At 36.6% G+C, this 71107-nt stretch overlaps 2 protein-coding genes and 2 pseudogenes across 3 annotated transcripts; 2 read left to right on the forward strand and 2 right to left on the reverse strand.

Annotated features, from left to right (window-relative positions):
- Positions 1-24365: 24365 nt before the first annotated feature.
- LOC143556455 (aspartic proteinase nepenthesin-1-like) lies at positions 24366-25337 on the forward strand (annotated as a pseudogene).
- A 3399-nt stretch (positions 25338-28736) lies between these two features.
- Positions 28737-30212, forward strand: LOC143556465 (aspartic proteinase nepenthesin-1-like). Its single transcript, XM_077045776.1, has 2 exons — positions 28737-29548; positions 29755-30212. The coding sequence occupies exons 1-2, from the start codon at positions 28747-28749 to the stop codon at positions 30210-30212; spliced, it is 1260 nt and encodes a 419-aa protein (XP_076901891.1). The 5' UTR covers positions 28737-28746.
- Positions 30213-40009: 9797 nt separating this feature from the next.
- LOC143556476 (U-box domain-containing protein 52-like) lies at positions 40010-45347 on the reverse strand. The gene is made up of 10 exons (XM_077045783.1): positions 45161-45347; positions 44907-45016; positions 44708-44829; positions 44410-44618; positions 44255-44324; positions 43154-43427; positions 42722-42823; positions 41386-41796; positions 40143-40865; positions 40010-40027 (listed from the first exon to the last, which is right to left on the reverse strand). The coding sequence occupies exons 1-10, from the start codon at positions 45345-45347 to the stop codon at positions 40010-40012; spliced, it is 2226 nt and encodes a 741-aa protein (XP_076901898.1).
- Positions 45348-45908: 561 nt separating this feature from the next.
- On the reverse strand, positions 45909-48578 carry LOC143556487 (acetolactate synthase small subunit 1, chloroplastic-like; annotated as a pseudogene). The gene is made up of 11 exons (XR_013139380.1): positions 48566-48578; positions 48239-48446; positions 48077-48160; positions 47938-48006; positions 47677-47760; positions 47433-47582; positions 46828-46908; positions 46637-46741; positions 46407-46529; positions 46172-46324; positions 45909-46098 (listed from the first exon to the last, which is right to left on the reverse strand). The product of XR_013139380.1 is annotated as an acetolactate synthase small subunit 1, chloroplastic-like (transcript).
- Positions 48579-71107: the final 22529 nt, after the last annotated feature.

Genomic DNA, 71107 nt, shown 5'->3' on the forward strand with positions numbered 1-71107 from the left:
CTGCATGTTTACCAAGAAATAGACCCCGAAATCAACCCCTACGTCCGAGCCTCGTCCGATCACAACTCGAGCAAAGTCAGGATCTAAGAGAAAGAAGAGTTCAGATTCAGAGAATCCCTTTGATGCCGAAAAGCAGATTCTGGAAATGCTTTCTACTGTAAGAATCCTTTATTTTTGTCAATTTTTATTACTTCAAGCATCTTTCCAAGCTTATCATGTTTTCATCTATAGGCCATCAATTCTGCCCGAAGCCACCATGAGAAGACTGTTGCAGAGCATGAAGAGACCCTTGCCGCGATGAGATCAATGGTTGCTAATAAGGATAAGGCCCTCTCAAAGATGACCAAAGAGAAGAGACAGATAGAGGAACACGATGCTGCCCTGGCCGTCCAAATGCAGGACGAAATCAATCGGGCTACCGAAGAGGCAAAGATCTGGGCAGCCAAGTCAGTCCTTGAGGCTAGGATCAAATTGGTGACTGAAGCCAATGATTCATTCTTTGATAAGTCTTCATGGGAAATCAAAGAATGGAAGCAAGCCTTGATCGACTTGGGTGGAGGCGAGGATGAGGCTGAAGCTATGATGGCTGAAACAGGTAAAACAGGGACGAGCGGTGCAAAGGATCATGACGAAGCCGAGGGAGGCAACGAGGCGACGGTGGAGTTTGAAGCAACTGCATGAGCGGGCGATGAAGGATACAGAAGACAAGGACCAAGCCCGTTTTATTTTGCTTTTGCGATGTTTTTCGGAACAATTACTTTGGTCTGTAATAAACAATAGTAATTAGGATAAATGATCCATGATCCTTAAGACAATCTGCGGGGGTGACAAAGGTGGATGGATCCTCTGTTTGTGGGGATGAAGCTTTTGTTGCCCCTGTTTTTAAATATCTTGCACTTATTAACTGTTAGTAACTCTTACTTAACCCGGATGGATGGTCCATCTTTGCATGGTGAAGTTCGGGTTAAGAATTTTAGATAAGTCCTTGCGGCTTATTTTAATTAATATATAAATCTTTTGACTATTTACTTGTTGTTTATTTTAAAAAATTTGTTAGATATAACTTTAACAGTGTTGATAGTCTTGAAAAATAATCTTAAGTAAAAGATTTTTGGGATAAAAGATCCTTATTAAGATTGCTCATGATAGAATATCCTTAAAGAATAAATAGCAGGAAATAATATCCTTAAAAGATGATAAAAATTTTTAGGATAGAGTATCCTTAAAATAGGTGAAATTTTTAGTAATAAAACAACTTTAAGGGAATAACCTTCTAAACTGAAATATTTAAATTCATTGCAACAAGTACGATACATAAATTAATTAATTGAGATCATACCAGAAGGTCTAGACAAACCTTAGTTACCAAAAGTGTTGAATTCTCAATGATCCTTGAAGGAATAGCTTTAGGATCCGGGATCCTTAGATTTTTGATCTTCACAAAAAACTTAGTAAATCTGTTGCAAATAATTCATAATGCTAACTGGGATCAAACCCATCAAGCTGGGGACAAGCCCAAATAATATACTGGGGACAAGCCCGTGCAACTGGGGACAAGCCCGTGTAATCTGGGGACAAGCCCGTTTAATCTGGGGACAAGCCTAAACTGAGGACAAGCCCAAATACGGATGTTAACTGGGGACTGGCCCAAACCGGGATTTAGCCCAAACGTGAGATAACGTGAAAATGTTATAAACCGGTGGTATGGTACGTCTATCATAAATCGTAGGATCCTCCATAAAGCCGGAAACAACGAAATTGTCAGCCACTAAGCGTGTACTGGTCCCGCTGCCCCGGACTATACATCGGATAGCGTGCTCAACTGGCGATCTTAAGAAAGGTGAAAACCTTTAAACCTTAGGGGATATGACCATCGGGGGTCATACCCAATCGTGGGCAAGGCCAAGGGAAGTAGTAAAGTAAAGGAGAGGTGGTCAACCTCTTGAACATCAAATGAATCATTATAATCCTGCATGGTTATTCAAAACTTGGAAAAAATAAAGTGTTAAGAATATATTATCCTTAAATTAACAGTAATAATTCAAAAAGAATAATTGATCAGAAAGATGTTAGCGATTTAAGGATCCTGGATCCTTTTTTGGATAATATATCCTCTTGGGATAATGGATCCTGATCAGAAAAAATATTTCTTGAGGTGGATGGCATTCCATGCTCTTGGTAACCTGTTGCCTTCCATTATGAGCAAATGATATGCCCCCTTTCCTGCTTCCGACTCAATTTGATAAGGTCCTTCCCATTTGGGCGCTAGCTTCCCATCAGCCGGATTTGTTGCATATTGGAAGGCTTTCCTTAACACTAGATCTCCTTCTTGAAATCTTCTGATTCTGATATTTTTGTTGTATGCCCTAGCTACCATTTGTTGATAAGTTGCCATTCTAATCTTGGCTAGGTCTCTGAGTTCTTCTACAGTATCCAAGTCTTCAAGAAGGATTTCTTCGTTGGCTTCAGGATCACGGATGGTTGTTCTTGCCGTAGGAACCACCATTTCTGTGGGTATTACTGCTTCTGATCCAAACACCAATGAGAAGGGTGTTTGGCCTGTTGCATTCTTTGGAGTTGTCCTGTCTGCCCAAAGAGCATACGGAAGTTCTTCAGCCCATTTTCCCTTCTTGGATCCTAGTTTCTTCTTCAGATTATTGATGATAATTTTGTTGCTAAACTCCGCCTGACCGTTAGCTTGAGGATGTACTGGAGTAGAAGTTATCATCTTAATACCCTAACTGTCACAAAAGTTAGTGGTTCTTTTCCCGATAAACTGGGAACCATTGTCACAAATAATTTCTGATGGAATACCAAATCTAGTAATAATATTTATTTTAATGAAGGATATCACCTCTTTTTCGCGTACTTGAACACAAGCTTCTGCTTCTATCCATTTTGAAAAGTAGTCTGTCATTGCAAGCATGAATACTCTTCCTCCTGGTGCCTTGGGTAGTTTGCCTACAATATCCATACCCCATTTCATGAAAGGTCACGAAGAGGATATAGGATACATAGGCTCTGCTGGCTGGTGGAGGATGCTTGCATGTTTTTGACAAGCATCACATTTCTTTGAATATTCCATTGTATCTCTCTTCATTGTTGGCCAGAAGTATCCTGTTCTCAGAATCCTGGAAAATAGGGCTCTACCTCCGGTGTGATTACCACAGTCACCTTCATGAAAATCTTTGAGTACCTCTTGAATTTCAGGATCCTCGATGCACCTCAAGTATGGACCTGCAAGAGATTTCCTGTATAGCATGTCATCTAATAAAATGTATTGTGATACCTTGAGTTTGAAAGATTTGGGATTCTCTGTTGTTTGAATCTCTCCTGTTTGGATGTGCCTCTTGATTGGAAGGATCCATGATTTTCGATTATTTGAGGATAATGGATCCCATAGTACAATTTCTTTGTCATTTGTTATTCCCCCACTTCTTGTTCGCCTATTGCTGGTGAGAGAATATGAATGATCGGGATCTTCGTATCTTCTGGAATTTCAAGGATGAGGCTAAATTTGCCAAAACGTCTGCCCCAGCATTTTCTTCTCTTGGTACCTGTACAATGCTAAATAATTCGAAGGATTTTGCTAATTCCTTCACAACATCTAGGTATTTGATTAGTTTTTCTCCTTTAACGGCATATGAACCATTAAAGTGGTTAGCAATCAATAATGAATCTATAAATACTTGAAGATACCTGATCCTCATGCACTTAGCTAATTGCAAACCTGCGATCAAAGCCTCATATTCTGCTTCGTTGTTTGTTGCTTGAAACTCACAGGCTATAGACTGGGGTAATATATCCCCCTGTGGCGATTTCAGTAGGATCCCCAATCCTGTTCCTCTTACGTTGGATGCTCCATCTGTGAAGAGGATCCAAGGATCCTTAGTCTTCTCTAGTTGTTGGACCTCTAAGTTAGCTTCTTTTTGTAAGTCACTAGTGAAATCAGCCACAAAGTCCGCTAGTGCTTGAGATTTGATTGCTGTTCTTGGCTCGTATTGGATATCAAATGCACTTAATTTCACAGCCCACTTGGCCATTCTACTTGATAATTCTGGTTTTCTAAGAACATTCTTCACAGGATAATTAGTTCTCAAAATAATAGGATGAGTTTCAAAATAGTGTCTTAACTTAGTAGAAGCCATAATGAGTTCAAGAATTAATTTTTCTAAATGAGAATACCTGGCTTTCGCATCTAGAAGAATTTTACTTGCATAGTAAACTGGATGTTGTTCACCTTCATGATCCTTTACCAAGACGACACTTACTGCATTTCCTGAGACAGCTAAATACAGATATAAGGATTCTCCATCCACAGGCTTCATCAGAGCTAGAGCTGAGGATAAGTAATCCTTCAAGGCTGTAAGCGCGGCCTCATGCTTTTCCGTCCATTCAAACTTCTTATTCTTCCTAAGGATGTCATAGAAGTCCTTGCACTTCTCGGAGGACCTTGAGATGAACCTATTGAGAGCAGCTATTCTTCCCGTGAGCCTTTGTACATCCTTTGCGTTTGCAGGAGACTTCAAATTGAGGATGGCTTCAATCTGCTCAGGGCTTGCTTCAATTCCTCTTTTAGTTACCATATATTTTCCAGCCTTAACACCAAAGTGGCATTCTGACGGATTCAATTTCATGTTATATTGGTCAAGGATATTGAATGCTTCCTCGAGGTCTCTAAGGTGATCCTCAGCTTTCTTTGACTTCACTACCATATCATCTATGTAGACCTCCATAGTCTTACCCAACTAATCCTTGAACATCATGCTGACTAGTCTTTGGTATGTTGCCCCTGCATTTCTTAGTCCAAACGGCATAGCAGTATAATAGTATATGCCGGTAGGAGTCATGAATGCTGTATCCTCTTGATCAGATGGTTCCATCTGAATTTGTTGAAATCCATAGGAAGCATCCATAAAAGTAAGCATTTCATGTCCTGCCGTTGCATCCACCATGGAATCTATATGTGGTAATGGGAAAGGATCCTTGGGGCATGCCTTGTTTAAATCGGTAAAATCGACACACACCCTCCACTTTCCATTCTTTTTGAAACAACAACCACATTAGCTAGCCATCGAGGATACTGAACCTCTTTGATCATACCGGCCTTAAGAAGTTTTTCAACTTCTTCTTGTATGATCGTGTTCCTCTCATAAGCGAATTTCCTTCGCTTCTGATGGACGGGTTTAACAGATAAATCAATGTCGAGTTTATGAGTGATTACCTCTTTTGAAATACCTGTCATGTCCGAGTGCTTGAAGGCGAAAGTAGATCTTCTTCGCCCTAAGAAGGATATTATATCCTCCTCAATCTTACTGGGGATACTGGATCCTAGGAACACCTTTACTTCTGGATCCTCGGGGTCCAATGATATTTCTTTAAGGTCTTTCTCCCGAGCTTCCAGCACGTCCCTAGGATGTTGTTGTAGTTGTTATGCTATAGTTTGTTTGGCTGTTGGCTTCATTGATGAAGAATAGTAGTTTCTGGCCTCCGCTTGATCACCCGCTATCTTCACAACTCCCCAAGGAGTGGGTAGCTTGATGCATTGGTGATAAGTTGAGGCTACAGCCTTCATTCCATGGAGCCAGGGCCTACCTAAAATAACATTGCAACAGGAAAGGTTATCTATAACACAAAATTTTTTATATGAATTTAGCCCTTCGATATAGATTGGTAGGTTGATGTCCCCCAATGTCTTCTTGGTTTCACCACTGAAACCGACTAGCACTGATGTTCTAGGAATGATCTCTAAATCCGGAATGTTCATCTTCTTGAGGACATCATGTTGGATAATGTTGACCGAGCTGCCACCGTCCACTAGGATCCTGCGTACATAATGGTTAGAGATAAATAAAGTAATAATCAAACCGTCGTGATGAGGATCCTGAATGTTCATCTTGTCTTCCTCATCGAAGAAGATTCTCTTATCTATTGTTAAGGTGGTTGACAGTATTGGTCGATCTCCGTTATCCATCTTTATCTCTTTAGCGAGTCTTTTTGCTGCAGAGAAAGAAGTTCCACATATGTCTGAACCTCCAGAGATGAAATTGACCATTAGCACATCCAGCTTGTCCTGATGAGGATCCTGGATTCTTGAATTGAAAATGATTCTCTGATCAGTCACTCGAGTAGTGGGGATGAGCGGTCTGCTCTCGTCGTCCAGTTCGAATTCTACTACAGGATCTTCTCTTATGGCACAAGAATCTTGAAATAATTCGTAGTCTCTGGAGACAAAGTTGATCACATGAGCATCTGTCGGTGGTGGTGTTGCTTTCTGTGGAAGGTCTTCAGGATCCTGGATCTTGGATTTCTTCCTTCCCAAGAGTTCTTTAAATTGGCCCTTGCTCAGGAGATAACCAATTTCCTTCCTTAAGGCGATGCACTAGTCTGTCGCATGGCCAAAGTCTTCGTGGAAGGCGCACCACTTAGATTTGTCCTTTAAGCCGACAACCTTTTCATTCTTTCGTGGCCGCCTCGCTATTTCTCCCAAATCCTTCATGGCACAGATCAGACCATGAGTGTCCACAGAGAAACAATAGTCGGAGATGCAGGGATAGTCTTCATCGTCATCTTCTTCTTCAACTGCCCGTACTTTCTGATTGTTGAACTTGGCGTACGGCTTCGAATTGTTGTTCCTATTCCAGGATCCTTTATTATTTTCAGGGGTTTCTTGTTTTGTTTGTCCCCCAAGACGATCCTGGATCCTTCTATCTTCTTCCAATCGGATGTATCTCAATGCCCTGCTCCTGACTTCGTCTAATGCCCTGTACGGAGTCATCACCAAATCATCATAAAAGGGGGAGCTCTTCTGAATTCCCATCTTGAATGCTTCAACAGCGGTAGTCATGTCAAGATTTGGGATTTCCAGAGCTTCCTTACCGAACCTGGTAACGAAGTCCCTAAGGGATTCATCACTAGGCTGGATAACATGATATAAATCACTGGTTAACCTTTCAAATTTCCGACTACAGGAAAATTGATTATTAAATAAGTTAACCAAGTGAGAGAAAGAAGTAATTGAAAAGGGAGGGAGACTTAGTAGCCATTTTAGTGCAGCTCCCGTCAGTGTGGACCCAAATCCTTTGCATATGCAGGCTTCTTTGAGTCTCTCCGGAATTGGATTGATCTCCATCTTTTCCCTATGTTGTGCCACATGTTCTTCAGGATTAGTGGTCCCGTCATAGGTCTTCATATTCGGAGTCTGGAACCGCTTCAGGATTTCAGCATCACAGATAGGTGGAGCGAATCTGGACAACTTGTGACTTCCCTCCGGTATCTCAGGAATCGAACGTATCACCCCAGGAACACTGGATATCATGTCCTTGAGTTTTTGCAACTCCTTGGCCATAGCTTGGTTGATACATGTATCCTGCATGGAACCATGGTTAACATCTAAGGATAAAGGATCAGAGAAGTTACCTCTTTGTCGAGCGAAGGTTGGCATCTCGGAAGAGTATCTAGGATAAGAAGAGTCAGCGATAGGAGTTGGTCCTCCAGATGCTATGGTCTGCATGGTAATTACGTCTCTTTCATGGACTTCTGAGGATCGTTGATGTTGGATTTCTGAGGATCCTTGATTCTGAAAGAAGAATCCTTGAGGTTGAGAATTATAGGACCCTTGAATATATAACCCAGAGGATCCTGGTGTAATGAAGGATAATCCCTGCTGGAATAGCGAGGATCCTTGATCCTGTTGCCCCACGGACCCTTGTTGAAGGATGGATGATCCTGACTGAAATAATGAGGATCCTTGAGCATGCTGACCCATGGATCCCTGTTGAAGGATGGATGATCCTGGCTGAAACACTGAGGATCCTTGAGCCTGTTGACCTATGGACCCTGGTTGAAGGATGGATGATCCTGGTTTAAACAATGAGGATCCTTGAGCCTGTTGACCCATGGACCCTAGTTGAAGGATGGATGATCCTGGCTGAAACAGTGAGGATCCTTGAACCTGTTAACCCATGGACTCTGATTGAAGGATGGATGATCCTTGCGAAAGCTGAGCCATGGATCCTGGACTGGAGAAATCCAGCATCCTTGGCATTAGAGGAGTGTGATCCTCCGCTGGCCTCTTAGTCTTCTTGAGATCTTCTATCTCAAGAAGGATCCTTTGGTTGGTCTTATTCTGCTGCTCCATATATGCTTTAACCTGCGAAAACATAGATGAAACATCATTGTTAGTATTAACCACTGGGGCAGCAGCAGCGGTTTTCGAGCTCTGGAAGACTGGTAGTTGCGTCTTGCTTCCAGCAGCAGCAGGCCGTTGCGTTCCCGTGATTGGCGGAGGCATCGGTGGCAAAGTCCATGATGAGAGAGGAACCGTAGCCGGCATGGTTGATGAAGTAGAGGTTGATTGAGAGGCCATTGATAGTGATATGGGTATGAAAAAGTTGAGAATGATAGGAATAATATAGATTATAGCACCAATTTTCCCACGGTGGGCGCCAAATTGTTTTGGACAAAAATCTGCTAAGGATCAAGTATCCAAATCTGTTAAGTGAGGTAAGGTGCTAACTCGATAATGACAAGTGTGTAATCATAATATTGGTGAACACAAAGGTTTGATCACGAGGGAAAAAGCCCTTAACCAAGATAGTCTTACTTCGGTCAAAACTTATCAAGGTAATCTTTGGTCGAATCTCTTCAATCAAGGATTAAGTAATCGTTGGTTGAATCTTTTCGGTCAAGGATCAACAAGGTAACCTTTGGTCGATGAGTATGTGATTATCGTGATCTCCGGCACAAAAAACCCCCGGACGGTGAAAACTATCACCGTCGTTTATATTAGATAAAAAGAGTGTTACAATCGTTGTGGAGTAAATGATCGAGATTACAAAGTAAGCTAGTGAATAGAGAGAATTCTTGTTTCTGCTCTAGTGTGTGTGGTTATACATGTGTTTCCTACTCGATCATAGCTCAATTAAATAAGAAATATCACTAACAATATTCCCTAATTATCCGGAAGTCTTCCACCTAGCCGATCCACGACCTTTGACCACGTGTCAATAGCCATCCAGTAGCGAGATAAGCGGGAGAACGAGTCTTGTAGCCGTTGTTGATATTTACACGTTCATCTTCACATGAATTCGTTCATTAACAGCTACATTGAACTGGGATCCTGGATCCGTGCTCCAGCTAGAGAATGTTCCGTGAGGATAATTGATACAAGTATGTCTTGAAGTTGCCACACCTGTCTAACACATCACCATACTAAACGCAATCATTAGTAAACAAGTAATACCGAGGATCGTCGATCCTTTATATCCTGATATATATTTCAAGGATAAACTATCCATAAGATAATCAAGGATAAAGGATCCTCAGTATAAAATTCATGGCCTAACATGTTTGTTATGAAGAAAGGTGTCTTTAAGAAAGATGACGAAAGGGGTTAGGTAGGCTAAAGGGCTATGGGGTTTTTTAATTAAGTTTGGGAACTATTACATTTAACCCTCTTTCATATTCACTTGTTTATAGTTGGCCCTCAAATTTGTAAGTTATACATAAAAACATAAAAACAATTGGCAAAAAATTATCCTAATTGATGTGCTAATAGTAGTCAAATAATTATTAACTAAATTACGCTAAAATAGACACTAAGTAATTCTCTAAATTCTTTAAAACCTGACTAAATTATTGACCAGCAAGTGAACAGATCAACTCTAGTAAATATAAGTAAGTCCAGATATCGAACTCACGCGAGACTCTTTAAATTACGTAAATTAACTAATTAGACTCGGCAAACTGACACGGCTATTTATTTTTGTAGGTCCCAAAACGACCACTCGAACGGATTTTGCACTTGATACATATTTCGAGACGGCTGTGGTAAATCAAACGATTGAACAAAAATATAAAGATAATAAGTATAGTGAACGACTCCGTATTCGGTTAAAATATTAATAATATTAAACGAACCGACCCCACCCAAGGTGAGCTCCCCTTGGGTGGTTTATTACACCATGAAAACACACATACAAACGACAAATAAAGCCATATATATAGCCAAATACAAGTATTCTAGAAGCATAATCTCGTTGAAGCTAAACGCGCGTCCCGAAGCTCTCGTTTCGTGTCTAGTTTTCGTTTGCTTTAACTATTCACTTGACCATTAACATATAACGGGTGTCGTAGTTTTGATATCGCAAGTCACACTTTTTGGCCTTACAATCACCCCCCTTGAATTATGATATCAAACACATCGTTGAATCGTGTCTCGCATCTTCAGGAATCAACCCACTAAAGCCGAAGCCTCTTCAATCACCCCCTAAAGGTATGATCCACCTGATATATTCATGAAGGAGTTATCGCTTCTTTATCCATCTCGGATATTCTAGCAGTATAGGTTCAGAAGAACTATCGGGGACAACGATCAAACGACAAAGTTTATTATTTCCCTTTTAAGTGCCTTGTAAAGAATATAGAAATAATATTCTTTGAACACTGCAAGGCTACACTGCAGCCACAGATTTTATGAGAGGTCCATCGCTAGGCTACACTGCAGCCACAGATTTTATCTCGGTATCAACACTTTTCTTTTCTTTATTTTAATAATTTATTTCGTAAATCGATCGTTCGGTTAACCTGTTATGATTTGTTATTGATTGATTCAAATTTGATTTTAGGTTTTAAATCAAACAATAGTAGTCCTTGACACATTCTAATGAACCAGGTGAGTTCTCCTCATGGTTAATTCCTGTATATTTATTAGTGGTTTTTATTGTTTGCTTATGGTTATATGTATGTAACCAAATTAACTAAACCATTCTTAGAGAAGTTCTTGCAGCTCTCAAGTACAAAAAGCATTATGATGTGACCAACTTGAGCTCGGTTCAGATGGACGCAGATTTTGATCGGCTGCCACTGGACTATCAAGAGCCTAGGGAGAGGGAAATAAAGTTTAAAGCAATTGGTTGGAAGGTCGACTTCAATGGGAGGGTGGTTCTGATAAGAAAATGTAAAGCTTTATATATGCCCCTCAAAAGGGTTGTTTATTATTTGAGTTAAGACTTGTAATATTAACCTGATTTAATTGACATCTTTTATTTATATTATATTGAATTTAATTTTGATGATGAACCAAAAATATTGTATTGCAAATTGTAAATGAGTATATAATAGTTATTGAACATGTGGTTTAATAATTATGCTTTATTTTGCAAATTGATATCATGCATTTTGTTTATGTTGTCGAATTCATAAATATATGGTTATCATTTGGTTAATTGGTTTGAAGTTTTGTAGATGTAGTTTTAGGCATTTGTTATAATACTATTCATTTTGAACCTTATTGGCAAGTTGATATTAAGGTAGATGTGCTATAATGCATTTTGATCCAAAAGCCGATGCATGATGCACAATCAGTAAGGGCTCTCTGATTAAACACATACAGTTTATTCAGCACATAATAGTTCATGAGGGTATAATAGTCTTTCTGCACGAGCATTCAGAGGTCCAACCAAACATCACTTACCGGCTCAGCTCTTACTGGTTCAAGCCCTCTTAATCATTCAGACCTCTTATTGGTTCAGCACTTAATGGCTCAGCACTTGCCTAACAGCCCCTTAATCAAACCCTAGTATCCTTAAACTCAGCCACCAACATGGAGTTTTTATCCAAAATGATCTTCTTCGGAAATTCGGTTGCTGGAAAACTCATACTCCGATCAGCCACTCTCCAACCACCTCCAGCGTCATCTCTGATAGCTGCAGTCATCCACCAACATTACCCATTACCCACTACCATGTTGGTTCACCAGAGAACCACCGTCACAAATCACCAGTGTCCAGCTCCTTCGCCGGAAAAACAATCCACACCAAAAGAACAAGTTCTGGCTTCTGCCGCCGGCCTCCATCAACTCCACGGCCACCATCCACCGGCCATTACCGCCGTCTTCTTTCTTAATTTCTTACTTTTAGCTGGAAAACCATTGGCAAAAAAAAACAAGATTTGATTCGAATCGATTCAAGTTCGACTCAATTCTTTTTTATAGTTTTTTTTTTTGTTAACTTGAAACCCAGACATACACCATCTACCACCACCAGCAGTTATCGGCAAACCCGTCGGTCAGATATTCATCCAACAGTCCCTAGGATCCGAAATAACCGACACCCGTGTATTGGAGTTTGATATTACATCTTCAACTTCGAAATCGTCGCCGGGAAGAACAATAGGGTTGCCGAATTTTCGGCCTATGGCGGAACGGTTCCCGAAATACCCAGATTAAGACTTGTAGATCCCGAACATCCGGATCTATAAGGAGAATGCTTCAAACACGCTTATTTCCCAATTTTATTTCCAACTTTAGTTCTAGATCTAGAAACTTTATTTTTAAACTTCAACGACTTTTAACGTCTTGGTTCGGGTAATAGTGGAAATAGAACCCGAACATCAAGAGCAAAGTTGAATCATATGATTTGACCAGCTCTGATACCAATTGTAGGTCCCCAAAACGACCACTCGAACGGATTTTGCACTTGATACATATTGTCGATACGGGTGCGGTAAATCAAACAACCGAACTTAAATAATAAACATAAAGATAACATATGAACGATCTCGTGTCGGTTAAAAGATTGGATATATTAATAAAGAACTGACCCAGCCAAGGTGAGCGCTTGGGTGAATTATTTACACTATACAAACACACACATACATATTAGATAAGACTTCAATATAGAGTAACAACTAAACATTCTAGAAGCCTTATCCCATTTGTTTTGGACAAAAATCCGCTAAGGATAATGTATCCAAATCTGTAATGTGAGGTATAGTGCTAAATTGGTAACAATGAATATATGAATGAATTGTTGATGAACACAGTGATGTGATAACGAGGGAAAAAGCCCTTAACCAAGATAGTCTTACTTCGGTCAAAACTTATCAAGGTAATCTTTGGTCGAATCTCTTCGGTCAAGGATTAACTAAATAATCGTTGGTCGAATCTTTTCGGTCAAGGATCAACAAGGTAACCTTTGGCCGATGAGTATGTGATTATCGTGATCTCCGGCACAACAAACCCCCGGACGGTGAAAACTATCACCGTCGATTATATTGATAATAAAAAGTGTTACAATGGTTGTGGAGATTAGATCGATGTTACAAGAATTGCTAATGTGTACAGAGAGTGTTTGGTTCTGCTCTAAGTGTGTGTGTATACAGTGAATTATCTAATCGATCGTATCTCAATGTTTATATAAAAAATATAATTAACAACTAATCCCTATTTTTAAGGAACTACTCAACTAGCTGCTGCCATAACTTTGACCACGTGCATAAAGGAGCCCAGTAGTGAAAAATAAGGTAGACCAGGTCTTGGAGCCGTTATATATAACTCTGGAACTCTTCAGGAGGATAATTGATCCAGCCACGTCTTCAAGGATAACATATCCTTAGTACTCAGTTGTTGGTAACTCAACAAGAAGTCCTATAAATCCGCCACTTCTCCCACTAAACGTGTTACAGCCATTTGACCACGTGCTGCAGATGACTTGTAGCGAAATATTAGGTAGACCATGCCTTATAGCCGTTATACTTATCAAATATTAACCTACACATGAGAAACAATCGTTAGTAATACCAATTACTGAGGATCCTTGATTCTGACAGGATCTGTCTAAGGAAAACTGATCCTAGAACATATGTCAGGATAACGTATCCACAGTGTCAAATTTTCGTGCCCTAACAATTGCCCCCAAAATGGCGGTTGTGATAAGATCACAGCTGTCATTTTGCCTTTGAATTCGGACTTCCTGTAAATCAGATGAGATTTGACAAGCTAGATATAATTATCAAATATCTATAGAATTTCCTTGGGAATTTCCCTTCCGGCTATATATCCAACTTCTCTTATTCTCCCTGTATATCATGAACAGCTAGTAACACATGTTTAACCAGGATAGATGGTCCATATTTTGAATGGTGAAGTCCGGGTTAAAACTTTTGGTAATTGTAAGTAAGTCCAGGTGACTTATGATTAATAATATAAATCTTTTGACTATTTACTTGTTATTTTACTCTTGAAAGTTTGTTAGATATAACTTTAACATTATTGATAGTTTTGAAAAACAATTTTAAGTAAAAAAATTTTAGGATAAAAGATCCTTAAGAAAATAAATAGTAGGATAAAATATCATTAAAAGTAAAAAAAAAAATTAGGATAGAGTCTCCTTAAGATAGGCAAAATTTTTAGTATTAAAACAATTTTAAGGGAATAATCCTTTTAAACTGAAAGATCCAAAATTATTGCAACAAATATCATACGTAAGTTAATTAGTAGAGATCATACCAGAAGGTCTAGATAGACCTAAGTTACCAGAAGTATTAAGCCCTTAATGATCCTTAAAGGAATAGCTTTAAGATCCAGGATCCTTAGTTTCTTGATCTTCAGAAGGAACTTAGAAAATCTGTTGCAAATAATTCATAATATCAACTGGGATCAAACCCATTAAGCTGGGGACACGCCCAAATAATATATTGGGGACAAGCCCGTGTGATCTGGGGACAAGCCCAACAAACTGGGGACAAGCCCATAAAATAAACTAGGGACAAGCCCAACAAACTAGGGACAAACCCATAAAATAAACTGGGGACAAGCCCGTGCAACTGGGGACAAGCCCGTGAAACTGGTGTTAAACTGGCGACATGGCCATTGAGAAGAGGTGAAAACCCCTTAAACCTTAGGATTAAACTGGCGACAAGGCCCTTGAGAAGAGGTGAAAACCCCTTAAACCTTAGGAAATGGTACGTCTACCATAATTCGTAGGATCCTCCATATAGCCGGAAATAATGAAATTGTCAGCCACTAAAAGTGTACTGGTCCCGCTGCCCCGGACTATACATCGGATAGCGTGCGCGACTGGAGATCGTGAGAAAGGTGAAAACCTTTAAACCGTAGGGGATATAACCATCGGGGGTCATACCCAATCGTGGGCAAGGCCAAGAGAAATAAGATAGTACCTCAAATGCAAAGGAGAGGTGGCCAACCTCTTGAACATCAAACGAATCATTATAATCCTGCATGGTTATTCACAACTTGGAGAAAATAAAGTGTTAAGAATATATTATCCTTAAATTAACAATAATAATTTAAAAATAATAATTGATCAGAAAGATGTTACCGAATTAAGGATCCTAGATCCTTTGTTGGATAATATATCTTCTTAGGATAATGGATCCTGCTCAGAAAAAATATTTCTTGAGGTGGATGGCATTCCATGCTCTTGGTAACCTGTTGCCTTCCATTGTGAGCAAATGATATGCCCCCTTTCCTTCCTCCGACTCAATTTGATAAGGTCCTTCCCATTTGGGTGCTAACTTTCCATCAGCCGGATTGGTTGTGTTTTGGAAGGCTTTCTTAACACTAGATCTCCTTCTTGAAATCTTCTGATTCTGATATTTTTGTTGTATGACCCAGCTACCCTTTTGTTGATAAGCTGCCATTCTAATCTTGGCTAGGTCTCTGAGTTCTTCTACAGTATCCAAGTCTTCAAGAAGGATTTTTTCATTGGCTTCAGGATCACGGATGCTCGTTCTCGCAGTAGGAACCACCATTTATGTGGGAATTACTGCTTCGATCCAAACACCAATGAAAAGGGTGTTTGGCCTGTTGCATTCTTTGGAGTTGTCCTGTCTGCCCGAAGAACATAAGGAAGTTCTTCAGCCCATTTTCCCTTCTTGGATCCTAGCTTCTTCTTTAGATTGTTGATGATGATCTTGTTGCTAGACTCTGCTTGGCCACTGGCTTGAGGATGAACCGGAGTAGAAGTAATCATTTTGATGCCCCAACTGTCACAAAAGTTAGTTGTTCTATTCCCGATAAACTGGGAACCATTGTCACAAACAATTTCAGCAGGAATACCAAATCTAGTTATAATATTTCGTTTAATAAAAGATATTACTTCCCTTTCTCGGACTTGTACAAATGCTTCTGCCTCGATCCATTTGGAGAAGTAGTCAGTCATAGCAAGCATAAAGACTTTTCCACCGGGTGCTTTTGGTAGCTTGCCTACAATATCCATACCCCATTTCATGAAAGGCCATGAGGAGGATATAGGATATAGAGGCTCTGCTGGCTGATGAAGGATGTTCGCGTGTCTTTGACAAGCATCACATTTCCTTGAATATTCCATTGCATCCTTCTTCATCGTTGGCCAGAAGTATCCGGTTCTAAGTATTCTAGAAAATAATGCTCTTCCACCTGTGTGATTGCCGCAATCTCCTTCATGAAAATCCTTGTGTACTTCTTGGATCTCGACATTCTCAATGCATCTGAGATATGGGTCTGCAGGAGATTTTCTATATACCATATTATTTAACTAAATATATTGGGATACCTTGAGTTTGAAGGACTTGGGATTTTCTGTCGCTAGAATCTCTCCAGTCTGAATGTAGTTCTTTATAGGATGGATCCATGATCCTTTGTTATTTGAGGATGAAGGATCCCAGAGCACGATTTCTTTATCATTTGTTATCTCTCCAACTTCCTGTTCTCATATCACTGGCGAGAGAATGTGGATTATTGGGATTTTCAAATCTTCAGGAATCTTCAGAGAAGAGGCTAAGTTTGCCAAGGCATCTGCCCCAGCGTTTTCTTCCCTCGGTACCTGTGTAATACTAAATATTTAGAAGGATTTCGATAACTCCTTCACAACGTCTAAATATTTCATTAGTTTTTCACCTTTAACAGCATACGAGCCATTAAAGTGGTTAGTTATCAATAAAGAATCTACATAAACCTGAAGATACTTGATCCTCATGCTTTTGGCTAATTGAAAACCTGCGATTAGAGCCTCGTACTCTACTTCATTGTTTGTTGCTTGGAATTCACAAGCTATGGACTAGGGTAATATGTCCCCCTGTGGTGATTTCAGTAGGATCCCCAATCCTGTTCCTCTTACATTGGAAGCACCATCGGTGAAAAGTATCCAAGGATCCTTGGTCTTTTCCAGTTGTTGGACTTCTAAGTCAGCTTCTTTTTGTAGATCACTAGTGAAATCAGCCACAAAGTCCGCCAGTGCTTGAGATTTGATTGCTGTTCTTGGCTCGTATTGGATATCAAACTCACTTAATTTCACAGCTCACTTGGCCATTCTACCTGATAATTCTGGTTTTCTAAGAACATTCTTCACAGAATAATTAGTTCTCAAAATAATAGGATGAGTTTCAAAATAATGTCTTAACTTAGTGGAAGCCATAATGAGTGCAAGAATTAATTTTTCTAAATGAGAATACATGGCTTCCACATCTAGAAGACTTTTACTTACATAGTAAACGGGATGTTGTTCACCTTTATGATCCTTTACCAAGACGGCACTTATCACACTTCCTGAGACAGTTAAATACAGATATAAGGATTCTCCATCCACAGGCTTCATCAGGGCTAGAGCTGAAGATAAGTAATCCTTCAAGGCTGTAAGTGCGGCCTCATGCTTTTCCGTCCATTCAAACTTCTTATTCTTCCTAAGGATGTCATAGAAGTCCTTGCACTTCTCGGAGGACCTTGAGATGAACCTATTGAGAGCAGCTATTCTTCCCCTGAGACTTTGTACATCCTTTGTGTTTACAGGAGATTTCAATTTAAGAATGGCTTCAATTCCTCTTTTAGTTACCATATGTCCCAGAAATTTTCCAGCCTTAACACCAAAATGGCATTTTGACGGATTCAATTTCATGTTATAATGGTCAAGGATATTGAATGCTTCCTCGAGGTCTCTAAGGTGATCCTCAGCTTTCTTTGACTTCACCACCATATCGTCTATGTATACTTCCATAGTCTTACCCAACTGATCATTGAACATCATGTTGACCAGTCTTTGGTATGTTGCCCCTGCATTTCTTAGTCCAAACGGCATAGCAGTATAACAGTATATGCCGGTAGGAGTCATGAATGTTGTATCCTCTTAATCAGATGGTTCCATCTGAATTTGTTGAAATCCAGAGGAAGCATCCATAAAAGTAAGCATTTCATATCATGCCGTTGCATCCACCATGGAATCTATATGTGGTAATGGGAAAGGATCCTTGGGGCATGCCTTGTTTAAATCGATAAAATTGACACACATCCTTCACTTTCCATTCTTTTTTGAAACACGACCACATTAGCTAGCCATCGAGGATATTGAACCTCTCTGATCATACCGGCCTTAAGAAGTTTTTCAACTTCTTCTTGTATGATCTTGTTCCTCTCAGGAGCGAATTTTCTTCGCTTCTGATGGACGGGTTTAACAGATAAATCAAGTTCGAGTTTATGAGTGATTACCTCTTTTGAAATACCTGTCATGTCCGAGTGCTTGAAGGCGAAAGTAGATCTTCTTTGCCCTAAGAAGGATATTATATCCTCCTCAATCTTACTGGGGATACTGGATCCTAGGAGCACCTTTACTTCTGGATCTTCGGGGTCCAATGATACTTCTTTAAGGTCTTTCTCCTGAGCTTCCAACACGTCCCTAGGATGTTGTTGTAGTTGCTATGCTATAGTTTGCTTGGTTGTTGGCTTAATTGAGGAAGAATAGTAGTTTCTGGCCTCCGCTTGATCACCCACTATCTTCACGACTCCCCAAGGAGTAGGTAGCTTGATGCATTGGTGATACGTTGAGGCTACCGCCTTCATTCCATGGAGCCAGGGCCTACCTAAAATAACATTGCAACAGGAAAGGTTATCTATAACACAAAATTTTTTATATGAATTTAACCCTTCAATATAGATTGGTAGGTTGATGTCCCCCAATGTCTTCTTGGTTTCCCCACTGAAACCGACTAGCACTGATGTTCTAGGAATGATCTCTAAATCCGGAATGTTCATCTTCTTGAGGACATCATGTTGGATAATGTTGACCGAGCTGCCACCATCCACTAGGATCCTGCGTACATAATGGTTAGAGATAAATAAAGTAATAATCAAACCGTCGTGATGAGGATCCTGAATGTTCATCTTGTCTTCCTCATCGAAGAAGATTCTCTTATCTATTGTTAAGGTGGTTGACAGTATTGGTCGATCTCCGTTATCCATCTTTATCTCTTTAGCGAGTCTTTTTGCTGCAGAGAAAGAAGTTCCACATATGTCTGAACCTCCGGAGATGAAATTGACCATTAGCACATCCAGCTTGTCCTGATGAGGATCCTGGATTCTTGAATTGAAAATGATTCTCTAATCAGTCACTCGAGTAGTGGGGATGAGCGGTCTGCTCTCGTCGTCCAGTTCGAATTCTACTACGGGATCTTCTCTTATGGCACAAGAATCTTGAAATAATTCGTAGTCTCTAGAGACAAAGTTGATCACATGAGCATCTGGCAGTGGTGGTGTTGCTTTCTATGGAAGGTCTTCAGGATCCTGGATCTTGGATTTCTTCCTTCCCTAGAGTTCTTTATAGTGGCCCTTGCTCAGGAGATAACCAATTTCCTTCCTTAAGGCGATGCACTCGTCTGTCGCATGGCCAAAGTCTTCGTGGAAGGCACACCACTTAGATTTGTCCTTGAAGCCGACAACCTTTTCATTCTTTCGTGGCCGCCTCGCTATTTCTCCCAAATCCTTCATGGCACAGATCAAGCCATGAGTTTCCACAGAGAAACAATAATCGGATATGCAAGGATAGTCTTCATCGTCGTCTCCCTCTTCAACTGCCCGTACGTTCTGATTGTTGAACTTGGCATACGGCTTCGAATTGTTATTCCTGTTCCAGGATCCTTTATTCTTTTCGGAGGTTTCTTGCTTTGTTTGTCCCCCAAGACGATCTTGGATCCTTTTGTCTTCTTCCAATCGGATGTATCTCAATGCCCTGCTTCTGACTTCGTCTAATGTCCTGCAAGGGGTCATCACTAAATCATCATAAAAGGGGGAGCTCTTCTGAATTCCCATCTTGAATGCTTCAATAGCAGTAGTCATATCAAGATTAGGGATTTCCAGAGCTTCCTTACCGAACCTGGTAACGAAGTCCCTAAGGGATTCATCACTAAGTTGAATAACACGATATAAATCATTGGTTAACCTCTCAAATTTCTGACTACAGGAAAATTGATTGTTAAATAAGTTAACCAAGTGAGAGAAAGAAGTAATTGAAAAGGGAGGAAGACTTAGCAGCCATTTTAGTGCGGCTCCCGTTAATATGGATCCAAAGCCTTTGCACAAGCATGCTTCCTTGAGTCTTTCAGGAACTGGGTTGATTTCCATCCTCTCTCTATACTAGGCCATATGTTCTTCAGGATCAGTGGTCCCATCGTAAGTCTTCATATTGGGAGTTTGGAATCGCTTCGGGATTTCAGCATCACAGATAGGTGGAGCAAATCTGGATAGTTTGTGGCTTCCTTCAGGTATCTCGGGGATCGGTCTTATGACCCCAGGAACACTGGATATCATATCATTGAGTTTCTGTAGCTCCTTGGCCATAGCTTGGTTGATACTTGTATCCTGCATGGGACCACGGTTAGCATCAAAGGATAAAGGATCAGAGAAGTTACCTCTTTGCTGAGTGAAGGTTGGGATCTCGGAATAGTATCTGGGATAAGAAGAGTCAGCGATAGGAGTTGGTCCTCCAGATGCTATGGTCTGCATGGGGATTATGTCTCCTTCGTGAACTTCGGAGGATCGTTGATACTGGATTCCTGAGGATCCTTGATTCTGAAAGAAGGATCCTTGAGGTTGAGAACTATAGGATCCATGTGGATATGCCCTAGTAGATCCTGGTTGAAGGATGGATGATCCTTGTTGGAAGTATGAGGATCCTTGAGTTTGCGGACCCAGGGACCCTTGTTGAAGGATAGATGATCTTGGCTGAAACAACGAGGATCCTCGAGCCTGTTGACCCATGGACCCCTGTTGAAGGATAGATGATCCTGGCTGAAAAAACAAGGATCCTTGAGCCTGTTGACCCATGGATCCCTGTTGAAGGATAGATGATCCTTGCAAGAACTGAGCCATGGATCCTGGACTGGTGAAATCCAGCATCCTGGGCATCAGGGGGGTGAGATCCTCCGCTGGCCTTTTGTTCTTCTTGAGATCTTCTATCTCACGGAGGATCCTCTGGTTGGTCTTGTTCTGTTGCTCCATATATGCTTTAACCTACGAAAACATAGATGAAACATCACTGTTAGTATTAACCACCGGGGCAGCATCAACTGTTTTTTAGCTCTGGAAGACTGGTAGTTGCGTCTTGCTCTCAACAGCAGCAGGCCGTTGCGTTCCCGTGATTGGCGGAGGCATTGGTGGCAAAGTCCTTGATGAGAGAGAAACTGATGATGGCATGGTTGATGAAGCAGATGTTGATTAGAGGCCATTGATAGTGATTTGGGTACGAAAAATTTGGGAATTGATAGGAGTAATATGGATTATAGCACCAATTGCCCCACGGTGGGCGCCAAATTGTTTTGGACAAAAATTTGCTAAGGATAATATATCCAAATCTGTAATGTGAAAAATAGTGCTAAATTGGTAACAATGAATATATGAATGAATTGTTGATGAACACAACGATGTGATTACGAGGGAAAAAACCCTTAACCAGGATAGTCTTACTTTGGTCAAAACTTATCAAGGTAATCTTTGGTCGAATCTCTTCGGTCAAGGATTAACTAAATAATCGTTGGTCGAATCTTTTCGGTCAAGGATCAACAAGGTAACCTTTGGCCGATGAGTATGTGATTATCGTGATCTCCGGCACAAAAAACCCCCGGACGGTGAAAACTATCACCGTCGATTATATTGATAATAAAAAGTGTTACAATGGTTGTGGAGATTAGATCGATGTTACAAGAATTGCTAATGTGTACAGAGAGTGTTTGGTTCTGCTTTGAGTGTGTGTGTATACAGTGAATTATCTAATCGATCGTATCTCAATGTTTATATAAAAAATATAATTAACAACTAATCCCTATTTTTAAGGAACTACTCAACTAGCTGCTGCCATAACTTTGACCACGTGCATAAAGGAGCCCAATAGTGAAAAATAAGGTAGACCAGGTCTTGGAGCCGTTATATATAACTCTGGAACTCTTCAGGAGGATAATAGATCCAGACACGTCTTCAAGGATGACATATCCTTAGTACTCAGTTGTTGGTGACTCAACAAAAGTCCTATAAATCCGCCACTTCTCCCACTAAACGTGTTACAGCCATTTGACCACGTGCTGCAGGTGACTTGTAGCGAAATATTAGGTAGACCACGTCCTATAGCCGTTATACCTATCAAATATTAACCTACACATGAGAAACAATCGTTAGTAATACCAAATACTGAGGATCCTTGATCCTGACAGGGTCTGTCTAAGGATAACTGATCCTAGAACATATGTCAGGATAACGTATCTACAGTGTCAAATTTCCGTGTCCTAACACCATTGAAGTTAAATGTGCATCCCAAAGCTCCCCGTTTCGTGTTTAGTTTTCTCATCGACTTTAATTATTATCTTGACCATAAAATATATAACGCGTTTCGTAATTTGATATCGCAAGTCACAAATATTAGCATTACAATCATTATTAAGGGGGTTTAAATTACTAAAGATTAAACTAATAAAATAACTAGTTTGGAAAAGACAAGTAACAAAACACACAACAATTTATTTTGACCAACTAATATAATGCTATATATATATATATATATATATATATATATATATATATTATATATATATATATATATTTCCCTTGTATATTTTATATAATATTTTATTAGTTTTTGTTAGTGTTTTTGTTAAGATTTGTATACTACTAACATATTTGTGTTTTGTAGGTTCTGGAAGTTGATCGTAGTTGAAAAGGGAGAAAAAGGAGTCAAAATAAGACTAAACGAGAAGCTGGAACGCATCAAGAAATGAACCGGAAGGAGTACCAGTCGGACTAGCCGGTCAGGCCGGACCCTACTGGAGCACACCTTCACGCAAGGACAGAAACCCAAAATTTGGTCTTGCGACTCGGTTAGCTTATTTTTCCAAAATTTTCCAATTTTTGCTAGGTTTTGGGCCTAATTCACTATAAATACACCCTTAACCTGCAAATACTCTTCAGCCACCAGACGAATTTGGAGTTTCTTGGAGCTTATATCGGAGTTATTTGGCGGTTTTGAAGGCAAGGAATCACCCGGTGAAGAGCTTTACGTTCAAGATCGAAAACTACAAGTTTTATCGCTTTTAATATTTCGTTTCTCTTATTTTCACCATAATTTCTTTTATTTTGTTTTTTTTTTATTTTAAGATGCTAGGCTAAGCATTATAGATTGCCTAGGCTTATGATGAACCTCTGTTAAAGTTGGATTTTGTTTGGATTTTGCTTTTCATTATGGTTTTATGAATCAGTAAACTGTTTGATTTTATTTGATTGATGCATATGTGTGCTTGGTTTTGATTGATAAATTTTTTGTTCCATATTATCCTTGGTGATTGTCTGTCATATAATAGGATTTTGTTAGGTCATATACCGTGTGTTTTTGACTAGTTTGCGGTTGATTTGTAATAAAACTATAAGAATAATATTATTAGTTAAACAAATAAAAGTGTGATGTTAACCTAGAAAGTTGTAAGGTGATAGGTTATTATTAGATCTTTGTTGATTAAGATTGCTAGATTTAGTTCTTCGTAAGGAGTGCGTCTAGGTTTGATTAATTAATATTGTCTAGCGAGTCAATTAAGTTTATTAAATTACATTTGATTTTCGCGCTGTAAGGTAGGATTTCACTATAAAGGTACTCTTTCATAATTAATTAAATAACCTTAAGGAAGTTTAATATTTAAAATGGCGTGTCTTAAAACTTATTAGAAACCTATAGGTGTCTTCTTGAGAATGGTCAAGGGTCCTGTTCGGGTTTTCTTTTGAGTGTCAATTTATGATCCCAGCTCCATAACTAGCATTTTTTAATTAATTGATAACTGCAACATAGGAGATTTAAGCCTAGGTGGTTTTTCATCATCATCTGAATTAGTCAAAGTAATCTGTCTTGTGTTTTATTATTTCTTTTCTTAATTAGTTATTTTATTAGTTTAATATTAATTAATTCAAAACCCCCTTTAAACAAATATAAATATAAATAGTCATGTCAGTTTGTCGAGTCTAATTAGTTAATTAACGTAATTTAAAGAGTCCTGTGGGTTTGATATCTCGACTTACTTAGCTGTACTATAGTCGATCGGTTCACTTGTCGAATAGTAGTTTTAGTTAAGTTTAAAAGTCAAGATTTATTACTTAGTGTCTAACATGCCCACATAGCACTCCAAAGACCAAGGTGCTTAACTAGATACGCTAGTGATATATATATATATATATATATACTATATATATATATATACTATATATATATATATATATATATATATATATATATATATATATATATATATATATATATATATAGTTAATAAAGTTACGATGCATATTCACAAATCACACCATATATCTCAACTATCAACTGTCCATTCATCTCACTCATGATTTCATCCAACTTTCTTGCTTCTCACATACTTCCACTGATCCTATTCCACTTACTTTTAGCAACCCAACCCACATCTTCAATTCGAACAGGCCATCGAGCCACTCTAACTCGTACCAACTTTCCTTTTCCATACCCATGGAATAACAGGTACCCCTCAGCTAATTCACCTATACAATCTTTACTTAAACCTCAAAAGGATTTGTACATGATGACCCTATACATGGGGACTCCACCTTCCCAGTTTCGGCCATCATGGATACCGGAAGCAACCTCATATGGACGAAATACAAAAATAGTACTGGTCTTGATAGATTTTTTGACCCTAGTATGTCCAGATCTTTCTCGTATGCTTCTAAAAGTTGCACGGACTTAGGGCTCTTGTTAGGGCTAGGTGAGTCTTGCATAGAGGAGTACAGTGATGGCAAGGTGTCGGTAACGGTAACTTTGGGCCAGGAGCTCTTAACCCTTGGGAATACTCAGTACCTTAAGGGTATAACATTCGGATGTGGGCAACCAAATAACGATAAGTACGATGGCATAATATGACTGGGGCGTGGGGATGCGTCGTTGATTTCACAGTTAAATGAGCGTGTTTTCTCGTATTGTCTCGGTTCTAGGTCCCCAGAAACAAACGGCATTTTCCTAACTGGGTCTAAAGCAGCTAGTCAAAATAGTGGTGTCCAAACTACGCGTTTGATCGAACAAGATGGCAAGACATATTACTACATATCTCTTCAAGGTAATATATATATATATAGATACATATATATATATATATTGTATATATATTTTTAGTTTAACTGTGTTTCCTTGTATATCTCTATTTTGGTTTGTGTATATACCTCAATAATTTATATATAGTGGGTTTGAATATACAAATAACATTAACATGTTAATTGTGAAAATCAAGTAGAGTAATTTATATATAGGTAGAGTAATTATTTAGTTACATCATAAAGTAATTACATAATTACTCTATGGTACATAATTACTATATGATGTAACTACATAATTACTCTACACGTTAATTTAGTTTGTACATTAACTTTATCGGTATTGTATATTCCGTAACTTAATTACCAAAGTTCACACCATATATCTCTTGAAGATATCTCTGTAGGGGAAACTAGACTTTCAGTTACAAACTCTGATTTCGCGATCGGAGATGGGAGTATGATCATCGATTCGGGCACTACCTTCACATACTTAGAACAACGTATTATTCATATGATTAGCAATGAGTTCATGAACCAAACAAACCTTGAAAGGAGTAATGATACTATGTTGTATGATGGTCTTGAACATTGTTTCATGTATCAAGGGTATTGATGTGGTCAAAAATATACATATTATTATATAAATATTTCCTACACTTTTAGGTACTTTTGAGCCATGTTTTTATCAATTATTATTATTTGATGGTTCATATGTGAAGCTTTAAGGTTTCAAAAGATAACGAGCTAAAATAAGAAATTTTATTTACTAGATACGAGTTCGGGTAGACATGTCTATTTAACCTATGCATTTTCTAAAGATTTATTTTAATTGTCACATTTGATTTAGAAATGTAGTTATCTTTATTTGTTTAAACAAAAACAATAATAATTTATATCAAAAACTATATATGTCGTTAATTTATAAAAATAAATTCTTAGCCTTTATTGACATATATAAAAAGTTAACTGAATTAAGTAAACTAATATTTTCATGTTGTGGCAGGCAAGTTTAACGTACTAGAGATGGATATCAATTTTTAATGGGCTCATCAATCAACAAGATGGATCAGTTTTAGTTTGCGCTGGACTTTTGGACCCAACATTAGTTTTTATTGGGGGGTATTAACCCTACTGTAGAAAAAAAAACGGAAATTGAGCAGGGGGGCACCCCTATGGTTGGCAGTGGAGTTTGAAAGACAATATTGAAAAGGGGTAGCTCGCAAGCACGTAGGTCTACAAAGTCCACGGCAAAATTCAAGAAGTGTTAATAATTGTTCAAGCAAGCACTTAGGCAAGCACGTCAAAAAACCCTACGGTGGAGGACGAAGTCAAGTTGGGCGCCACCCCTTAGGTGGAAACTTGGGCAGGCGCCAATCAAGGGTTGCCGCTGTGTTTTGGAATTTTGAAGCAAGCTCGCACCTCAATAAAGTCAAGGAATTAAAGAAGTAAGCAGGCAGGAGAATTAATTTAACCAGGCTAGTAGCTCAATCATATTTATATCTTTTTTACGATGAACCATATTATCTATTTTATCTTTGATTCATCTTTTATTATGATTGGCTAAACTATTAGACTTCCCGGGTTCGGATGAATACTTTTTAGACTCGTTTTACTTTTGGTTTTGGAGTAGTTATTGATTGGTTCATGTTTTGGTAAAGTTTTTATTTTTACTGGTTGTGATGCATATGCGTATTTGGTATTAATTTATTATCAATTTATTGTTCCATATGCGTCTTTGTGAATGTCTTTCATGTATGGATGCATATTAGGTTGCTTACTGTGTGTTTGTAACTAGTTTATGGTATATAGTTAACGTATTCCATAGGAGCGGTAATTGAGAGTTTAGAGATACCTTATATTCTGTCACTTGAGAGACCGGGAGGTAATTAAGTGTCGTCTGTTTTGGTCTTTTGCGGGTTTGGGTATTGATTGCACGGGAGTGAGTTACCCTAGACTACTTTAGATTCTTACAGATCCGAGTTATAACCGAATTCAATAGAATACCCCTTTACGCCTTAGGGTGTTTTGTGATTAGAGAGACCGGGAGGTAATTTAATCTTTGGGTACCTTAGCATAGTTAGGCAAGGTGAGACCGGGAGGTGATCCGAACCATTTAACCGTTGAGCTTACATGATATTTAGGGTTCTTAGGTATTGTTGGTGATACCGGGAGGTGATCTAGCATATTTTAGTTATTCCTTAAGTTTCATATTCTTAGAATACGGTACCAATCATAAATCCAATTCCGAGAGTTTGCGAGTTGACTAGTAGGATTCCTTACCTAGGTAGTTGTTCTCCCTATTTTAGTTCTAAACCGATTTGTTCATGTCAGTTTTAGTTTAAATATTATTTAATTTATAGTTAATAATTAAAAAGAAAAAAAATCAATAAAATCAATTTATTTAAGTTATTAGTGAGAGTCTAGTTTAGGTGTCGCTAGTGTCCTGTAGGTTCGACATCCGGACTTCATTAGGCTTTACTACAGTCGATAGGTACACTTGCCTATCTAGTGGTCTAGCATTAGGAGAGTCTAGATTTATAAATTTAAAACTAGAGTGTCTAAGTTAGGTTAGGTTTTTATAGACCGTTTCGCACATCAGGTATAATAAAGATCAAGCCCTAATAATGGTTTTTCATTTTGAGGGTGCAGATTGGGAGTTGCCCAGAGAAAATTACATCTACGAAAAGCAAGATGGAGAAGGGGGGTGTTTGGCTTTATTGGCTAGTGATAATTCTGTTGACAGTTATATTTTAGAAAATATGATGCAACAAAACATGATGGTGATTTACGATCTTTACAATAACAATCTCTCATTTAAGCCTGCAAACTGTAATGAATATTAAGCTGGCTGGGCGTACATATTAGCTATTTCTTTTCCTGTGAACAAAGTGATTTTAGACCTTAATCTCGGTCTAGAATAAATGTGTTGTATTTTATATGTTTCGGTAATCAGTTAAGTCGGATTGACCATCATGTTCTCTTTCAGCATCACACTAGCTTATATAATTCATCAATTTAATTAGGTAACTTGGATTTAAATAATCTCACTTTGACAAATAACAGTCTCTACTAGCAAGTTGAAAAGCGTGTTTATGTGTCAAAATCGAGCTTATGTGACAGACTACACCATCACCGCCACCATGACATGCCATGCCACCAGTACCATGGCAACTGACGCCATCACCATCACCATCACCACCACCACCATGGAATCCAAGCAGATGTTTAATTACGTTGGGGTAACGTCCGGACTCAAAGCCCTAAAGTGCACTAGAATTATAACGTCAGGCGCATAATTAGGTAGACTAGCTAACTTTGTAATGGGATTGTAAAATGCATTTTGGTGTTGATCACATGGATATTATCACAAATGACACATATATCACCTAGGCCAAGAACAACTTGTTGAAGACATCTTCCCACTATATGGCCCCATAGTCAATATCAGTAGCTTGTCTCCACCTTTAACGACCGGAGATCCCGGCCCAAAAGTAAACAGCCTTTAACGAACGGAGAGGCCGGCCCATAAGTAAACAGGACTTACAGCTTGCATGCCCACATTGCACTCCAAATACCAAGGTGAGTTACATATATAATAATACAATTAATGCATGTATGCATATTCACATATCAAACCATATATCTCAACTCTCAACTCGATCTCACTCATGATTTCATCCAACCTTCTTGCTTCTCACATCCTACCATTGATCCTATTCCACTTACTTTTAGCAACCGAACTGATATCTTCAGCTCGAATCTTAACCGCAACAAAACAAGAGGGCCATCGAGTCACTCTAACTCGTACTAATTATTATTCTGGTACATGGAATAACAACCCCTCAGCTTCACCTATACAATATTTACTAAAAGCTCAAAACGATTTGTACATCATGACCCTAGACATTGGGATTCCACCTGTCACGTTATCGGGTGTCATGGATACGGGAAGCGACCTCATATGGACCAAATGCTATAATAGTACCGGTCTAGATAGCTTTTTTGACCCTAGTAAGTCCATGACTTTCTCTTTAGTTTATAAAAGTTGCGACTTCTTCGGGCTTGATGAATCTTGCATACAGCATTACGATGACGGTTTGTCAGTAAAAGTAACTTTGGGGAAGGAGATCTTATTCCTTGGGAATACTCAGAACTTTAAGGGTATAACATTCGGATGTGGGCAACCAGATAAAGGTAAGTACGATGGAATAATTGGAATGGGGCGTCGGGAGTTGTCGTTGATTTCACAGTTAAATGAGCGTGTTTTCTCGTATGGTCTTGGTTCTAGGTCTGACGGAGAAACAAGCGGTGTTTTGCTAACAGGGTCTAAAGCAAGAAGTGAATATATCGACGTCCAAACTACGCCTTTGATCGAACAAGAGGACGAGTCATATTACTACATATCTCTTCAAGGTAAATATATTGTATAGTTTTTGTTTAATTATGTTTCCTTAGTTATCTCTATTTTGGTTTGTTTTTGTACCCTTATATATATTATATTACTAGTTTGAGAATTAAAAGATTGTTTTTCAACTCCATCACAACAGTCTTTTAATTCTTTAACTTATATACTACTAATTTAATTACCAAAGTTTACACCACATATATATCTCTTGAAGGTATCTCTGTAGGGGAAACTAGACTTTCGGTTACAAACTCTGATTTTGCGATCGAAGATGGTGGGATGATCATCGATTCAGGCACGACCTTCACATACTTAGAGCAGCGTATTATTGATATGATTAGCAATGAGTTCATGAACCAAACAAACCTTGAAAAGAGTACTGATGCTACATTGTATGATGGTCTTGAACACTGTTTCATGTATCAAGGGTATAATAAAGATCAAGCCCCAATAATGGTTTTTCATTTTGAGGATGTGGACTGGGAGTTGCCTGGTGAGAATTACATTTATGAAAAGCAAGATGGAGAAGGGGGGTGTTTGGCTTTCATGGCTACTAATTCTGATGACAACAAGTCTATATTTGGAAACATGATGCAACAAAACATGATGGTGATTTATGATCTTGACAATAATATTTTGTCCTTTAAGCCTGCAATATGTACCGAATATTAAACCAGTTGGGCGTACATGTTGTCTTTTACTTTTTCCCATGAACAAAGTGATTTTAGACCTTAATGTCGGTCTAGAATAAATGTGTTGTATTTTATATGTTTTGATTATCAGTTATATTCTCTTTCAGCATCTCACTAGCTTATCAATTTAAATTTAAATTTTATCTTTATAAAAGTACTAAATAATGGATACTTGTTTAAGGGGTTTCGGTTAAATAAGTTGGAAAATTTTCTAACTTTTTTCTTACGGCTTAAGTAAGACTTGAGCTATACGTTTTGTTGTCAAGAAGGTGTGTGTTTCAAACACTTTCTCCAGCAAGCTAATTCCATCTGCTTTCTTCAAAAAAAACATCATTTCTCTGGTTTATATTCTTTTACTCATTAAGTCATAAAGTCTATCTCTTGGAAAAATTATAATAGTCAAATATACATTTTTCTGATTTTTGTTTATCAAACTTTCCACTACCGTATGCTACTAATTTTGTTATGGTATTGAGTGATATTAAGAATTGTGTTTTGTGAATATTTTTTTAGAAGAATGAGTACACCATGTCTGGTTTATATAAAACAAAAAGAACATAAACAAAAGTATATGTGAGATGATCAAGCAAGTGATGGAGGTGGTAAATATGGAAGGTAGTAATAGGAAAACCAAAGAATGTGGAGAGCATATTTTCTTTCTTTACTCCCACTTAAGTTGGAGCGTTCAGGTCTCTAACGCCCAACTTGTCAAGTAAACTACGAAGCTATTGTGTTTCCAAGGGCTTTGTCAACAAATCGGATATTCGTGTCTTGGTGTCAAATCCACATAGGTTGTATTTCTTTGGATTCTACGTTCACGAAAAAAATAACAATTCACCTCAACATGTTTAGTTTGTTCATGAAAGAGGAAGCTATTGGCTATATGACGGGTTGCCTTATTATCACAAAATAGGGGTGTAGAACCCATGGGTGGTATTCCAAGGAAAGACAACAACCACCTCATCCACAAAACTCGCTAAGCAAATTTGTGATTGCTTGATATTTGGCTTCAGCGGATGACCATGAGACAACAGACTGCATTTTAGATTTCCAAGATATGGGGGCCCTCCATATGGCTTTGTCTTGGGTCACTAATGAACTGACTCAAGACACGGGATACGTGATGCCGGGTCACGTGGTTTGTAAGTAAAGAAGTTTGCCAACTAATTGCCGATATTGGTGAGGGTTTGTCCGTGGTTCTTCATAACACTTGTCAGGCTTTAAGTTTTTATCCATTAGGAATGGACTTGTTCTGCAACCCAACATTCTTGTTTCTTCAAGAATATCGAGTGTGTACTTGCGTTGACTTATTCCTCCATTTGTTCTAGCCACTCCAATTCCAAGAAAGAACTTCAAGGAACCAATGTCTTTAATACTAAATTTGTTATCAAGAAAGACATTGATTTCCTAAATTTTGTTTAGATTGTTGCCAAAGACAATGACATCGTCGACATATATTAGCGCAGCAACATAGACTTCCTTATCTTGAAACACAAACAAGGAATGATCAGCCCCTGTCCACCAAAGAGTTTGGTAAACTTTTCATACCAATTTCTTGAAGTTTGCTTTAGGCCATATAGGGATCTCTTAAGTTTGCAAACTCTATCATCTTCTGGTTTACCAAAGCCTTGGGGCACTTTTATATAAACTTCCTTGTTTCGTAGCAATGGTTAAAAGGGTACAGACCGTCACTAACTTTGCCACTAGTGCGAAACTTTCCTGAAAGTCTATCCCTTCCATTTAAGTGAAACCCTTCGCCACAAGGCAAGCCTTATACCTCTCGACATATCCATTCGGTTTATACTTGATTTTGCAAACCCAATATGAGTTTATTGCCACGCTTTCCTTCCGGTAATTTTTCTAGAGTCCAAGTCTCGTTGGCTTCGAGAGCTTGGATTTCTTTCTTCATGGCTTCCCTCCAATTCAAATCCCGCACAACATGATGGAATTGTTTTGGCTTATTACGTGAAGTAATAGCCGCCAAATAAAATGTGTTAAGGGATGTACCGTCGAGTACTTTTTATTGGAAGTGGTGTGCTTATGGTATATAGACAGAGGAAGCTTGATCTCATAATCGTGAAAACGTCTGGGAAGTTATCTGTTTTTTTTTCTCTCTTTGAGTATGTGTGTTAGGCCCAACTTCTTCACTATTCACAGATCCACTACTTGGCCCAACTTGTGTATATTTAGGTTTGGGTTGATATGGGTTGTGTTGTGTTACTTCTAGTCCATTTTCTTTTATTGGGCTTGTGTTGAGTCCAATATCCATTATTTGTTGGTTTCCATCTTCTGATTGTAACAATTGAGAACTCCCAATGCTTATGTTGGGTTGAGGCCAAGTAACATCTTCGTCATTTAATTCATGTGTCGTAGTAACATCTTCCTCATTTAATTCAGAATGTTCACTTCTTTGTTCTGGTTCAAGTGAGCCTCATAAGGTCAACCATGTGGGTTTGTGTTGCCTTCTTGTGGGCTGGTTTGGTATTCTTCATAATCCCATTTTTGAGGAAGTATAAAAATATTATGTTTCCGTTTTATGATTTGCGAATGGAAAAACATGTTCCACAAATTTAACGTCTCTTGATACGATGAATTTGTGGTGTTGGATATCAAAAATCTTGTACCCTTTTTTCCTTGCGGGTAATCTAAAAAAAACTCCGGTCTTCCCTTCGCCTTAAACTTGTCTCTCTTTGTTTCGGTGCTTTTATAATAAGCAAGGCAACCACCAAACACCCTCAAATGTCCATATTCGAGTTTTTGGTTGTATAATACCTCATAAGGTGTCTTTTTTCCAGTTACCTTAGATGGCATGTGATTTATAACATGTGTAGCCGTTAGAACACATTCCACAAATATGTTTAGGCAAGTTCACTTCAAATATCAATGCACGTGCCGTTTCTAGAAAATTCTCGTGTTTCCGTTCCACCATATCGATTTGTTGCGGTGTATGTGGACAAGTTGTTTCCAAGACTATTCCTTCCTTAGTATAGAAGTCGAGCATGTGATTTGAAGTGAATACCCCCCCCCCCCCAATCATTATCACATCTTATGCTTTTAATGTTTTTTTCTCAAATTGAGTGATGCTAGACTGTCGCTATCTAGTCAAAGACGATAAAATCAAGTTCTTAATCACCTATGCAAGCTAGTGTCGAACAATGAGGAGTATGTGGTCAGTGTAATATGCAATCAAGCTCCAATATTATGAAGTAACTGTTAACAATGCTGATCACACTAACAAATAGTTGGATTGAATGGCAAACAAGTAAACTTAGCAAATTTAAGCAGTTAACAACGACAAACCACACCTGGGGTTCAAGTAAGTAAATTAACAGCAATCTTATGTTAACATAGCAGATTAGTTATCAATGATCAGTACATATTGGTTAACTAGATAAACCTTAGCCATCAACAATCGTTAACATACGGAATTTGTTATCCAACAGTTCCTGCCATTGTGACTCGACTGAGGGCAATTGTATACTTCATCATATTCAACTAATCAAGACAATCCTATTAACCAATTATCATAGAAACTGGCAAAAAAATCGCTATGATCGAAATAAACTTAAGCCGACTGAGTGGCACAGTGATACCAAACATCAATACTCATAGATTAATCAAAAATAGTTGCAAATCATTCGTTCTTAAACACATGAGAAAACTGAAAATTACAAAATCTACATCTCGGGTATGATTCGAGAAGATTACTCGCACCACGACATCGCAAGACCTTCAATTCTGATAACGTAGGCCATGTAGATGATCTCGGGATAATGGAAATAATCTCTTTTGCCTCTGGAACTGCTCTCAAAAGTGTTGGATTTGAATAGGGAACATGTTTTTAATCAAACCCAAAATTTCCCGTCTTTGGCACCCATCGTGGTACGCGATGGGGTCTTCACATGTCCATCGCGTATCGCGATGGACCACAATCACCATTTTTTTAATATTAAACACTATCATAGTCCGCGATCGTCTTCTATCCACCCCGTCGCGTATCGTGACGGGTCTACTTACCGGCAACCTTCATATTCTGCCTCGTTTAACGTGTAGGTCATCCTGGGTCTTCATTCCATGCTCGTACAGGTCCAAAATAGCTGCATTAACTACCCGTGACCTAAAATATAGCAAACGCGTATGAAGTATCGAAGTTCGTGCAATAAATAATTAAAACTTATAAATTTAAGGAACTGATATATATATATATATATATAATGACCGACCATCATTAAGTTTGTATCATTTATTGTAAATTCACAAGGCACTTGCTAGCCTCGTGTTTATGTTTGAGAAGAAATACCCACACGGCCTGACTGTAATCGTCCACTATAGTAAAAACAAAAGCTCGCGCGTGTAAATGAAGGTGTACGATACTTACCCCACACGACATAATGTAGCAAATCAAAACAACTGTAAGTCTTAGTGGTGCTAATCGGAAAAGACAATCTTGTAAACTTGTCCTTAAAACATGAGTCAAAAAAGTCTTTGGAATGTAAAGGAACATTATAAGAAAACCAATATGGGGTAGTTTATCACTTGACGGTGACCTAACCTCTTGTGTCATGTACTAAGAGTTGTCATCATCGCTTGCCTCTTTGTTTGAACCATCCTCATCTTGTATAGACCATTTTTACAATAACCCACTCGTATCAACGTCTTGGAATTAAAGTTTTGCGTAACGCGAAAATTCGGGGGGGGGGGAGTTATAGCACTGTAGATCTTGCGACAATCGGCTAACAGGTAGCAAGTTGGATTTGAATTTCGAAACATAAAGAACATCCTTAATTAACATGACATTTGGTAGGACATAATCACCCCTATCCTCAACAGCAATAGCATCTCCATTGTGTATGGTAACAGATGATTCACAATGTCGTTTCGTTTTATTTTTAAGCTTGGACTCATCATAATTTATATGCTCGGTAGCACCCGAGTCAATTACCCATTTATCTTCCTTACCAATGTGACCTTTCATATTCTCCGTGGATTTGTTTCTTCTTTAACAACGCCATCGCTATTTCCAAACATCTTAATGATTTGTTGATACTAGGCATCAGTTATTAGTCTTGGTATCGGACTCGCCTCCCCCTCGATCAGTTATTAGTCTTGGTATCGGACTCGCCTCCCCCTCAACACAAGTTTCCTTTGGTTTTGTTCTTTCGGGTTTGTTCTTCCCCGGCCACCACTCGGGATACCCAATGCGGTTGAAGCATCCATCTATGTGATGTCCGTTCTTGCCACAAAGCGTGCAATGATTCAACCGTTCACTATTGTTTCCCCTTCCTTCTTTGTCTTTGTTGGCCATGGTGGTTGTTTTAGGATTTTTTGCTATAATCAGAGGATCTTTTCTTATGACCGCTCTGATACCATAATAATTTTGTTACGGTATTAAGTGATATTGAGAATTGTGTTTTTTGAAATTTCTAAGAAGAAAGAGTACATCATGTCTGCTCTATATAAAACAAAAGGAACACAAAAAAAGGATGGGATCGATGATTAAGCATGTGATGAAAGTGGTAGTTATGGAAGGTAGTAACAGGAGAACCGAAGAATGTGAACATACTATTTTCTTTCTTTCTATCTTTCTTTCTTTCTTTATATGCATGGTTTAAACCATAATCATCGGTTCAACAAATGAGTTACAATTCGTCTTTTATTTTTTCACAGTTAAGAAGAGTTTGATTTAGAACTTTGGTGGTTGATATGTTTACTTTTATACAACAATAAGGGAAAATGACCAAATTGTCCATTTTGACCAATCTTACTCTAAAATAGTCCATAGAAATCTCACAGGTTCTATAATGTTCTCTTCAAACCCCACCGGTCCGCCCACTTACTCTACACCAGTAATCAAACGCCATCTCTACAAAATCTTACAAAAATGGGCCCTTATTTATAAAACTATTTAAAGAGAAACCAAAATACGACATCTAATAAGTCTATTTGGGCTAAAACGTAAATACACTTTGTTCTTTAAATTATCTGAAGCTAGATAGGCTTTTAATTTACAAGTTTAGTTGGGTTATAAATTTAGTAATGAGCTTTTGTTTGAAAAAACTATATACAAAATATATACAAAAATCTTAATATAAACAAAAAGATAACATAAATATAAATAAAAATATAGGATATGTAGGATAGTGTGTGAGTTACGCCTTGAGCCTTGAACATGGGTCGACCACCTGCAATATAATGCACAAACCATCTGTGACATATTAAATCTTTTACAAATTGCATTTGTATGTTATTTATGTATATATTATAGGAGCTGTTTTTTTCACATATGCCTCTAAATTTACTAGGCCTTGCGCAATAGCACGGTCCGCAATGCTCTGGGCTGGCCCTGCTAACATATATTAAGTTTATAGTCAATTCCCGTATCGATAATCAACACACGAATAAACGAATAATTCTCGTTTATATTAATCAGAAAATCTCACTCAAAAAACTGTTTACAACTCTCTCAAACCCTAACTAGGTTACACCAACTTCACACCCTCTAATGTCTAACCATAACTCGGTTTATATAGACTAACCTAATTTGCTAGTCAAGACATTACCAAATATAATAAAACATAATTCTTGGGTTGGGCATTACACTTGGGCCAAACAACAATTGACCCAACAATCACCCCCGCAATTATTGTACTCGAGTCACCCGACTCACCCCCTAATTTCCTACTCGAAATTGGCGGGTCTTCAACTTCATGCTTGTCATCATTCTCTTGATTCTCCTGAGGCTTTTCATGATCTCTTGCAATGTTCTTTAGGCTCCACTTGGCTAGAAGACACACTTGCTTCGTTTGATCATCACACGCCTTCCCTTGGGCTTGAATCACTTCCTTGACCACGCGTTTAGGACTTTAAATTTTGGAACTTGGATCTTTGATTGAAATCTGACTCGTAATCGGCTTGTCTTCTTTCAGTCCAATTCTTTGAAGATCCCTACCTGCAAAATTCTTCATTCCAATGATAGCTCGTTTATCGAGACTTATTATCTTGAGACTAATCTTGTACAATCGATTCTGGTCCTTGTCACCTTCATCAAAAGCTAACTTGTATCATCTTTAATGGTTAGCAAATCATGCTTCATGTGAATCTCGCATCCACCTTCCGTTGCTTGACCAAGACTTATGATATTGCACTGGAAGCTCGGGATGTAGTAGACATCGGTCAACAAACGTTGCTCCCCCGTTTTTCATTCAATTAAGACCGACCATTTTCCCCGAATATCAATACAAGATTCATCTCTGAACTTCACCGTTCCCGTGACTTGTTCATTCAGTTCATAAAAATACGATTTATTACCCGTCATGTGATTCGATGCTCCGTTTTCGAGATACCAAACATCTTTCTCCATCGGCTCGGTTTCGAAACGCTTTGGAATCACATTATCTTCATTCAGAAAAACCATTTTCTGATCACCTATAATCATAAATAAACTTGGATCAAAATCATCAATTTTGTTCAAATTAGATTCTTCCTTTTTCTTCATACGTTCTGGACACGTAGAGGAAAAGTGACCGAACTCATCACAACGGTAACACTGAACATGTGACATATCCTTCCTTCTTAATTGACGATCATTCGTTTTTCTTTGACCCGTATACCTTGACCCACGATGTTGACCATCTCGGTTTTCACAACCATCTTGATCCTCATCCTCTCGGTCTTGACCTCCGGTTTCCCGGCCTCTTCCACGTCCCTGTGAACTCGGCCAACCCTTACCTCAACTACCTGACTGATCATACGACTTCCCTTTGTTATTACATTCTGTCCGATTGAAAAGTAACTGACCTTGTGAATTTGAAGCGCGTTCTCTCCCTCGTAGACGTTCCTCAAACGCCTTAAGTCTTCCAACAGCATCTTCAAACCTCATGCTATCGAGATCAACCGTTTGCTCGATTGAAGCTACCAAGTTGAAGTATTTGTCTGAAACCGCGTCAAGTAACTTTTTCACCAATACATCTTGCTCGAATACGTGACCAAGACACGTTACCTTTGAAACCAAACCGGTTATTTTTCCCGCAAACTGATCAACAGGCTCGTCTTCCGCCATCTTGAGTTTCTCAAATTCACTTTTCAACGTTAACAGTCGAGCCTTTTGAACTCGCTCGGCCCCAACAAACTGTGCCTTCAAATTCGCCCATATTTCTCGAGCATTCTTGTATTGAGAAACCTGAAGAAGAATATTACATTCCATAACTTGGAACAAAAACAACCTTGCCGTTTTATTCTTCTTCGCATCAATAACCACACCCTCATTCGGTTGAACAACTTCCCATAACTCTTGATCATCTAATATCGCTTCCACCACAATCGCCCATGTGATGTAATTAGTTCCATTCAACTTTGGAACCTGCAGTGATATCACTCCACTCGCTTTGGGTTGGATTATCGGATCTTCTTTGTCATCTGCCATTGATGTCGTCGAACACCCTTGCTCCACTTCGTTGGAACAGATATAAACCAATTAACTAGCCCCGAACAACTTTCAGAACTAAACTCGTTTGCTCACAAAAAAAAAAAAAAAACTTTAATTGCTTACTCAAGAAAAATTCTTGGCTTTGCCTTTTTCTTTACGTAGCCTCTGTCCACAAAACAAATAAGAATAACTCCTTGACTTTTATGTTGTTTTTTTCCCTTTAATCACAACTTATAAATAAAACCAAACCCAGTGCACGTCTCGTAATTTATTAAATAATCTTTTTTCATTGACTTTACTTTGCACCAGAAGGTCCGAAACAAAAGCCCCACTTCAGCAAGAAAACACAACTCAATAAATTAGAACTTCAACTGTCGCACCGGATAATCCTTAGCATGCCGCAGAACCAAAACCTAACAACCCTTGGTCGAGTTTAATAACCTTTCACCTACTCGTTGCTTGTCGCCACTCTCGTAGATACTGGTTTTGAAACTCCGATCGGAAACCCACTTGATTCTGATTTGCGCGTATTGATAGCTCCTCGTCAAGCCACCGATCGCCACCGACCGATTATCGACTTCTTGAACTTGGCTCTGATACCAATTCAAGTCCCGTATCGATAATCAACACACGAATTAAGCGAATAACTCTCGTTTATATTAATCAGAAAATCTCACTCAAAAAACTGATTACAACTCTCTCAAACCCTAACTCGGTTTGACTCTTGATAAACCCTAACTCGGTTACACCAACTTCACACCCTCTAACGTCTAACCATAACTCGGACTAACCCAACTTGATAGCCAAGACATTACCAAATATAATAAAACTTAATTCTTGGTTGGGCCTTACACTTGGGCCAAACAACAATTGACCCAACATATAGCAAACTCATCAATTTTGATTTTCATTTGATGTTCAATAAAAAATAAATGATTGATATTATATGTGAGTAAAGGATCGAGGCTTAAGTCAGTTAGGATGTTCTCCAAATTTTGATAGATACCAACAACCTCAAATTTAGACAGAGGGCTTTAAAATCCATTAAACCCTTATTTGAACCCATCCCAACTTTTTACAACCAACAAATACTGGTTTACAATAAATTGCATAGACAAGCATTGATCCGCAATATGTCGAAGCTGCGTCAAACAAATAGGAAGAAATAAGATAACCAAAACATTGATCTGCGAAACGTTGAAACTACGGGGAACAATTACGAAGAAATAAGATAGCCCCAAATCAAACAAATTTGACAAGGGACAAACATTACTTTGGTGTCACCTTGCTAGCTAGCTAGTAAACTACACACTAGACTGCATCTACTTGAATGTCATTGAACCTTGAAGTCATTAACCGCTACTCGTACCCTGCATACATTACTTCAAATGTTTGATATTGAGTTAGATTATTCGTGTGCTCTTGTACATTTATTATGTTGTAAAACAAAATAAATAAATAAATAACTAGTTTGAGCATACTGACCTGGGAAATTTCGGTAACTAAAGATGTCATATTCTTTACACCAAGATCTCGCAACCTATTAAGCTCAGGCAACACAACTTTGTCAAGATCCGGTCTATCTTTGCGCCGTAACTCAGCACATTGAATCGATAGTCTTGCAAACACAAGTGCTTCATCGAGTGGCCAATCCCTCACGGTAGGGTCCAACATGTTGGCAAGTGTCCCCTTATCAATGGACCTTCTAATATGATGAGCCAAACCCATAGCGGGTTTGGCTGTAATTAACTGTAACAACATGATTCCTAATGAGTAGACATCTGATTTGACACCAAGCATCCCGGTTTGCTGATACTCAGGGTCGATGTAACACATCGTCCCAGCCGCGGATGTCATTCTATACTGACTGACATCCTTGTTTAATGACGAAGCAGGGAGTAGTCTCGCGAGTCCCACGTCACTTATCTTGCTCACAAAGTTTCGGTCTAGGAGAATGTTCCCGGGTTTTAAGTCACGGTGGACTATAGGTTCCGGTTTGGTCTGGTGGAGGAACAAGATTCCGGTAGCTATTTCTGCTGCGATTTTGAACCGAACTTGCCATGATAACGGCTGGGTGTTTCCTCTTCTTAGTAAACGATCTTCTAAGCTACCATTATCCATGTACTCATAGACCAAACAACCGTATTCCGGGCAGGCTCCAAGGAGTAAAACCATATTTGGATGTCGCATGCAAGTTAACACTTCCACCTATCATGATCAAACAATCACACAATATATAATTAGAAAGTATATTAAATAGTTGAAGTCATGCAAAATGCAAAAATTCCAAGTTTACTTGTTCATGTAGCACTTCAATTTATTTTTCTTTTTTATCAATATCTCATTTAAGATATAATTGAACTTTTCTTTGATAACTAGCTAGTTGTTGTTACATTTTATAAAACAAATATACAGGAAAGTTAACGTGCTAATTGTGAGAATCAAGTAGAGTAATTATATATACAAGTAGATTAATTATGTAATTACATCGTAGAGTAATTACATAATTGCTCTACGATGTAGTAATTACATAATTACTCTACTTGTATATATAATTACTCTACTTGATACTAACAATTAGCACGTTAATTTCATTTGTAATTGATCTAAACCCAACAAATATAAATATACAGTTTATTTAACTATTTTGCCAATATTCTTATATACATATATTGAAACCGAGTTATAGTCAAAGAAATCTAAGAGAGATCTCCTGTTTATGCTTTACCTCTTGCTGAAACTGTGATCTTCCTTGCGCAGCACCGGGACGTAAAACTTTAATTGCAACAGGTGTATTATCAAGCACTCCTTTGAAAACGGGACCATAGCCTCCTTCCCCGACCTTTTTCGAGTTTTTGAAGAAATCTGTTGCCTTTTCTATATCGTCAATCGTGTATCTTCTGTATCTATACTGGTCTTGTTGTTTATTAATCGATTTTTGATGTTCTATTTCAGGATGTTCAAGTGCTTGTGTCTGGGATTCTAACTCTGCGAGTTTCTTAGAAGCTCTTGCCTTCACCATTAACGCTTGGTATCGTTCTTTTTCTTTCTCTACAACTTCTGGTTGTTCGTCTTCTCCATTTTTCGCTTCTGGGAGTTTATTTGTTTCTTCCACTCGAGATCGTTCGAGTTCTCCAGCCTGTTGGTTCATTTGTTAAGTTTTCACACGACATGAACAAAAAGTATACACCTAACTAAAGGGAAACTTACGAGACAAAAAATTAACAAAATAGCCATGACTTTTTAATAATTTTGATGAGTTAAGGATTTTCCACATGTGATTTGACACAACCAGTTTCAAACTGGCTCAAGTTTCAACATAACATAGCAGGTTTTACGGCGTGAAAGATCCATGTGTGTAGCATCTACCTCGCTTTCTTAAACTTGTTTTTGTATAAAATAATTAGTATTAATTTATTGAAACTTTTCTTAATAAATACTTTTTAAAAATGCTTCATAGTTCTTTTATAAATGTTCAGTTTTTTTTATATAAAAACATTCAACTATTTAATTTTTGTGTAAGTTCTATATTTTCTTATGTATAAAGCAATAAAAAAAACCCTAATTTGATAACAAATATAAATATAAAACATTATTTTTTTTAAATTGATTTCTTAAATTAATGAAAGATAATATTTGACAATAATGTGATTAAGCAACAATCACCAATAATAACAAAACTATTAGGAAGGTCTGTGAAGGGTGAGATGTTGACAACTCATACTTTGATCCCAAATAATCCTGAGTTTGTTTTCAGAAAGACCCCCAACTCTAAATCTATATGTATGAAATCATATAAAAGAAACACAAAAGTTTAACACTAGACCTCTAGACAACAAAGAAAACAACAAATTGTGCCATAGCAAACAAATCTTATAATATATTTTAAAAAGTTAAAAAGAAACTTCAAAAAAAATTGTGCCATAGTATTTGCTATGTGACAGCCTCTTATAGCAGATTCAAACATTTAAAAAAATAGAAGTCATGAATTTATATATAAAAAAGGTCAAGACCATTTTATTTTTTGAAAGTTTTGTTTAAAAAATGGATTTTTGAGAGGGGACCTTTTGTTTTGCTGTAAGTGCATCTTTGCAGGCTGAACTGTACATCTCCATTGTTCTCTGGAGTTCCATCTTTAATCTTCTCATTTCATTATCCGTGTCCTCCTGTTGCAATGATTTGTGATTAGAGACAGATTATGAAGAAAAATTAATGATAGAAACAAGTGCCATGTAATTATATTTGCTAAGTAAAATCATCACAAAGCCTTGTTTGTGAGTAAGAAGCTCATTTAACTAACTTTTAACTAGGCATACGACACTTCTTCATGTTCGTTCATTTAACTTTAATCAAACAAATGATGACCATTTAAAGGAACGAAGTTTCATGTTCGTTCATTTAACTTTAATTAGGTTTTTTTTTCCTAATTATTTCTTTTAGTACCTAACAAACAAAGCTTGTATCATAAATAGTAACTGTAAAGATTTATATATTACCCCTGTTCGTACTGAAGACGGTCTGTTTGAGGATGACGAAAACATTGAACCCATGTTGTTTCCGTAGCAAGGTGACTCAAAGCTCCAGTCTGCAGCTCCAGAAACCCGTGGAGTCAAATCAACATTGTCATAATCCATTGCAGCAGCAGCCGACATCCGATTATCAAAACTTTGTCCTCCAACCGAGCTTGTAAATGAGAAATCCATGTCTGGTTCCGAAAACTCCCCACACAACAACTTTGCATTCAACCCTCTCCCTCTATTGAAGGGTGACCTGTATATAATATCTATTAGTCAGTAAATGTTATATGCACATTAATTCATGATTATGCAATATAACCTTGGGATTTTACTCTTATCACACATTCACACTTTATGTAGCTCTACTATTAATATTATTAGTATTTTTTGCTTTTGTTGTTGGTTTGGTTTACTTAACATACTATATATTATCTATATATTATCAAGATTATATATAAAAGAAAGGTTTGCTCTCATCCACCCTCCTCTGACTAGGTGTGTGCATGAGACCGAAATAATTGACTTGTAACCGAAATAACCATATCCAATTAAAAATCTACAGTTTTGTCATATGTTTATCTTTGTTAAAAAAATCGATTTTCTGGTAAGGTTTCATATACGAGAAAACCAAACAAAAACGTAAAAAATCAAAAAACAGACTTTTGTTATTTAGCTTACGGATTAAAATTTGTATTTTCTAATGTTAAGTCATTTATAAAAAGTTAATAGATGGTAAAGCTACAGAATTTTTAGGCTCAAACGTTTAATAATCAAATAATCATTATTAAAAAAAACAAAACACAGGCTCAAATATTTGCTAAAACTCATTAGTTTGGGCCATTTTTTCTCCCAAAAATTTCAAGGCAAGACAGGAAACCCGAACTGAACCCGCTGTAAAAACCAATAATCAAAAAAAAACAAGGCCAAACTTTTTTTCAAAAAACAAAAACAGAACTTTTGGTTTTTGGTTCGGTTTGAACCCAAGACGACCAATGCACACTCCACCCTAGACCCTCTTAATAACTTTGCTATGTGTAAGATTTTACGAGGTATGTTCGTTCATGAACACTTTGAACTTACATGATTGTTTCGGGCTCTTCTGGCAGTGGCGCAGGAAGTACTGGCTTCTTGGGACTTATTGGTTCTGGTCCTGTTTACAAGTTCCTAACATCATGTAAAAGGCAAAATACTTTCTGGAATTCGAGTGGTCATTTAACAGGATACAAAGAACATACTTTGGAGGTTAAAACTACTCTTGCGTTGTACACTTGCTTCTAAGTAAATGTTAGCTTGCTCTTCGATTTTTTCACGTAAAGGGGATGGAAACGGGACTGATTTTGACGCTTTCTTTCCTGTTGATATCTTTCCTTTCGAGATAACGTAAACCGTGCAAAAATCTGGCACCGACTTCATCACGTGGCTTGGAACATCTGAAGTCCGAAATCTAAGTCACAAATGTTTCAAATATCAGTCTAAAGGAGTATAAGTATTCTCTCTTTTATTACCATAGGTAAAAAGGAAGATTAATATGACCTGATGAAACCATGTCGTGATGCGGCTCCAAGGACTAAAATCTCTATCGCGGCATAAGAGGCATATTCCGTGAGTGCTTTTGCTATATTTGGTTCTTCAAGTACAACATCGAGGCATTGTATCTGTGAGACAGACGTGTAAGTAAAGCAATATGCAACAGACATGAAAACATACTTTTGTTGTGTATCATATTGCGTACTTCTTTACGAGTACAAAAGCAATGAAAAGTTAGGAACAAGTCTCGGGTTTGCTTCTCCCTTAGTTGCTTGGTTGCATCAGAAGCGTCAATTCCACCACCTGCATCATAATGTCACAAGATCGATATCTCAACGTGTTAAGTGTTCAAAATGTATGTTTTCCAATAAACTAGGCCGTAAACGAATCGAACGCTTAAACCGTTCATGAACCGTCAGCGGGATGTATGCATAAAACTATTATAAACAGAAGGATTGCCTGTAGGAGGGGTTTTCCGAATCACATGAATGAGGACAACGGTTTGGCCACGGTTAAGAAGATGTTCGATGGACCATTTGAGCGCGTGTTGGCTGTATTTGTCTTTGTCTATCGCCACCGCAACCAGGGCGGTTCCCTTCCGCAACGGATCGTTATGGACACCGCTTTTGCTCTTCGGAAGCCACATTATCTGTTTCTTCCTCTAATGTTGTTTGGTAGGATGATGTCCCATTGATCTCTCTTTTTTTTCAGTTTTGTGTTTCTAGTTCTTTTTTTTTATTTTTTATTTCTAATTTTGTCAATGGATTTTGACTCCCTAGAGAATTGAACTGGTGGATGATGTTTGCAAGACAGCTACCGAGTTGAAAACCACATATTATCTGTGGGCAACGTAAATCAAGACCTTAAATCTCTCATATTTGTCACTGATACATATAAAAGATATATACACACTATGTGAGTATGTGTTACATATTTTCAAAAAATAGACATATCACATATGTTTCTTTGAAATTCATGGCCCTACTATGTTATTGTAAACACGCAAGGGAATCGAGAAATTCTGGGTTTGTACAGGCTTGGTACCAAGCTCATCCCTAGTGAAGATGGTGACCTATTCCCACCCGTCTAGTCTTAATACACATGTAACTTCTTTTAAAGTGAAAACCAGATCGTAAAAACCGGATTAAAACAAAAAATCTATTATTGAAAACATACAATTAGGTACCAGATGTAAAGAGAACACATATTATTGACAAACCAAAACAAGAAGCTTCAAAAGATAGAAATCAAACAGGATAAGAATATCCACGAAGGTACGATGAATCAACGCCTGATTCACGAGTCAGTGCCACACGCCCTGTTCTTGCCACCTCACATATTCCACAAGGCTCCAACAATCTTTGCAGTGCAACCATCTTATTCACATCTCCAGTTACCTAAAAAAATTACAGGTAAAATAAATAAGAGATGATTACAAAAAAACATAAATTGTGAGTGGATAAAATTTACCTCAAGTGTAATTGTATGATCTGAAACATCAACAGCTTTGGCCCTAAATATGCTTGCGATATCAAGAACATTACGTCGGGCGGTGGAATTAACAGCAACCTTGATTAGCATCAATTCTCGTTCAGCAAATGGCATCAATGTCAGATCCACAACCTGAACAAAAAAAACATGTTTGTCGATCACTAGGTTGAACAAATTAAGAAAGCAGCCTCAAATTTTGAAATATAATACTCACATCATGAACATCTATCAACTTATATAGTTGTTGAACCAACTTTCCAATCGACTCATCTGTACCAGGAACAACAGTTGTGATGCGGGACTGCCCTTCTACTTCTGCATGACCAACTGCTAAACTCTGATATGAACAAATTGCAAACACCAATAAAGCTTCGATTGCTGGGAATTATTATGATAATTACAAAGAATAAACAAAATCAACAGTCAAGAATATGTAAAGTATACCTGAATATTGTAACCTCTACGAGCAAAAACTCCCGTTACAACATTAAGAACTCCAGGTTTGTCGTTAACAACGATTGATAAAGTATGAGAACGAAGCCCGCTTGTCTAGAAACATTAAACCAAGATTATTGAAATAATTTCTATGTTTTTATAATGTTTGTGGAAACTAACAACTGATAATATGGTCTTACATCTTCTTCATTAAGAACGCCTCAATGTGCATCAAGAACTTGATTGAATGAATCAGTTGGCTCTACTGGATAAACATCTCCCTTCACAAACAAACATAACATTGTTTACAGTTAATTAAAAGTAATATAATATTCAGCTAAAAAAACTAAAACTTACCTAGGCCAATACACGAACTGAATAATCAGCGTACAGGTCACAAACCTTTCGTCTACATAATAAACGAATGAACACGAACAGAAAACTGTATTCATTCATCTAAATAGGTTTATGTCGGTTTGTTTAAGTTTGTTCGTTAATATATTCATTTAAAATTTTTTAGGCCAACACATTGTTCTCCACGTTACTTTTAACTGGTTTTAGTTCAGTTATGTTTGTTCATCTTTGTTCAGTTATGTTCGTTCGTTTACGTTCGTTAACCACTCAATTGTTTTTAAAACAAACATGTTCACTTTCTTAATGAACGAACATGTTCATTTTTCTTAACGAACAAACACAAACAAGAAAATCCCGTTCTTCTAATTGTTCGGTTAAAGTTAAACAAACACAAACGAGCATGCTCCGTTCGTGTTGTGTTCGTCGAGTTCGTTTACAGGCCTAAACTTACCCCAGCAGACTTATCATATTGCTGACACTCAGTTCTCTTTTTGGCTTGAAGAGGTGTTCGTTTATTCATTTCTTCAAGGTCGGGATATGAAGCTGCTGAAAACCGCCAAAAAGGAGCATCTTCACCCATTCTTTCTCTTCTCAATGCAATCTATGAAGCAAAAAGGTAATTTTAGGTCAAAGTCAACTCGTGTTTAGTAGGTTTTATGCATTTGAATACAGTATTGAGTCCACTAACTACTTACCTTTCCAGTTCTAGCAACTTCTCGGATACCAAACTTGCTTAAATTTCTTTGCACCGCAACCATTTTCCCCGGGTCACCGGTTACCTAGATTCCAAAGCAAATAGAGTATTATTGAAACTTTAAAACTTTTATCACCAGAAATAATATTCTAAATCAAATATATGTATATATAGGATTAGGTATGTTACATTGCTTCATAATTTCAAATATGTCGCATGAGAAAGTGGCAAAAGGTCAAAGAAAAAGTTTGATTCCAATCACCTCAATAGTTATATATTGCTCTGAGATGTCAACAATTCTAGCTCTAAATATGTCCACTAACCACTTGACCTGCAAATTAAAATCACAAATTATAATCATTAACCAAAACATGAAGAACATGACATAATTAATTAAATACCTCCAAACGGTAGCTTGGATCTGCATTAATCTTGATGAGCATCAACTCACGTTCAACTTGTGGCTCCTTTGAGATATCTTCAACCTGTTAAAAATGTCAATTAGATTGATAAGTTAAACAAAACAACAATATGATGAATGACTGGTCAAAACAAAAGTCAACCTTCAAAACATTAACGAGCTTCAGAAGCTGTTTCATAACTTGCTCCAACACTCTTTCAGTTCCAGATACAACTATAGTAAAAAGAGCTTTGTCCTTGTTTAAACCAACGGCAAGAGTCTCAATATTATATTCCCTCCTTGCAAAGACTCCTGCAATCCGGTTTATCATTCCACTTTCATCACCAACAAATACTGAAATCGTGTGACGCCTCACCCTGAATAACAATAATATGATATCAGATTATATCCTACGTTGTCAAAAGCCCTTCGGGCATGCTCCTAGGTCCTCGTGCAGGGCGCAAGGAAAGCGCCTTGCTGTCATCCATACAATCTGGTAGCATTCTGGCCCTGGAAATATTGGCAAAATTCTACAACTTCCAGGCAAGTTGGTCTAATGCATCCAAAAATGGCATACAACAAGCCTAAAACATGTCTAAAACCCCCCAGAAATCAAATGCTTATGCTATGCGCCTTGCTAATCTCAAACCCTCGATTTTTAAGCATGAACGCCTAGGCCCAAGGTTCACCCTTCATACCTTGCACCTTTGACAACTATGATTATATCATTATATTTATCACGTCAACATAAAACATAGGAATTTTACAAGTAACAAATTTAGAAGCCATAAATTAAGTTACTTTCCCTTGGTTTAAAAAGACGCGCCTGAGGCGTGAGGCGCTCGAGGCATTATGGAAAACGCCTAATTTTACGTGAGGCGAGAAAAAACATGAGGCGCCCTAAAGCGGTGCATCAGCAGGTGAGGTGTGAGGCATTTGAGGTGGCGCTTCATGTGATGCAGTCTAAATTAAATTAAAAATGTAACTGCTTGGGCCCATCTGCTTATAATATTAACATTGGGGCTCATTTGTAAAGCATTACCATCCATATAATATATATTTATCATTCTATCTTCAACTCAAATCACTCTTTAATTTTCATATTCAAAGTTAATCTGCTCCTCAATTATTACTCCCGTGTTTTTTGGTTCAAGCTTATCTTCTCCTAATTATTACACATCTTTTTATGACTCAAGAGGTATGTTTTCTTTATTATTCCTTTTTACTATACATTTATACTTTCTTTTATTATTAAACGCTTGTGTAATACATTTTTTATATTTAATCAGCTCGTTTTTTAAGAATGTGTAAGTGTTTTGCAACTTTTAAGTATGTTTTTATAATGTTTAAACTATGTATAAAGTATTCATGTTTAGTTTTATAAACATGTTTGAAGCGCCTCACAAGTAGAATATGTCATGTATAATTAATTTTTAGTATTTTTTGTATTAAGCGCCTCACATACGTGAAGCTCTCGCGTAGCGCTTCGGTTTTTTGGATCAAAATTCCTCGCCTCGCCTAACGCTTTTTAAAACCAAGTTACTTCCCATTCGAAAAAAACAGAGTCCAATTTTCATACTTGAGTGTCAAATGGCCTATCTTCAACCACAAACATCATTCAATACAAAATAAACTAAAACAATGTACAACTCCAATGTTAACACCTAAATCCTAACCTAAAACAATTAGTGATTAACAGGAATCATAACTTCAACATGATGAAACACTGAAAAGCTAGGGCTGTCAGAACCGGTCTTATCGTGTTAAACAAGTCAGACACAACACGCTTAACACAGGTATCAACCATGAATACAACTCATTTAACTACTTTATATCTCATAGCTATAAGACCGTTTAAATTTCATGTACCAATAAGGAGAAATAATGGACCCTAGCCTACTAATTTCAATTATTTAAAAAAGAAAAAAAATAAAAAAAAACACACATCACACTTTTCGTATTAACAAGTTTTATCGTGTCTTAAACAGTGTCTTAAACAGACGCACAAATCAAACATGCAATTATGCAAAAAGAATATCATAATCGAAACCTGAATCACGTTGACCTAGAATATTAAATTCACGTACAACCGTAACGCAATTTAACAAAATAGGCACTAATTAACCACAATAACTGAATAAATTAACGATTCAAATGTAATCTAACGAGCTTACTTAGGTCGAGCCATAGACGGAGTCGAATCGATTGCGGTTGAAACAGTCCCGCTGGTTGCTTGTACGGAAAGTGGTTTGAAATGAGGTTTTAGGGGATTTGAAGAGAGTGTATGGGAGAAAACGGTCGACGTGGCATCTAGGGTTTTGAAAGATGGAAGTAGATTGGAAGAAGAAGAAGAAGACGGTGGTTTACGAGTGTGGATTACGGCGGAGTAGGTGGATACGACGGCCGCCATTAGAGAGAGAGGTTACACTTACACTTGTGTTTGTGTTGCTCTGTTTTCAACTTCTATGTGCTACACAATCGGATCGGAGTTGATTTATTTCAACTTCCAGGTTTTTTTTTAAACGAAACCAGTCGATTGATGTAAATTTTCTGGTTAATAAAGTGATGAAACGAGGTTTCAATTCAAGTGTTTAAAGTTTCAATTAATAAAAAAACAAGTAGTTTGAAGCATCGTTTCAGTGTAAGTTTTATATCAATCGACTCATATCTTCATTCTGATCAAAAGCTCTAAAACATTAGTTTGTAAATTGGAAAAAACTAACGGCGTTAACTTTTTTTAACGACGGTCCAATGAAATAATTGAGTGAAATATGAAACCGGTGATAACTATATTCTGATAAGGTGTTATTATTGACCGATTGAAAAAATATTGGATTATTAAAATTTAATTTGTCAATTTTAAAATAACAAATTTGATTACTTTTTTTTATTTTGTTAAGGAGGCGATTGTATAGAATGTAACGCCTTCGAAAGGTTATTTTATCAAGCTAATCTTATGCAAATGTCTCATAGGTTGTCTACTTTTCTAAATTTGATTTTTTATAAGCTATTGATTTATGGAAATATCACTTTTATGTGTTTTAAAATAAAAAATAAAAGAGTTAACTGTCATTTTAGTATCTGTTGTTTGGTCAAGTACGCTACTTTAGTACATATTCTTTATTTTGTGCAAATGGCTACCTCAGTTTCAAAAAACTTGCATTTTTATTACTTTTTTCTAACTCCGTCTATGTATTTCGTTAAGTCATGGATAATTTGATAACTGCGTTATTTTCTTTGTTTTTTTTTCATTTCTTTTGTAAGCCATAAATCCTCAAATTATAACATCAAAATTCAAATCCTAAATCCCCAAATATCGTACAAATTCAAACCCTATGATGATGCGGAGAAAGGGTTTGGGTAACTAGGATTTGGATTTTGATGTTATGATTTGGGGAATTAAGGTTTACAAGATATAAGCGTTTAAAAGAAAAGAAAATAATGGAGTTACCAAATTATCTCTGCCTTGACGTAAAAAATAGACGGGGTTAGAAAAGGTACTAAAAATGCAAGTTTTTTAAAAATGAGATAGTCATTTGCAAAAAACAAAGAATAGGTACTAAAGTTATGTATTTGACCAAGCCACATGTACTAAATGATACTTAACTCTAAAAAAAACTCATGAAAGTAGTTACGTATCGTAGCTTTATAGTTGTTCAGATATAAATTACGAATATAGTTGTGTATCCAATTTGCCATATACTTTTTACCAGTGTTTTAAAAACCGGATCAAACCCGAAGATTGAACGGGTTGAACTGAATTTCGCACAGTAGTCCGGTGTTTTTGACCGGTTTGCTAAAACATCGTACCAGCGGCTTTTGTCTAAATACCGGTTTTTACCGGCAAACTGGTTTTAAGCCCAAAAAATTTTGATATTTGCGTCCCGTATTTTTTCAAAAATACTTTTAACCCAACAATTAACATTCAAACGTGTAAACTTTAAGACTATTTTTTTTTAAATTGAGTGTTTTTGCGTTTTTTTAAATGGATTAACTTTTGGATTATTTTTTGTTATAGGAATCATTTCGTTTTGGGTTATTTTTGGATTGAAGTTACATTTATAGAAAATGATAAAGAAAACTTTTCAACCGGTTGAACCTCCCGGTATAACCTGGTTCAACCAAATGTACCATTTTTTAGCCCAATTCAATACAAGTAAAATACGGTTTTTTAAACATTGTTTTTTTACTAGTTTGAGTCCCGTGTTACGGGGGTTTATTTAAAATTTTGTTTTGTAATCGTTTTGCTATTTAGAGTTTGTAATAATTTTGTTTTATTTTTAACGTAGTTTTGTTTTTGATTTAGTACGTATACATTAGTTTGTTGCGTTCATTGTATTGTTTAACTTTTGGGCTATTTCAATTGAAATGTGTAGTTTTTTTTTTTTGGATTTTTAACGAACGAGCGTAAATGAACACGAACATGTTATTTTTTTAAAACAAACAAACATGAACACAAAAATTTGTGTTACGGAAAAGAGGTGGTTGATGTAGGTGACGATGTTGGGTGATGCATTTGAGGGGAAGTTGATGATGGTGGGTAGTAATCGGAAGTTAATCGGCGATGGATAGGATAGAACGACGACAATGAATATGTATGTATAAGGGAGAATTTACATTAGGGTTTGATGAGGAAAGGGTTTCACAAATAAATGAATTGTTATAACATGTTTAAGGGTAATTATTATTTGATAATTAATGGGTTATTTAACAAATAAATGAGATGTTATAACTCGTTTAAGGGCTATTCGGGTTTGATGATATTTATACATGTGAATTCGGGTAAAATCCATGAGAGTTTCAAATCACAAATCAAGAAATCTAGTGACTTGAGAAGGTGAGAAGCAACAGAGAGAGTGACGCGTATGATTTTTTGATAGAAAATATACAAAATTTATATAGATAGATAGATTGCTAAACTGACATCCTCCTTGAAACGCATTGCATAAAATCGTATGTGAAACCCTATTTCCATATCACCAATATCTAGCGTATTATAATTGTTAGTAGTGAAATTATGAAATTCTAGTTGGTTCATGTTATAAATCTTAATGGCATATAAATGACGAATACACAAAATTAATTCAATTTTTATCCAATATGACAGCTAAACAACTTAAGTTAAAATATAAAAAACAATAAAAAAACGTGATGGCAAAATGTGAATACAACTTTCAATCACCGTATCTCATCGTGTATGCTCTTTCGTATTAAACACACTATGAGAAAGGTAAGCCAAACTAGAGAATAAAAGAATGTTTATTAGAATATGTTTATAGAAAATCTAAGAAAAACTTTATGCCCCTTGCGATGTGATGGTAAAGGTGTTGGTGTTACCTACTAAAAACTATGGTTCAAGCATTACAAGAGGTAAAAAATGGAGAAAAAAATTGTCTGTTAAAAGAAATGAAAAACTTTATGCAGTATTATCTTCTCCTGTATTTATGTAATGAATGCAATTGTAAAGGTAATGTAAAATGAATGCAAACCTTAGACATGAAGAAGGTTTGTTACAAGTTTATAGTTATTTGTTTACGCTATTATTGGGCTAGTCAAATGGGTAAAATGGATTAAAATGAAACTGGGTCTAAGGTAGCCCAATGTTAAATGGTTTTGAGAAAAATAAAAAAAAAAAAAAGATCAACAATATAACTTGTATGATCATATTCTATGATTCGGGTCTTGAGAGGAACCCAAGCTTCGAAGAAAAACAAAGACGAAGAAGGAAAAATAATATTTTCTTTCAAGCATATGCAAAGCAAACACAATTTTATAAAATAAGACATGGGCCTTTTATGCTGAAAAGATAGAAATATAGAGCCTCAAGAATAAGACGATCGATCATAATTCATAAGAAGGTTTCAGATGTATATATCTTGAATAACCATGACTTAGAAAAAGCTTTGTCACAATGTTTTCCCATGAGATTAAACTAAAGTTAATTACAAAATTTATGTTTTGTGCTAAAACACAAATCATCGAAAAAGTAGTTAATGAAGTTGCATTCATCTCAATCTTGCTTCGGAACAACGTATTATATAAAAATGATGAATTTATATGTAAACCTTAACCAATGATGAATTTATATGTGACATCTAGAATGAAACTTTAACGCAAGTTGACTTTGTACTGCATATTTGAATATAAAAATAAACTTTCTCAGAGTTTATAATTATTGAGAATCGTGACGGCCTTCATGACACGATATTTAACCATGGTCGGCTCAATGATATTGGAGACATAAATCGAAATGAGATTTTGTGACCCTTTTAAAATAATTGTGTTAAAAAAATATATCAATGACCGGTCTCAAACTTGAGACCTACAACTAAACAACGTATAGGTTTACCACTATACCAATAGTGATTTATATTTTTTGATATGCCTATAAAAATATATCTATATATAACGTTTTCACTTTTTAATAAAACCTTAATTAAGTGTGAACTTAAATTCCTATTCTCATTTTATTGGCCCACGGGTCGCATACCTTCGAACTCACTTTTACACTTGGAGGGTGAGTCGTGAAAAATAAACACTAGTATATGTGTGGCTGGGAAACACAAATGACACATAAAAGAAAGTCAAATTTTGTTAACATGATTTAAATTGTGTCTCCTAAACATGCACAATTATTCTATTTATGTTCTTTTAACCTCAACAAACCTTGGCGAGTGCTCTTTATGGTAAACACGTACATGATTTGGAGGAGCGATTCGATATGACCTCAAGAAAAAAAGACAGTTTTAGCTTGTCTCAAGGGGGCTCATGCCTAGGATTTTTTGACTGTTGTGTCCATTGAAGGTCTTGGGCAACGGATGTCGACAGTTGAATACAGAGTCATCCTTAAATACCGGTTTATGATTCCTCTTTTCCCTCCAGATGAATCCTGCCCCATTTGTAAAAAAGCTTGTTTGGATAGATTTGGTGAGCATGCCCTCCACTGTAAGGAATTGCCGGGATTTAAGTATCATCATGACTGGGTTAGAGATGTCTTATGGGATGTGCTTAGACGTGCCGGGATCTCAGCCAAGAAAGAGGCACCTGTTAACTTTTTGACTGATCCGCGAGAGGGAAGATCTACCCTGCGTCCTGCGGATTTTCTTATGTTTGGCTGGGCAGGGGGTAAGCATGCGTGTGTTGACCTCACTGGGGTGTCCCCCGTTGGTGGGGCTGAGAGACAGTGGCTTCGTACCGGGACAGGCGGTTTTGAGAGCGGAATCTAGGAAGGTTGCTAAGCATGAGACAGCGTGTTTGGAGAATCAGCACGTGTTCATTCCATTTGCCTTCGACACTTTTGGATCCCTAGCTCCCGAGACGATTCGCTTCTTGGAGCGGGTGCAGAAGGTGGTCCACAGTGACTCGCAGAGCCCGAGTAACCAAAGATTTATATTTAGTAGAATAGGCTTTGCGATTCAAAAGGGGATAGCGGCGCAGCTTGTTGCTCGCTTACCCATTATTCAGATGTAACTCGGTTTGTATTATATATAAGGGTTATTAAAAAAAATCTGTATTATACTTATTTTCTCTTTCAAATTCCAACCTAGTTAATTTCAAAACAAGTTAGCTTAAGAAGCAAGGTAACAAAATAATAAAGAAAGCTTTTGTCGGTTGAGTATGGTTTGAATTTGGTAAAAGTGAAAAGCGAAATCCACACGTAGTCGTTAATTCCCACAACAGGCAACGTCATCCAAAAACCGACCAAGTCTTAAATTTAACTTCTACCTAAAGTTGTATTTACGGCTTATTTTAGGTGATTGTATTATAATATTAAGTACCGATTTTCGTGCGAGCGTTACGGCGACAAATTCGGTGGTTAAACTCAAGCGTTATATCATCAAATTAATGCGAATTAGGTCGGTTTGGTTTTGTTATGACACCGGAACTAACTAAAAACTAAATGCATCAAATTAACAATTTAAATAAAGAAGGAAAAAAAATAGTAGTAGTGGCACTCGTATAATTTATTATTATAACAATCAGCATATTTAAAATGATATTTATTCGGTCGGTAAAACTTGAACGTTAGTAAAACCCGAGTGTTACATACGCAAATTGACACAAATTCGGCCGTTATCGGTTTCATTTGTTACAGTACCAGAAATAAACCAAAAAAATAAATTTATCAAATTAACATAATAAAGATAAATTATTTAAAACAATGTTTATTCGGTCGAGCGTTTCTATCGTAAAGAAAAAAAATTTTGGAACTGTATTTTCCACACTGAATTATATCATGAAGACGAGGGTGTTATGCCGGCTATATTATTTACAACACTCGACATGTTATCGCCCGAATCATTACAACAAATTAAGGAAGCTGGCCTATGCTTTCGTTGGCCAACAAAATACGACCCGGGCCATAAATTCAACCTATGCCAATGCCTATTCATTGATGACAAGGTCAACTTCGAAGGGAGGGATATGATATTGATTCGAAACTGGCAGCCCAAGGCCCACTTCATACCCAACCACACGAAGTACCCGCTTGGGAATTGACCCTCTTCATGTTGATGTTTTTTTACTGTACGTAAAATTGCTTGTTAGTAAGATTGAGGCTCTATATTTCTATCTTTTCAGCATAAAAGGCCCATGTCTTATTTTTTTAAATTGTGTTTGCTTTGCATTGCATATTTTGTATTGTACGTTGAACTGTTGAAGACTACAAATCAGCTTTGATTTTATATATTAAAATGCATATACAAATGAAACGTTTTTTTTTTATGTTGAGATAGTATATGTGGAGTTCGTAATATTAGTTATTTACATTGAGGTCAAATCATATTAAAACTGTTATATAGGTCACTAAAGTATATATTTTATGTCGTGTGTAACCATTTCAAATAGAAACATTTAAATTGGGGAATATAACTATAATAATACCAAACTCAAAACAATCTTGTTTGTTATAAACTTATAAAGCTCATTACATATGTTTAACACATATACCATGCCTCATTAATTAGTAGACTAGACTTCATTTTTATAGGGGATGTTCATTGTTGTATTACTAAATAAACTAGGGTATAGGCCCGCATGACACGCGGGTGGAATAACTTGTCACTAAATATATTGAAATATAAAAACCTTTTTTGGCCGTCATTTTATACCTAATAAATTTTATACTCTTCTAAAACAACCTGTTTTGAAATATTTTCAAAATAGTTACAAAATATAAAAAAAATTGGAATTAGTCAACTTTAAAAAATTATGAAATTTTGTTAATTTTTGACCAATCTTGCAACAAACTTTTAAATGATCACTGACATTAATATTTTGTTAAAATTGGAAAACTTGAAAACATTTTACAATAAATGAATTTTCAAATAACTTTGGAAAGATTAAAAAAATTTATATTGACTTTGAAAATAATTAAAGGTGAAAAAATATGATGCAAAATCAATTAAAACAAAATATAAACATATAGAAAATAAATTATCAAATATTTTTAATATTCTTTGAAAACATTATGAAGACTTAGACTATCAAATTGTTTGGATGTTATAATTAGAAGATTTATATTATGTTTAAAAAACTTTTTAGTTAAAATGGATAAAAATATAATACGTGTTTATTATATATTATTGAGAAATTTAGTGACATTAATATTTTGTGAACACAAATTCAAAAAAAAAATATTAAACATACATAACCAAATTTAAAACGGTGAATATAAAAAAAAACTTATGTTTCGGGTGTGGAATCTCATAATCAATTGAATCTACTATAAATAATAACAATAAGAAATAAATATGTGACTAATTTAATTTTTGACATAGAAAGTGACATTAATATTTTATGAAAAGTTGTCATTTTAATAATATTCACTAAATCATATGTGCCGAATAATATTTATAAATGATGATAAAACGGTTATTTAATTTATTATATATTAAGTATTAATTATTAGAAATTATGTTAATTTAAATATTGTGTTCTAAAATAACGCGGTTATTATTTTAGTATTAGTTAATAATAATAATTAATATTCACGTAAATTAAAGTAAGATTAAATTACAATTATGGTAAGTATTTTTAGTTTGACTATCAGTTTTTTGAATATTAAAATGATAACTTATTCTAGTTAATGCCAAATCACAAAAATTAAAATCAAATCGGTTTTAATTTTACTAATATGACTAATTAATTTAGAAATAATTACAAAAATGAAAATTAAATCTGTTAATTTGAAAACCTAAAACAATTATGGAAAGATTTTGAAATGAGTTTAAAATTATGGAGAGTATTAAAACCTTTAAAAATTTGTTGAAAGATTGGTCATTTTCCGAATTTAAAAGAAGTTTAAATATCTTGTAATTAAAATCATGAAAACTTTATAACCTATTTATTGGGTTTTCCATATATAACGTAATTGGTTATATATAGAAAATATAATGTATCTTACAATATAATAACATAACAATGTTTTAAGTCAAATATATTGAAATATAAAAATAGTAAGGTGTAAATGTTATTATTTCTGTCAAAATAAAATGTAACAACTAATTAGAAAAAGTATTGAATTAGTAATAACAATATTACTAAAATTATAATAATTATTATAAATTATAGAGATTATCATTAATAAATAGATAAATATAAGATACAAAAATAAAGTTTTCTTTAATACATCGGTTCTGTTTAAAATATATTAAATGTACAAAACCAACAACTATATATGATTGATTATATAAAAATCAAATAAATTACATGAATTGTGAAAAGTACATAAATACATGAATAATAATAAAAATATACATCAATATTAAACAAAAAATAAGATATCTTATCAACAAATCTTCAACCCATGAAATTAGCTATATCAAGTTGGGAACATAACCTGAAATGAGAAAATCAAATATTAATATTCTTTTTACAAATAATAAATTTTAATCGTAGTAATGTTACATGCTATGAAATATTTACCCAGTAATTCATAAAATTCAACTTTCATTTAAATTTAGAAATTTATAAATTTTAAATTACATCGTTTTAGAAATAATAAATTTTAGTGATAGACATTATGAATGTTTGTTTAATCAGCCATTTAAAAAGTTCAACTAAAAGTTAAATTCAACTTTAGTTTTGACCAGACAATTTAAAAATGTTTGACCAACTTAAACGTTTGACCAGCAATTAAATAAAAAATCAACTTTAATTTAAATTTGGAAATTTAAACTTTTTAAATCAAATCGTTTAACTTACCAACTTAAACGTTTGACCAGCAATTAAATAAAAAAATCAACTTTAATTTAAATTTGGAAATTTAAACTTTTTAAATCAAATCGTTTGGAAATTTAAACTTTTAAAATCAAATCATTTAACTTACCAACTTAAACATTTGACCAGCAATTAAATAAAAAAATCAACTTTAATTTAAATTTGGAAATTTAAACTTTTTAAATCAAATCGTTTAACTTACCAACTTAAACGTTTGACCAGCAATTAAATAAAAAAAATCAACTTTAATTTAAATTTGCAAATTTAAACTTTTTAAATCAAATCGTTTTAGAAAATAATAAATTGTAATGATGGTAAGTTTAGACTTTATGGAATATTGACTTACCATTTACAAATTTCAAATTTAACTTAAATTTGGAATTTAAAATTCGAAATTGTAATCGTTTTATAAATAAAAAAAATTAATCGCGGTAATGCTACATGTTATGGAATGTTAAACCACTGATTTACAATTTATTATTGGCCTTACCGGAAAAGACTAATGATAATGTCCATGGATGAAACTTTTTATTTAGAACCTAGAAGAACAACATGTAAAAGAAAAAACAGAAAAAATATAAAACTTCAAATAAATATAAAACAACCATTGTTATAGGTATAACACATGAACGGAAAAACTTACCGGAAAAACATAAAAACGTATAAATATTAGCTTCATCGCCGTTTTTGATTTAGAACCTAAACTGATTTAAAAAAAATCAGTTAACAATGAAAACAAAGATAAAAAGGTTAGATCTACAATAACCGGAAGAAAATATGATGTTGCCGGAAAAAGATATAACCTTGCCGGAAAATCATATAACATTGTTGGCCATTAGAGTATAATATACAACCTTACCAGAAAACGATTAATCTCGATCTACATTACCGGAATATAGAAGATGGTGGATGGTGGAGTTAGTAAGCCGAGAGAGATAGGAGAGAGAGAGAGAGATAGAGATTAAATACAAACAAAAACGAAAAACAAAAATCTTACCGGAAAACCTTAACGGAAAATTGTAAAAACTTCAAAATATCAATTCAATCTTGGATTTTGATATACAACCTAAAGAGATTATTACAAAATCATATTACAATTAAAATAAATATAAACCATATCGGAAAACCTTACCGGAAAAAAATATTACCTTGCCGGAAAATCAAATAACATTGTTGGCCATTAGAGTATAATATATAACCTTACCGAAAAACGATTAATCCCGATCTACATTACCGGAATATAGAAGATGGTGGATGGTGGAGTTAGTAAGCCGAGAGAGAGAGAGAGAGAGAGAGAGAGAGAGAGAGATACAGAGAGAGAGATTAAAATGATTTTGGTGGAAAATATTAAGGTTTAAATAAGTATTTTGGTGTTTGGTCAACATGACACATGGCACAGTATTAGAGCTTCTGAAAATGGTAGTTTGATGACTGGATTGCAAATGTGGACAGCCTAGTTGAAGGTCATGTGTCCACATTGTATTGCTTTAATAGTATTTAAAGATGTCTATATAAACCAAAGTTTTAAAAAGGCGATACAAACACGTTACTACGTTTGTCATAGTAGCCCGGACACATACTGATTCAACATTATCATGATGCCTCATTAGTAGATTAGACTCCATTTTTATAGAGTATGTTTCATTGTCGTATTACTAAATAAATGTCTATATAAACCAATGTTTTAAAAACTAATACGGGCACACGTTACCATGTTTGTCTTTGTAGCCCGAACACATACTGATTCATCATTATCATGACTAACAAGAGAAAATTAATGTTCTTTGGACCCGCTCAAACTGACTTGTGATTTTGTATTATATATATCTTGTTTTAGTATTAGACATCATATTTCTTTTGAGTTCATTTCATATTTAAATTACTATATAACGTGTGTCTACACACATGTATATATTTATGTTAACTTCGTGAGAGTCAGGGGCGAATCTATATAGCAAATGAGTGGTTTCTCGGAACCATCCAAGTTTTGAAATAATAGTATATTTATATATAGAAAATATTAAATGAATCACCTTATAAATTAGGAAGGAACCACCATGTTTACATTACAAGTGTTGGTCTAGCCGATAAATAGTTGTAGGTTTTGTATACTGAATGTCAAATGTTATATTCCGGCTTCTAACGAATTTTTCAAACTTTTTTTAGGCTAATTCATCCTTATAACATATATCAATTTAGGGTTAGAGAGAAAGAGAGAGAGAGAGAGAGAGAAACAGACACAACGCTTGCCTCCCTCCCCTCTTCAAACTCATGCACGCCACTACCAGGGACCACCGTCCTTCACCGACCACCGTTGTTGCCAGCTGCTTTTCTGGCCGGGATGAACGGAATAATGCGAATTATGAGCTTCGTCGAGAATACAAGTACGAAGATCATCGCGATCAGGAACCCACAAACGATTGAGAAAGTAATAAAAGACCATCGGGTTTGGTTTCGAGTTGAAGTTCGGCTCCACATGACATTTCGTCGTACATATTACCTTCTTCGACAGAGGTACGTTGAGCTTGAAAGATACGAGTTTGAAGATCGGTTTGAACAATGACGCTTAGAAGCAGAACTGATTTAACATTAACTTTTCGACTTAGGGCGTCGGCGACAACATTCGCTTTACCGGGGTGGTAGCGAATCTCGCAATCGTAATCACTAAGTAATTCGGCCCATCGTCGTTGTCTCATGTTGAGATCTTTTTGGTCAAAAATGTGTTGAAGGCTTTTATGATCGGTAAAAACCACACGTTTTGTTCCATAAAGGTAATGTCTCCAGATTTTGAGAGCGAAAACGACGGCACCAAGTTCGAGATCGTGAGTCGTATAGTTCTTCTCGTTGACCTTAAGTTGCCTTGATGCGTATGCGATGACTTGACCTCGTTGCATGAGAACACAACCAAGGCCTTGATGAGATGCATCACAAAATACAACAAAATCGTCGTTTCCATCGGGAAGGGTTAGAATAGGAGCATTGAAAAGCATGTCCTTGAGAGTACAAAAGGCTTCCTCTTGCTTCGAACCCCAATCGAAGGGTTGTCCCTTATGGGTGAGAGCGGTAAGAGGCAAAGAGATCTTGGAAAAATTCCGAATGAAACGCCGATAATATCCGGACAAACCTAGGAAGGATCGAATTTCCGTGGGAGTCGTTGGAGTTTTCCAATCCTTAACGACCTCAATTTTTGCGGGATCAACATGAATACCTTTGTCGTTTACGATATGTCCCAAAAATTGAACTTCCTCGAGCCAAAATTCACATTTGGAGAATTTGACATAGAGTTGTTCGTTTCTAAGGAGCTCGAGAATGGAACGCAAATGATGTTCATTTTTGGCTTTAGATTTAGAAAAGATAAGGATGTCATCAATAAAGACAATAACGAATTTATCAAGGAATGGTTTGCAAACGCAGTTCATGAGGTCTATAAATACCGCGGGTGCATTTGTTAACCCGAAGGGCATAACCAAAAATTCGAAATCTCCATATCGAGTACGGAAAATGGTTTTAAGAATGTCTTTTTTCCGAACACGCAATTGATGATAACCCGATCGAATATCAATTTTGGAGAAACAAGTTGCGCCTTGAAGTTGGTCGAATAAGTCGTCGATACGTGGCAATGGGTAACGATTTTTAATAGTAAGCTTGTTAAGTTCACGATAATCAATGCACATACGAAATGAACCATCCTTCTTTTTCACGAAGAGAACGGGAGCGCCCCAAGGAGAAGAGCTTGGACGAATGAAGCCTTTATCGAAAAGTTCTTCGAGTTGATTTGATAGTTCTTACATTTCCGTCGGGGCTAGAGGATAAGGAGCCTTGGCCACGGGCATCGCGCGCGGGCACAAGATCGATTTGGAATTCAATCGGATGAACGGGAGGAAGACCGGTGACATCATCGGGAAAGACATCAAGGAAATCACGAACAATAAGAATATCTTGGATTTTCCTTTTTTTTTTGTCTTTTTTCATCGAGAGAGCTAGAAACGGAACGTACTTTTGGCGTAAGTACTTTTGCGATTGAGCACACGACATGAGATTTATCCTTCGAGATGTTGTGTTTCCAAAGACCTTAAGAATTTTACCGTTGACGAGCGGCATGCGAATGAATTTATCAAAACAAACGACTTCGGCACGGTGCAAAGATAACCAATCCATGTCTACTATGACATTGAAGCTATCCATTTGCATCGGGATGAGATCGATGGAGAATTTATGCTTAGAAAGAAAAAGAGAACAATTGCGGACGACGGAATCGTTGGTAATAGAATTGCCATTGGCGACTTCAACAGAGAACGGTCGGGAAAGCTTAGTTCGAGGCATCGCAAGTTTCGACTCAAATTTTAAAGAAATAAAATTTTTATCGGCACCCGTATCAAATAAAATAGAAGCCAAATGATAGTTCACTAAAAACATACCGTTCACAACATCGTTTGCCACTTGAGCTTGATTTGCATTCATCTTAAAAACTCGCCCTTGATTACCATGGTTGACTTAAGGTGCTTGTTGTGGAGGTGGAGGTGGTGCTTGGATTGCTTGGATGGGTTGGATGAGTGGTGCATTGAGTTGGGGAATTTGGGGTTGGTAGGTTTGAACTTGGTAAGCTTGGGTTTGGTAGTAAGGTATGGTCACGGTTTGGGCTTGGTTAGCAAAGGTTAAACGTGGGCAATTGTTGCGGAAATGGTTTGGATCTCCACAATTGTAACAAGCTCGGGGTGGTTGGGGTTGGTTTGGTGGGTAGGGTGCATATCGGCTTTGGGAAATTTGGGGGAAAGTTCTTGGTTGGTTTGGTTGGTTGGGTTGGGTTCGTAGTGGGGATCGACATGTGGTGTGGAGATGGCCAAGTCGGTTACAAATGGTACATTGGCGACAAGGCGAGTTTGTTGGGTGGTGAAGTTGGCAAGTGTTACATAGCGGGGAGTTCCCAACATAAGGTTTTCGGTTTTGAGGGAGGGTTTGGGTTTGTTGTTGTGGTTGAGGTTGGGTGACGGCATAATTTCGGTAGTTGGTTTTGGGTTTCTTTTTGTTGTTGTTATTGTGTCGGGAAGAGTTTGAGTAGTTAATGGCTTGTGGTGTGGGTTCAACCTTGTCTTGCGGTGCGGGCTCGGGCTTGTCTTTCTCACTTGCTTTCTTTAGGGTTAGGGTACCCGCCTTCACGTGATTTTCGGATAGCCAACCGGCTAACGTGTTGGCTTCCTCAAGGTTCGCGGGTTTGCTACTCATGACTGAGTCCCGGATTTTCATCGGTAAACCCCCAATATATTTGTCAATTTCACGTTCGGTTGGGGTAACCAAGTGAGGTACAAGAACGCTTAGCTCGTGGAAACGGAGCGAGTAAGCGGTGTTATCACCACATTCTTGTTTTAGGTCCCAAAATTCTACCTCAAGCTTTTGGAGTTCGTGTTTGGGGCAGAATTTCTTCTTCATAAGCACCTTGAGCTCGGCCCATGGAAGAGCCATGGCCACATCCGTACCTTGGAGGTGCATAACACTACCCCACCATGTTAGGGCGGTTCCCCTAAACATGCTTGAAGCGAAGTTTGTCTTTTTCGCTTCAGGGCAATCGCTGTGTAAAAACACATTCTCCACATATTCGAACCATTGCAACAAGATAGTCGCACAGTTGGTTCCAAAGAATTCGGCCGGGTTTGCACTACTAAATTGTTTAAGCAGGTAGGATGCGGGTTTGGGTTCCATAGGTGCAAAAACGGGTGCGGGTTGGTTTGCTTGTATTTGGGTCATAAGTTCGGGAATCACAGCGGCCATTTTCTTGGCGATGATGGCGGCCATACGTCGAGTGGAGTTCTTGCACGGTTGGCGTCTTAGCGGAGGCATGCTAAAATTTATAAAAAAAATGGGATAAGTTTTGGGTAAAAGGAATTGAATATAAAGGTGTATAAAATAAAATAAGATTTCGATTTTCGATTTGTGAATCCTAGAGTTAGTATGGAGAAGATGTTAGTGTTAGATAAAATATAAAACTTTGTTTATAAATAATAAAACCGTAAACAAAACTTAAATGATTTTGAGATAGTTAAAGCTTGAAAATTTGAGATTTATAGAGTCGAAAAAACCGTGCACGAAATCACCATGGCTCGATATTCCAACACTAAAAAAAAGTTTTATAAAACACCACGTTGGAGTCTAAACATGTGCACGAGATCACCGCGACTTTTTCATGTTTTAGACTCAAATAACAATGATAACACAATAAATCGGGATACAACGTCACGCCAAAACACTAGTCCACGAAATCACCATAGTCCTATTGTTTTAACACCGAAAATTTGGATGGCGACCGGAACGCTCGCATTCGACTACTTAAAGAATTGGCATTTATAACACGGTTTATGGCCTAGAAAACGAGCACTATAACTCAATCATCCCAGGTAAGTAAATCACCTTCTATCCTTGGAATCTTTTTGTCAAATGGTCATTTTATAGTGCCTCGTTTTCTATGGTGGCTACAAACCCGATATAAAGGCAACCTTTAAGGGATTTGAAACAACGGGATCCAAGTTAATCTTGTAATCCATAAAACACAATAAAAATCTACTTTTTGCGTTTTAAGGTAAGGATACATTGGAAATACTATGAAAGTGTGTGTATGTGAACATTTAGGATATTGGTGAATTTTAAACAAGTTTATAAATAAACATGCGATATGAACAATAAAATAGAGTAAACACGTATGAACACACGTATAGGACCATAAGCATAACAATTCTAGGTCGTTACGTCTAACCACCTATCTTAATTGTCATGGCTTTGATACCAATCTGTCACACCCCGACCAAAGGCGGCGGAACATGCCGGGATGCAACGATTGCCCATAAGCGCATGACACTATTTAAAGCGACAATATTTAACAAACTCATTTCATTTCACAACATCGAAAATGTCACATAACCAAATATTCAAAAGTAAAATACAACAAAATATCACAAAATATAGCAAATCAAATATTGTTCATTTTTGCTAATATCCTAACGGTATTTGTGACGTTTTCTTCACCGAACTCCATAATCAACCTAGATGCAAACCTGTAACATTTCATAAAATAAAGTTTGTCAACACAAAGGTTAGTGAGCAATTCATAAGTTTGAACAATAAATATTTAGTATAAAAAGCCACAAAACTAGTATACAAAACCGTAAATAATAGCTATAAACTTGGATAAATAGTTATCGCTAACAAGTTAGCGACACCCAACTATAAGGGTTTGCCAAATAGTTTAGGATTTTATAGTTATCTTTAATTGCATTACGTTAACGACACCTTGCCATGAGGGGTTGCCAAATGGTCTAGGATTTATAGTTCCACCATCCAAAAGCGATAAACACATAGGCAAATAAGCATAGAACACCAAATCGAGCAATTATTCAAGTAAAGTATACAATAACGTTTGTGGTTTAAGACACAAGTATAAAACATTTAGTTTCGATACGATGAAATGTCACCCCCAAAATAAAAGGTAGAAAACGGGGTATGAAGTTACTCACGTTCAAGTAATAAACTTGAAAGTTTGATTATTTGGAGATTTGCCGGAACGACGAGTTAACGTATGAAGCCTAAAATAAAAGAAGTCTTGGATTTAGAAATGTTGCCTTGAAGATCTTTAAATAAAATAATTGTTACAATAAGTAAACAATTTAAAGTTCGAGGTTTAAAATGTAACTATTTAAGAATTTATAATAATAACTCTTTAAAAATGTGAGTTTGCTCAAAACCGGGTTAAAGTATCTAACCTTAATATTTACTTAACCAATGTTAAGTAATAAGGTGGGAAAAATGCTAAAATGCAAGTTCCATTGGGACAAAGATACTAAAACGGGTTTTTAACGAGTGTTCGGGTTGTCGGTTCGGGTCTTGATAATTGGTCAAACCCAAAGTCAACTTTCCAAAATAATGAATGTTATGAGATAACTCAATAAAACTTTATAAGACTTAAGCAAGTATGTAGATCTATTGTTTTAGAACTAACAACGTACGTTAAGCGAGTGTTCGGTTTTGTCGGTCCAAACTATGTTATGAGATCAAGTTGGATCCAACAATTCCAAGTACTTAAGAAAGTAATTAAAATCATTTTGTAAACTATTTTTAGAGAAATATACAAGTCTTGATAACTAAAAACACACTTGTGTGTCTTAAGCGAGTAAAATCGGGTTGGTTCGGTTTCAATCTCACAATATGTTCCTTGATGGTCTCCACATGCCCAAATATCATAGATCTTGTATAATAATTTATAAATGAGAAATATTTAAGTTCTACAACTAAAAGGTCAACAACAAGTCTTTTTAACAAAAGTTTGGTTTGATTCGGTTTCCATCTCACAATGACTTCATAGATGGATTCCACATACCCAAGACTTGTAAATGTGACTAACAAACTAAAATGAGCAGAAGTTAGGCATAAATGATATGTATAATAAGTTATGTGTGTATATATATATCAAGAATACGAAGTCCTCTATGAAGCCTTGCCTTATGACATTCGAAACTTAACCAACCGGAGTAGGTGAAATAACGAATAGAGGAAACAAGGGGTGTGTATTATATATATGTTGTACCACCATATACTTCAAGTATTGAGTTAGAGTTAGTAAGTTAGTTAAAATGCAAGAATAACATAAGCTTGACTTTGGAAGTCAAAACCGACAATAACATGAAAATAACCTTGTAGAATCTTTGAATTTGAGAGAGAAAGAAGTTTATGAGCAAGGATTTATGCTAGAGATGGCCTTGTATTTATAGGAAGAGTTAAATTTGGTTAAACAAGAGGTTTAATGGTTAAAACTCAAATTCATTGGACGATAAAACAAACAAGAGAACACAAGAAACATAAGAAACATTTTGGTCTAGTGATACTTTACAAAGTTTCAAAAATGACAGTTTGGCCCCCGAAGTTCGTTTTAGTGTTTTTAACGCGCTTTAAGGCCCGTAAAGGATGTTTTCAAGACCCAACAAGTATAAGACAATATTGTAACATAAAAACCATCATTTTGATTATATCATAAGTTTCGGTTTACAAAACGGGTCGGTTTACATGATAAATGGATCATAAAACGAATACAACGAGACCCGAATTTTACGGATGTCACATATAATATCTTTTTTTGAATTTTAATAGTATATATATTTATAATATCCTTATTTTACCTCTTTATCTTTTACAAAATAAACCCGAAACTCAAAACCCTTAACTCGAAAACCTAAACCCTAAACCCGAACCCTAAACCCGAAAACCTAAACCCTAAACCCGAACCCTAAACCCAAACCCTAAACCCTAAAACCGAAACCCTAAACCGTAAACCCAAAATCATAAAAATAAAACGCAACTTGTAAAATAAATCTGAAATTCTTAATTTTGTGCTAATTTGTTAATTATTTGATTTCAATGGGTAATATGAAAGTTGGTTTTTCCAGGGGGGGGGGGGTATGACAAGCAAACAAGGGGGTACGTTAAGCCTGACCCTTTGTATTTGTTAATTTACTAGTTTTAATTGTAACTCACATCATCATTTTCACCTCTTGTTCTTAATATTTATTCAAAATTGTACCATATGTGGGTTTTTGTTGGCTAATTGATCTTATATGTGTGTTTAAATTACCTTAGGATATTTGTTATACACATGATTAAGAAGGTATACATGAATAATTGGGTTGATATTGTGTGTGGTGATGATTTCAAATTGTGGGTTAAGACTAGTCGGACCCTAAGTGTTTTAGAATTGATTCATCGGCTTGAACCATCGAACCTCGAACCAACCTGAACCTATGAAATTGAAGCATCTAAAAGTAGTGCACCACCTGAAAGAAACCTAAATCCGCCACTGGTGGGAGTGGTGTCGTTATGAAAAAAATCCCTAAAACAGTGATGGTTCTCTTTTTTTTAATTAACATACACTTGTTGGATTTAAACCTGTACTCCTCATGCGATGAAATCCTTATGGCAAAGTCACAAACCCCTCTGAACATCCGGATAAACCTGTGATGGCTTCTCACTACTATTTTTTACTATGTTAACGTATTAACGCTTATAAATTACTTTTTCTATGATTTGGCATGTTTAAAAAGTTAGATAATAAATGACATAGCGGACATTTAAATTACATATACACTAATTTTAGTACATAAGGCTATGTGGAGTAGACGGCAATTTTGGGCGATAATGAGATTTTGGGGGAGACAACACCGACCCCTAGGCTACAAAAGAGGCAAAATGTTTGGGGGTGCGGGTGGGCGACAAATTCTAATCCATGGGTTGTGTTTGAAATATATTATAATTATAATATGTTGTGTGTGTGTATATATATATATATGTAATGTATATATATAATGAGCTACAAAATCATTATACCCGTAAAATAAAAAAACTTACTACTTACTAACTGAATGTCATATTGCATAAATTATTCTACTTTATAGCTCTTTCACTCTACATGGCCTAATTAGTTATATCAAAGAATCAAATACATTAAATTCTATTAAATATTAGTTTTACTTATGTTTCAAATCTATCGGACATAAACAATGATATCTCCAATAGATAATGGTTGTTTAATATTCAAGTTCTTGACTTTAATTGAGAATTAACTTAAGGGGTCGATTTTCCATTTACTTGAACATAGGCCCACAAATGGTATCCAAGCATGTGGATTGCTGTGTGCTAACCAACCTCTCCACCACCCCCACACCCCACCCTATCCCACCTGTGCCGACATTTAACGTGATAAACGTCGGTAACTTGCTTTTCTTTTCTAACCACGTAGGGTTATCTTCCTGCAAATTGACAAACGATCAAGGGTCCCCCAAATTTTTTTATTTTGTTATTAAACATTTAAAAATTAGCATGAGTTATAAGTGTTGATAAAAATACATAAATAAATAAATAAAAGCGTTAAATGATTAAATGAACAAATAATTTATTGTGATCATAATCATATAGAAAAAGAAAATAGTTCATGACTTGATTGTGTGCCAGCTATAATTCCTATGAAAAAACCAACAAGGAGAAATGATTCATGACTTGATCTAAAGGAAAAAATCAGAAAATCAAAGCGCAATAAATACCTTGGCGCACCGCCGTCCGCGAATTGAGCATCGCCATGAAGTCCATTTTCCCCCTTTTCGAGGGTAAAACAGGGGACTTCAAAGCAACCTTCGGCGCAGCCTCGGTACCTTGCTGCGCCTGAGGTTGAGCCACCAAAGTCGCCGGCTCTACAAACATTTGAGTGAGCAAAGCTTCATTAATAACTCTATCGGAATCACGCTCATAAAACCACAAAATATAAACAAAGTATACCTGTTGAAGAAGATGAAACAGCAGGCGCAGCGCCGCTTCCCTTGTCCGCCGCGTGAAGAGATGAAGTGGCAGCACCATACCTCGTGTGGACGGGAGGATTGCCCACACCTCGAGGCAAAGAAGACGAGGAAAACTTGGAGGTAAATCCCTTGGTTTTCTCAAGTCCCTTCGCTTGGGTAGGAGGAAGATTCTGGGCAACAGGGGCATCATTTTTCTTCTGTTTTTTACTAGCCCCTGCGCCTGTTTTGCCTTTAGCTTTGCGCTTGAGTTGTGGCGCCTCAGCTGCTTCCTCCTCCACCTCCTCTTCCGCAAGCTCCAACTCATAGTTCTCGACCGCATCTACAATACGTGCAACAGAAATGTTAACCAAATTTTGTATTCTAAAGGCATAAGCATAAGTACAAAGGCTTACCAGGCACATCGCTGTTAAAGCAAAATTCTAAATCGACAGGGATGAACATATCATCGAAGCGATCGGGGAAAGCAACTTCCCCAGCGCTCAGCGCGA

This window comes from Bidens hawaiensis, unplaced genomic scaffold (assembly GCF_021521415.1).
Source record: "Bidens hawaiensis isolate Kalapana, Puna unplaced genomic scaffold, B.hawaiensis_p1.1 tig00001035_1, whole genome shotgun sequence".
Classification (NCBI taxonomy): Eukaryota; Viridiplantae; Streptophyta; class Magnoliopsida; order Asterales; family Asteraceae; genus Bidens; species Bidens hawaiensis.

Excerpts from the sequence above, each read along its gene's own strand:
- LOC143556465 (XM_077045776.1), top strand. The coding sequence starts at position 28,747 with ATGTATGCATATTCACATATCAAACCATATATCTCAACTCTCAACTCG. Across the intron at positions 29,549-29,754 it reads TTACTACATATCTCTTCAAG|GTATCTCTGTAGGGGAAACT; the intron begins GTAAATATATTG and ends TATCTCTTGAAG.
- LOC143556476 (XM_077045783.1), bottom strand. The coding sequence starts at position 45,347 with ATGTGGCTTCCGAAGAGCAAAAGCGGTGTCCATAACGATCCGTTGCGG. Across the intron at positions 41,797-42,721 it reads CACTTACAGCAAAACAAAAG|GCTGGAGAACTCGAACGATC; the intron begins GTCCCCTCTCAA and ends ATGAACCAACAG. Across the intron at positions 40,866-41,385 it reads GATCACAGTTTCAGCAAGAG|GTGGAAGTGTTAACTTGCAT; the intron begins GTAAAGCATAAA and ends TGATCATGATAG.